Genomic DNA, 72,089 nt, shown 5'->3' with positions numbered 1-72,089 from the left:
AAAACACGGACTGGTCGGCTCGGAGTCAGTATACTGTGTCCTTAGTGGGGTATTCTGTGGCATGGTATCTCAGTGGGCAAGCACTATAAATCGGCAACAATCCGGACTTGTACAAGAAGACAGACACACACACACACACACACACACACACACACACACACACACACACACACACACACACACACACACACACACACACACGTGCATGCATGTCGCTATATAAGTGCAATAATCTTGGACGCGACGTTTAACCACATTTATTTCAACTCACCTGGTTTTACTGGAGCATACATGTTATGTGAATAGAAGACATTATTATTTGGCATTTTGGGCATAGGATATGTATCTAACCAGCGTCTGACATAATGTTTGAAAAACTAATCATGGCAAAAGTAAGCACTCCGAGATAGTGACTTGTAACATGTCACCCTTGATTTCAACTCCAATGGCTATGATGATTATGACAAGAATGGTGTTCCATCGTAAGGATGGGTCCGTTCCTATTTGACGACAGGCACGTCTAGCACGCCACTTGTGCATTCTCTAACATGCAGTCCAGATGTCCAGACATCAAACTTGGGTATTTAATCTGCTGTCTTGCAATGTTTTAATCATTCCCTGTGAACATAGGAAGAAGAAGAATGTCAGAGGTGCGAAGATGGCAAACAATCGGAATGTATTCCTCAGGGTTGTCCTTGAAACTTAAGCTGAGCTATCAGCTGATTGGTAAGAATACATGGTCAAACCAATTCTGTGGACCTTCCACGGTCAGGACGACCTCCTATGGCGCCACAGCGCAAAGAAATAACACATCGTCGAATAGTACGATAACAGCCATGTGCAAAGAGCCCGGATGCGTTACCCAATCGACGCCAGGAACTACTTGTGATCAGCAGGAATGGTGTCCGGAGTACCGTTTTACAAACCAACCTTAGCACTACGACTGTCTGTGTTAAGGTATTGGAGTTACGATCACCTTAGCGCTAAGATCGCTTTGTACAACGGCACCCTGGAGAGTGATCAAACGCACCTTACTTGCGGATCACAATCTGAATTTCCGATTGACATGTTGCTCAGCACGACCGGCTTAATTGGAATCCATTGGTCGGACGAAAGCAGGTTCTTGTTTCATGTCACGGATGGACGAGTGAGGGTTTTGAGGCACTGGAACATCAGACCAATTTCCCCTTATGATGGAGGCTCCGAAATGCTTTGCAGTGTGTCTCACAGCTGTGCCTAGTCACCATACACGGCCGCCTCACACGTCATCAGTACATCCGAGATGTCTTGGAACCAGATCATGTCCCCCATTTCGAAAACTACTCCCTTGCCACTGACTCACTTGTCCTGACGTCATGGATGATAACGCCAGACCTACTGTTCCTTCACTCCCAGGCAGTGACGGTTCCTTCTCCGCCTTGATGCGCCATGAGTCGATCTCTTAATCTGAATGTGGAACTTGTTTGTCTTTGGAGCCCCCTGTACAGAATCTGCGGGAATTGGAAGCAGCTTTGCGTCAGAAGTATTGACGTCATTGGCTTCAGCCGATCCGATATCTGATGGAGGGATGAGGCGAAGGTGGAGGCCGTCATCCGGTTCGTTCGTTCGTTTGTTGTTGTTTAACGCCGCACTCAGCAATATATCGGCTATATGACGGCGGTCTGTAAGTAATCGAGTCTGGACCAGACAATCCAGTGATTGACATCATGAGCATCGATCCACGCAATTGGGATACGCAATTGACATGCATCAACCAAGTCAGCGAGGCTACAAACCGATCCCGTTAGTCGCCTCTTAAGACAAGCATGGGTTGCTGGAGACCTATTCTAATCCGGATCCTCACGGGGGAGCTAAGGCTGATCCCGGTCCATGTGACATGGTACTAAGTAACGAGGTGGGTGTTTTAGGCACTGGTATTGTAGTCTAGTGGCCACAGCGTTAGTACGTCACGCCGGAGACAAGCGTTTGCGTCCCGACATGAAGAAAGTGTGACTTCCATCTATGATGCCTTCATGGGATACCTCTAAAGTGAGTGAGTGAGTTGGGACGTTTAACGCCGCTTTTAACATTATTTCAGTTATATCAAGGCGTGTCAGCTTAATGTGGGAGGAAAGCCCGAAGTGATGCAGGTCTAAGACGTTTACCACTTCGTTGAAACTCACGAGCACGGGTATGGTGCTGACAAACCTAGAAACATAATCGGGGCGAACCGGGATTCGAACCCACAATCATAGGTTTCTGGCGTGCCCAAGTGACGCAACTCTGCACAGCGAATCGCGGCGCCTTAGACGACTGGGCCACCCTTGCCCCCTGAGACCTCTAAAGACTAATCCTCCCCCATTTACATAACAACGTTTGGGATAGGTCAGTTTATTCTGGAAGGAAACACCAAAGTATTGAAAAAAGGTTTCCAGTTACTCAAGTTTCTTTTCGGAGCAAATCTGGTATTTGAATTCACTACTCGCGGATACTGGCACGATAACGGGACGTAACTCTGTGAATAGTAGTACTCGTTATGTTTCTTGTCGAGTTATAAGAGTTTTCATGCACTTATGTCATAGTGTCTTAAAAGTTGCACTTGTGTTATGGGATGCGTTGTGGTATGACTTATGATCATAAGTACATTGCCATATTGAGTGATAGTAAGTGTAATAGTTGATGTATAAGTACGTAGTTGGTTGGTTGGTTTGTTGTTTAACGCCGCACTCAACATTATTCTAACTATATAACGGCATTCTGTAAATAATCGAGTCTTCACCAGGCAAGCCAGCGATTGACATCATGAGCATCGATCTACACAAGTGGGATACGATGACATGCATTAACCAAGTCAGAGAGCCTGACTACCTGATTCACTTAGTCGCCTCTTGCAGCAAGCATGTAGTAGCTGTAATGATAGAAATAAGCAGTAGCAGCAGTTAGAGCAATAGCACTAATAGTAAAAAGAGTAGTGGTGGTAGTAATAGTAGTAGTAGTAGATTTCTAGTTGTAGTAGTATCAGTATCGGTAGCTGTAGCGGTAGTAGTAGTAGCAAGAGTAGTAGTAGTAACAGTAGTAGTAGCAGCAGTAGTAGTGGTAGTAGTAGTAGCTGTAAAAGCAGCAGCACTCATAGTAATAATAGTAGCAGCAGCAACAGTGTTGGGTAGTAGTAGTAGTAGTAGTAGTAGTAGTAGTAGCACCACCAGCAGTAATAGTAGTTGTAGATACATGGGGTCAAGTACTATGAAACTATGATTAAAACTATACAATTCTAAGTCAAAGAATATCATTGTAATGATACGAAAACAACACAGAAAATATACGGGGAACAGCTGAATGTGTTCAATGCAAGCTGTCAGCATCACTCACGCCCGCTCTTATACATAGTAAATTGTTCAACCACAGAACAGCGAACAAACAGACCGCCACGCTACCAGCAAACGCTTTCGGTGGTTCAGGATGCAATAGTTAGTGATGTACGCTCGTACCACAGTAACAGTAGATATATGCGGCGTGTCAAAAGAAGACAGTGTTACATTATATACAACTGAGAAATCAAAACAGAAATTATGCTAATTTTCACTCACAAGAGTTGGATATGGCTGAATATGTGAGGCCAAATCAATGTACATACCTATTGTTTATAAAATTTAACCAATAGAGAATTGTTTGTGAAGAGCCAATCTCTTGACAGCTGAATTGTATTGTACTTGACCTGGTTCTTAAAAAAATGCTAGATTGAATATTACCTATTGCCGTGCCAGTATATATGTTTGGGATTAAAAAGCTGTTTCTAAATATAAAGCAACCCCATTCAAGACTCTCAGATAATAGCGAGAAAAGGAACATACCATTCCTATGTTGTCATATTAATCCGATTTCTAGATTTGTACGTTTTTTTGGTATACTTTTGCACCTAGCACGAGAATAAACTTTTTCCTGTTTCTGAAGCCTCTGTAATCTGGACGGTCCCGTTCCCAAATGTTACATAGGCGTTACCACTGTAACCTTTGGACGGCGGGTGTCCGGATAAACAAGGTTACACTTTAACTGGAAAGTGTTTTATTTCTGAAGGGACACGGGAGGTGTTAGCTGCACGGCCGACGGATGTGGGTTAAACACCGTGATATAACTGGGCTATTGTTCAAAACGGTGCTAAACACAACTTACTCAATCACTCACTCCAAGATATGGGTTTGAATCCCAGGATACCCTGATACTGATGCTAGCTCTGTCAGGATCATAATCCTGGGTTTCAACAGAGTGATAAACTATTACCATCTGCGCCACCTCGATGTGCCCTCATACTTAAGCTTTGATACATATCAGCTGTTCAAACCAGCGTTAACTTGAACTCGGCCAATCGCTTTGTTACTTAATACACCCAGAGGTGCATCTCTACATCTTACTATTTGTCCCTCATGAAGAATTCAGAGCTAGTCCCACATACCTCGGTGCACATAACTCACATTCAGATTACATCAAATAATAAACAGGAATCTCCGATTAAATATCCAAAATTCCATATTCCAAACCCGTCTCTAAAACGAATTCCAAAAACTATCACGTTTAGAGGTCAAGGGAAGGAACGTCAGGGAAACTATATAATATCCCGTATTCACTCCGAATGTTTGTTTTTATCGGAGAGATGAAAAAGGCTTCTGTTAAAGAAGGACTCCCGCAGACCACAGTAACGTAACGCCTAGCATGGTTACGATAGGCTCACGTCTGCGGTGGTCTTGTCATCAACGCTTCGGGGAGGTTATGCAAACATCTTCTGATGTTCGTTACCCACTTACGTAAGTTGCCCAGCATGCGAAAAAAGGGAGAAGAGATGTGGCTTTGTTTAGAGAAATTGCTCTATAAAGATTGAAAGTGCGATTTCAACAGAAATTGCCTGTTTTACTGCTCATATACATTTGATCTGTGACACGCCTGCCAATATCTGCTTGATTCGCTGAGTTATTACATTTTGAATAAACGGTATTAAGGAATGTGAACGGTATCAGGTGACATTAAATGATAATCTGTGGTAATGTCTGTCTATTAACAGTCTCGCGATTTTACGGATCAAGAATGGATTTGTTGGAATGTGGTGTTGGAGTGTGTGACTGACATAATAGTAGAAGACGTGATTCTGACGAATGTGTTATGATTGGCATCGGCGTCAGAAGGAGGTATGACACATTGTGTGTTGTCATCAATAGAGAACACATCCTACGCAGCCAAGCACAGAGAACACACCATACAACTGTCTTCAACAGAGAACACACCACACTACAGTCATGTACCGAGAACACATCATACCACTGTCTGATACAGAGAACACACCATACCACTGTCAGATACAGAGAACACACTTTGACACTGTCAGACACAGAGAACACACTATGCCACTGTCTGATACAGAGAACACACCATACCACTGACAGATACAGAGAACACACTATGCCACTGTCTGATACAGAGAACACACCATACCACTGTCAGATACAGAGAACACACTATGCCACTGTCAGATACAGAGAACACACCATACCACTGTCAGATACAGAGAACACACAATGCCACTGTCTGATACAGAGAACACACTATGCCACTGTCTGATACAGAGAACACACCATACCACTGACAGATACAGAGAACACACTATGCCACTGTCTGATACAGAGAACACACCATACCACTGTCAGATACAGAGAACACACTTTGACACTGTCAGATACAGAGAACACACCATACCACTGTCAGATACAGAGAACACACCATACCACTGTCAGAGACAGAGAACACACCATACCACTGTCTGGTACATGGACACAGCATACCACTGTCAGATACACAGAACACACCATACCAGTGTCAGATACAGAGAACACACCATACCACTGTCAGATACAGAGAACACACCATACCACTGTCAGATACAGAGAACACACCATACCACTGTCAGATACAGAGAACACACCAAACAACTGTCAGAAACAGAGAACCCATCATACCACTGTCAGATACACAAAAAACACCATACCACTGTCAGATACAGAGAACACACCATACCACTGTCAGATACAGAGAACACACAATGCCACTGTCTGATACACATAACACACCATACCACTGTCAGATACAGAGAACACACCATACCACTGTCAGATACAGAGAACACACCATACCACTGTCAGATACATAGAACCCACCATACCACTGTCAGATACAGAGAACACACCAAACAACTGTCAGAAACAGAGAACCCATCATACCACTGTCAGAAACAGAGAACACACCATACCACTGTCAGATACACAAAAAACACCATACCACTGTCAGATACAGAGAACACACCATACCACTGTCAGATACAGAGTACACACCATACCACTGTCAGATACAGAGAACACACCATACCACTGTCAGATACAGAGAACACACAATGCCACTGTCTGATACACATAACACACCATACCAATGTCATATACAGAGAACACACCATACCACTGTCAGATACAGAGAACACACAATGCCAATGTCAGATACAGAGAACACACCATACCACTGTCAGATACAGAGAACACACCAAACAACTGTCAGAAACAGAGAACCCATCATACCACTGTCAGAAACAGAGAACACACCATACCACTGTCAGATACACAAAAAACACCATACCACTGTCAGATACAGAGAACACACCATACCACTGTCAGATACAGAGTACACACCATACCACTGTCAGATACAGAGAACACACAATGCCACTGTCTGATACACATAACACACCATACCACTGTCATATACAGAGAACACACCATACCACTGTCAGATACAGAGAACACACAATGCCACTGTCAGATACAGAGTACACACCATACCACTGTCAGATACAGAGAACACACCATGCCACTGTCGGATACAGAGAACACACCATACCACTGTCAGATACAGAGAACACACCATACCACTGTCAGATACAGAGAACACACCATGCCACTGTCAGATACAGAGAACACACCATGCTACTGTCAGATACAGAAAACACACCATACCACTGTCAGATACAGAGAACACACCATACCACTGTCAGATACAGAGAACACATCATACCACTGTCAGGTACAGAGAACACACCATACCACTGTCAGATACAGAGAACACATCATACCACTGTCAGGTACACATAACACACCATACCACTGTCATATACAGAGAACACACCATACCACTGTCAGATACAGAGAACACACCATACCACTGTCAGATACAGAGAACACACCATACCACTGTCAGATACAGAGAACACACAATGCCACTGTCAGACACAGAGAACACATCATACCACTGTCAGATGCAGAGAACACATCATACCACTGTCAGATACAGAGAACACACCATACCACTGTCATATACAGAGAACACATTATACCACTGTCAGATACAGAGAACACACCATACCACTGTCAGATACAGAGAACACGCCATACCACTGTCAGATACAGAGAACACACCATGCCACTGTCAGATACAGAGAACACACAATGCCACTGTCAGACACAGAGAACACACCATACCACTGTCAGATACAGAGAACACACCATACCACTGTCAGATACAGAGAACACACCATACCACTGTCAGATACATAGAACACACCATACCACTGTCAGATACAGAGAACACACCATACCACTGTCTCATACAGAGAACACATTATACCACTGTCAGATACAGAGAACACACCATACCACTGTCTCATACACAGAACATACACCATACCACTGTCATATACAGTGAACACACAATGCCACTGTCGGATACAGAGAACACACCATACAACTGTCAGATACAGAGAACACACCATACCACTGTCAGATACAGAGAACACACCATACCACTGTCAGATACAGATAACACACCATACCACTGTCAGATACAGAGAACACACCATACCACTGTCAGATACAGAGAACACACCATACCACTGTCAGATACAGGGAACACACCATACCACTGTCAGATACAGAGAACACATCATACCACTGTCATTAACAGAGAACACACCATACCACTGTCAGATACAGATAACACACCATACCACTGTCAGATACAGGGAACACACCATACCACTGTCAGATACAGAGAACACACCATACCACTGTCAGATACAGAGAACACACCATACCACTGTCAGATACAGAGAACACACAATGCCACTGTCAGATACAGAGAACACATCATACCACTGTCAGATACTGATAGCCCTACATACCACTGTCATAAATAGCGAGACCAACCTAGACGTGATACATCTTTTAGATCTCTCTTCACACCACAAATCATCTGATTCGTTTGTAGTAACTCAGTGAAAAGTCAGGTTTCATATATTTCTATTTTGAGAATGACAAATAATAAATGTTTTGTTGTTTGTTTTGATTGCGTGTTTTTGTTTGAAGCCAATGCAAGCGATGTGAGAGGTTGAATCTGATTGATCAATGGAAGGGATCTAGTAAAGACATAACTCGTAATGGCCACTGGTGGTGCTACAGTCGAACCACGAAATTGCAGCCTGGTTCGGCAAGGATGGAGATTCGACTTTTGTAGCCAGTTAACACCCTTGCCTCGGGACGACGCACGTTATCGTGTGCCCACACTATTACATCATCCCGACGAGTTGCGTAGACTTCATCACTCAACCGTGACAGTGAAATCCTGTTCCCAATTCAAAACTAAGACATGGACTCGTAGTTCTAGGAACTTGACATCGATTGTAATAAAACATGCTGAAATGAATCTTATCTGCATCTGCACCCAACAGGGAGGGGATGAACCCGGACTGGTGCACATTACCTAACACCGCATCCTCCCTGGCCGGCTCAGACAAAAATAGTTAAATAGGACTAAGCTGCCGGAAAATAGGAAGTTTTTGTTTGTTTGTTGTTTAACGCCGCACTCAGCAATATTCCAGCTATATGACGGCTTTCTGTAAATAATCGAGTCTGGACCAGACCATCCAGTGATTGACATCATGAACATCGATCCTTGCAAATGGGATCGATGACATGAATCAACCAAGTCAGTGAAAATAGAAAGTACAGATCCACGTTTGATGGTGGCTAAAAATGGTTATACGATGGTGATGAATTTGATATGGGTTATTAGTTGTCTTTTGGACCTTAAGTTGTGCAGGGATTCGGCGACTGTTTGCAATTGTTTGGACAAATATAATTGTGTACTTTCTTTTGCAAAGCAGTTTATTTCTTTTTGTTGAAAAATTGAGTTAATTTTACACAAAAATTCTCAATAACAAGAAACGTTTATTCAGTTTAATAAACAAAATTTGCAACCCTCTTTTTATCTGTGTCCCGTCGATCAGAAGCTACTAAGTTAATAATCGGTGTTGTTGTTTGTTTGTTTGTGTGTTTGTTGTTCACCGCCAGATTCAGCAATATCCCAGCTATATGACGGCGGTTTGTAAATAATCGAGTCTGGACCAGACAACGCAGTGATTGAAATCATGAGCATCGATCTACTCAATTGGGATACGATGACATGCATCAACCAAATCAACGACCCTGACCACCCGATCTCGTTAGTCGCCTCCAACAAGCATTGGTTGCTGAAGTCCAATTGTTTGCATGATGTAAACCATGGCACTGGTGTTGCCTCGAGATGTTGAAGCGTTATAAAAGTCCCCCTCTCAGCCATTGGCCGGACAACGACTTCCCATATCCTGATTAATGTCGGGTATGTTTAAAAGTGAACAGTGGGAACCAAAGCATTGATGTCTTTTTAATCATAATATTCCAATATCATGCAGTTTTCGTTATCAATAATATTGCTGGGTGTGGCGTTGGGGGGAAAAGAACACATACTTTTGTATGCAAATTGTGTGAATAACGGTTGCTAAGGCTGTTTTTATCTCTGGCGTTGACGTTTTTAAGTTAAGGAGGGTATACGTTAAGGGAGGTGGGAGAGTCACTGGAAATAAAATGTTTACCAAAGCACTGAGGTTGATTTAAATCTCTTTACTCCCCACCCCCCTACGAATAGCCAATAATGATATTACCTTCAACATGGGTGCAATACTGCAACAGGGGATGATTTAATGGAGCGGTGGGAGTGTTATTGGCTTTCTCGTGATCATTTCATTTATCCGTTATAGTTCGAGGTTTGAACTATAATCTCAATTTCACATGAAAGTGTTTACCTGTGTCTCAGCACACAGTAGAGTAGAGTTTACGTCAGAGCTAACGGTGTGATGAAATCCACTTGCACTCAAAAGAGGTTAGATTTGTCAAACAGTGACTCACTGTCACTGTAGACTCTTTAAGGTTCAACATGCAATTATATGGTTGGTTATTTGTTTGTTGTTTATCGCCGCACTCAACAGTATTTCAGTTATATGACGTTGGCCTGTGAACAGTAACGAATGGTCCAGACAATCTAGTGATTGATATTGCCAGCAATGATCCATTCGTTCGTGGTACGATGGCACTTAATCAGCCAAGTCACCGAGCCTGACCTCCCGTAATAATAAATATAATAATAATTTCTTAGTTTCTAAATGATAACGCTGGTTATTATCTCTGAGAAAGGATATATTATGTCGTATCTAATACATCACCATCGAATTCCCATTTCTTGTCTGTTTCATTATTAGCGACCATTAAACATATGAGTGTATGCTTTCTTTTGCCCTTCAGTATATGTCTGGAACAGTTTCACTGTACCCGTTTCAGATCAACACAGGCCAAGTTCTCCAAGCGGCAGAACAAAGAAAGTGCGTATACACCTGGGACATTATTATATACCGTTAACTATATATTTCCACACACGATAGCCTTTTTATAAATTCGTATCCTGTGTTTTATTTGCTGAAATATTTTATTTTGTTTACAAAGTAACATACCCATATTAAAATACAGACACCGATATCGACAACATGCTCCTTGTGTTTCTGCTGCTTGGCGATAGCTGTTTGACAGCTCTTTCAAATACTTCCTCTGCTCCCTCATCCAACATTTGAGATGACCGACCAGTCCTTGCCACATTGGGAAAACATGCAGTGTACCAAATGTTCACCAGGCATCGTGGAATCGGACGTGTATCAACATGAGATCAATGTCATATTTATATGATTCAAAAAGATAAAAGGAATATATGCAGAAAGAAAGGCGTGTTGCTTGACTTTTTTTCAGATGTATATGTGGCTACACCCGGGTCTAGATATATTTCCATTCAAACGAAATGTTCATATTTCTCAATTTCAAAAATAAAGTTATCGCACTAATTTCTCACAAACATCAAAACATGAACAATCCTAGAATTTACACCAAGCCCCAAGTCCGCCAAACTATAGCTGACGTATATACGCTAGCATTGTATAGCCCTCAAACACACGGAACACCCCCCTGGCCATGGGGTCGCATCTAAAATACACCGATAGCCTTATTTACTTCACGTTCTGTGATGTCATGAATTTCTGCGATAAAACCCAGGGCCAAGGAAGATGTAAAATGTGATGAAAAAGCATGATAAAAACTGCCGGTAGTTAGCGCCCTGTTGAGAACGCTTGACAGATGTCACGTCAATCCAGGCTGCCTGCTGGAATAATACTGAGGCTTTTGTAACCATGGTGGCGTTGCGTCCCTTTTGAGTTCGTGAGATTTTTAAATTTGGTATTTTTGTGTGTATGCTGTGCGGCTGCTGTATGAATACCCACGGAAATTGTGAGAGATAAGTTATAATTTCTTTTGATTTGGGTAATTACTATAATGTAAGTTTTATCATCAGTATTCATCGGGATTAAATTTTGTGTTTGTCTCTGAAGTGTCGTGTTGTGTCCTCAGAGAGGTCAGACCTGTTGGCAGACAACTGTCGCTCACTGACGGGGCTATCAATATGACGCTGATTGCAATCCTCACCCCCCGCGTTGTCACTAGACGTACCGTGAGTACCAGACATTTTCAATTAGTTTTACGTGTTCACATGGAGTGGCAAGTAGTACACGTTTCAGTGGGGATTGTTCTTTATTTTAAATTAGAAAAGTCCGTCCCTTTCTAATTAGTTCAGTGTTACAAAGAAATCGGTTAAAATGAACGGCTATTATAGTTTGCTAAGTAGATGAATGAAATTAAACAAAAACACATGCAGACACAAAAGCATGCACACACACAAAATACATACACACAAACACACATACATTAATGATCAAACAAACGCATACAAATACATACACAACACATATAACCACACGCGCAAACACTCACATCAATGCACACAGAAACACACACAAATATACACAAAAACATACAATCACATACACACTTGTACACAGGCTAACATCACAAACACACGTGTACACATGCTAACATCACAAACACACATTCACACACATAAACACGCGTGTATACAGGTTAACATCACAAACACACATTCACACACACATACACACGGGCATGTACAAAGGCTAACATCAGAAACACACATACACACACACACACGTGTACACAAAATAACATCACAAACATACAAACACACATTCACACGTGAAGACAGGCTAACATCACACACACATATACAAACACACGCGTGTACACAGGCTAACACCACAAACACACATACACACACGTACACACACACACACACACACATGAACACAAGCTAACACACATCACTAACACACCACACAGACACACACACAAACACACACACCACACAAAGACACTCAGGTACACACATACAGACACCACACACACATTCCTCACACAGCACACAGCACACACATACACGCTCACACACATACACACACATCACTAACACTCAACACACACAAACATTCAGACACACATGCAGACACCACACACACACACAAACATAAAACACCACACACAACACACAGACACACACACATACATGCTCACACACATACACACACATCACTAACATACAACACACACAAACACTCAGACACACACATGCAGACGCCACACACACACATACATAAAACACCACACACAACACACAGACACACAGACACACATGCTCACACACATACACACACATCACTAACATACAACACACACAAACACTCAGACACACACATGCAGACGCCACACACACACATACATAAAACCACCACACACTACACACAGACACACACACATACACGCACACACACAGACGGACGCACTCACACACACGAGCAAGTGGAACAGTATATAACACTTGACACATAAAGTCCTCTCTCGGTTCACTCTATACCATAAATAAAATTAATTATTTCCAGTTTGGCCCCTGTGGTAAACCTTCTTCTAAATCAAAACATAATTATAACCACCCGTCGCACAGTCATCAATTTTAAGTACTCTGATACAAGTTCTCGGTCCATTAATTATGCACTCCTTTTATTAATGACCAGTTGACGTGGGAAATACGAGTGCAATTAACATAATTGGGACTGAAATCTACAAATCTGTGTTACACACATTTCCGACCTGAAACCCGTCTTCCTGACAAATATTTCATTCATAAGTTTGGTGATGTCGGCTCTTGACACAATGCCACGCTTCCCCCTAGTTCCCGCCTTTATCGATGAAATCGACAAGAAATCTGCACGAAGTTTGGCGCTCCACATTAAACAAACAGGTCACCCCACGTGGTTAGACTTGATTGACGGGTTGTCTATTTAACAGCTGACTCACACACTACAGGGTTTCCTAACAGATACGTTTTTTACGTCAAAATTCAAACCCATTCATACGTTTCGTGAGGGTTTCCTGTACGCACCGCTGAAATAGACATTGTGGTGTTGGTGTTACGTGCCGGGTGAAAGGAGAGTTGGTTGCAATCTCAGACAGAGATGTGACCTTGATGTGTTGAAACGACATGAATTGATATTAACACGTTTAACGTGCGCCAAGCAGCATAACCTGCCCATGTTCTTAAATTTCTTTTGTTACGTATATGTGCCAGTTCTCACCTGTCCTCCCTTCTTCTCTATTTACCTTCGTATCACCTTCTTGCATTCCTTTAAACAAATATCTGGGGAGCTCAGGTAGCCTAGGGGTTAAAGCGTTCGTTCGTCACGCCGAAGCCCTTGGTTCGAATCCCGACATGAGTGCAATGTGTGAAGTCCATTTCTGGTGTCCCCGACGTGATATTGTGGGAATATTATTAAAAGCGGCGTAAAAACCATAATCACTCACTCACTTACACAAATATCTGCCAATAACCACGCATTCATTAGTCCTTCAACTACCGAAATAACAACAATGTCAATGCAAAATTATATCTATTGACATCTAGTCACTAGCGTGAAGACTCGGGTTGGAATTGGTCTTCAGCAAGACATGCTTGTCGTAAAGGGCGACTAACAGGATCGGGTGGTCAGTTGAATTTTATTATTCGTCATCGTATCCCAATTGCGTGGATCGATGCTCATAATATCAATCACTGGATTGTCTGGTCCAGACTCGATTATTTACAGACCGACATCATATAGCTGGAATATTGCTGAGTGCGGCTTTAAGCAACAAACAAACATACTTACATTCACAACTACCTATGTGATGCTATACATCCACTTATCTACTCCTGCCCTCCTAACTGACAAGATACCTGTACCGAAACATGTCAGCGTTCATCTATTAAGAGGTGAGGTGAAATTGGGTTTAACGTCGCGTCCAAGATTATTGCACTTATATAGCGACGTGCATGCACGTGTATGTGTGTGTGTGGCTGCTTGTACTAGTCCGGACTGATGCCGATTTATAGTGCTAGCACACTGAGATACCATGCCGCAGTTTAACATGAATACCCCACTCAGACACAGTATACTGACTCCGAGCCGACCAGTCCTTGTCTTAGCCCCTTAATGCCGAGCGCCAGACAGGGTAACAACAAGTACCATCTTTTAACGTCTTTTTGTATGACGCGGCCCGGGATCGAACCCTGGACCTTCCGCTCTCCGGGCGGACGCTCTACCACAAGACCACGGAGGCGGTCTCATCTATTAAGAGCTGCCATGGAAACTATTTAAATGCACGTAATTCTGTTTATGGTAATCACAATAATGTATGTTTGAACATATGAATGTACATATAAAATACATGCCTGTACCATTGCGAAAAATTGAAAATGAAAACGAAAATATATATTAACTCGCATCCTACCTCAAAACACAATCCGTACCTTATATATACCTACCTTGTACCTCACACTAGTATTTTATCAATTTATTTACTTACTGGACCGCCTCCGTGGTCTCGTGGTAGAGCGTCCGCCCGGAGAGCGGAAGTGCAGGGGTTCGATCCCCGGCCGCGTCATACCAGAATACGTTAAAAGGTGGTACTTGTTGTTACCCTGTCTGGCGCTCGGCATTATTGGGCTAAAACAAGGACTTGTCGGCTCGGAGTGAGTATAATGTGCCTGAGTGGGGTATTCATGTTAAAATGCGGCATGGTATTTCAGTGGGCAAGCACTATAAATCGGCATCAGTCCAGACTAGTACAAGCAGACACACACACACACACACACACACACACACAGACACGCTATATAAGTGCAATAATCTTGGACGCGACGTAAAACCCCATTTGACCTCACCGCTTACTTACTGCCTCGCATGCAACTACCTGTATCATCATACATATACCTGCACTTGCTACCTCACAACCTACCTGCCAATCTATTTTAGAAATACCTATCCTTTCTCCATCGCAACTTACCTGTCCATTTACCTATGTGAACCTACACATACCTACCCTTGGTCCTTTCCAGCCTTAATATGCTAGTTCATCCGTAGCGACTATTATCTACCCTTTCACCTACAAGTATACATATACGTACCCTTCAAATACACCTGTATAAATGTTTTCCAATGTCTTTATCTTGCTACCTATCCTACCATGACACAAACATCTACCTGTATAATTACATACATCTGTCGCTATCCGTACATCTATCTACCTTGCCAACCGACTAATATACTTATCTTCCAATATATCAATTTTCATGGTACGTTTTGTATTCAGTGGGGTAGCCTTGTTGTTAGGGCGTTCGCTCGTTGTGTCGATGGCCGGGTTCGATTCCATGGGTACAAGCCCGGTGTTTCCCGTCGTGATATTGTTGGAATATTGCTGAAAACGGCGTTAACAATACTGTATTTAAACACCCAATATGACTATTCTAAATACTTATAAAATGCGGTTTCTTAACTTAAATTTTAATTTAATGTAATAAAAATAATCACGACAAAAGCCTTACCTGTTATTGGTTAAATTTAAAATGTCAAGGAATATACCGCACAAACAAAATCTATAGTTTTTAAACGATATGCACTGCAACAGTTATGAAAATATCTATGAAACATATACCGGTTTCCCATAGCTTGAGTTCTTCGTGCCAACTCTCTTTCGTCACATCGTCAAACCCTTCACCCTCAGCTAGAGCGTTACATGTCTAACGCATATTCAATATGGTCCTTGGATATTTTGAACCTTTAAAATGTTAAGTCATATCCCCGAAAAAGTGGAAAACACATGCTGAAGCAATTTCATGCTGTTATCGACAAATGAGTGACAGCTACGAACATAAACTATCATGATATTGACAATCATAACTATACTTTTTCTTCAAAAGCAAAGCATGTATTTATGAAAACATATTCAGGTCATACATAAACGTATTATTCATAATTTCAGATGCTTGTGAAATGTAAGTCACATGGGAATAGAAACGGATGAATTAAAGGGGACTCCAGCTGTATAAAGCACATTGTTGTGTTTATGGCTGCGATGACAATAGCGTTGTCGTCATGTTGAGGTGTTTGCTGTTTTTGTGGTAAGATAAAGACATGCGATAACAATGAAGGTGTTACTGGTATACTTAAAACTGATATTCAGTAGCTTTTAAGAGACCACCCATCCGCCGGGCAAACTAGCTGTGTCGAGGGGTGCATGTGGCTTTAACATCAACAGAACATATGTACATCCTTGAGACCAATCGTAATGCACATCCTGAGGGGTGAATGGATCGTGAACGAATAAAGGTTAGTGAGTGAGTGAGTAAGTGAGTGAGTGAGTAAGTGAGTGAGTGAGTGAGTGAGTGAGTGAGTGAGTGAGTGAGTGAGTGAGTGAGTGAGCCAGCGAATGCTTTATTCATATATGCTAAACTTCGACTCGAAACAAAATCCATCAAATCCAGACAACCAAGTGATTGATATTATGAGCATCGATCCACGCACTTGGGATACGATAACATGCATCAACTAAGTCAGCGAGCCTGACCACCCGATCCCGTTAGTCGCCTCTTACCATGAATGAGTGAATGAGTGTTTGGATGAGAATGTTAATGAGTCAAAGAGTGAGTATGGTTGTATGCCCCACGAGAATGAGTACGTGAATGTAAAAATGTGTGAGTGTCCGCAAATGTGTGAGTTGTAAGACGGATGTGTTTTGAGGTGGATGAGAGTGTTCGCAAGGCGATGAGCGAGCGAGTGAGAGCAGCTCATTTGGCTTACAGACATAACAGAAGTGTGGCAATTGTTGCAACGATCCAATGTCGTCAGCTGAATGAGACCGTCGAACGTAAGTTGTCCCATGTAGTACATAACCAACACGTTATCCACCATGTTGACCATCCGACCCCCAGTCTCTGGTTTGTTTGGACAAGAATTGAATTAGAGGGAACCTTGTGTTTCATATTGAAACAGGAAATGTTACTGGATTCCATAAGGACCAATGTCCCCATGCACAATGTCCTAATGTCCTCATGCACCAATGTCCTAATGTCCTCATGTACAATGCCCTTATGTCATCATGCGCCGATGTCCTAATGTCCTCATGCACCAATGTCCTAATGTCCTCATGCACCAATGTCCTCATGCACGACTGTCCTTACATCCTCATAAACCAATGTCTTAATGTCCTCATGCACCAATGTCCTCATGCACCAATGTTCTAATGTCCTCATGCACATGTCCTAATGTCCTCATGCATAATATCCTAATGTCCTCATGCACCAATGTCATCATGCACAATGTCCTAATGTCCTCATGCAGCAATGTCCTAATGTCCTCATGCACCACTGTCCTAACATCCTCATGAATCAATGTCCTAATGTCCTTATGCACATTGTCCTAATGTCCTCATGCACCATTGTCCTAATGTCCTCATGAACCAATGTCCTAATGTCCTCATGCACCACTGTCCTAACATCCTTATGCACCAATGTCCTAACATCCTTATGCACCAATGTCCTAACATCCTTATGCACCAATGTCCTAAAATCCTCATGCACAATGTCCTAACATCCTCATGTACATTGTCCTAATGTCATCATGCACATTGTCCTAATGCCATCATGCACATTGGCCTAATGTCCTCATGCACCACTGTCCTAACATCCTTATGCACATTGTCCTAATGCCATCATGCACCACTGTCCTAACATCCCTATGCACATTGTCCTAATGTCATCATGCACCACTGTCCTAACATCCCTATGCACATTGGCCTAATGTCATCATGCACCACTGTCCTAACATCCCTATGCACATTGTCCTAATGTCATCATGCACATTGTCCTAACATCCTCATGCACATTGGCCTAATGTCCTCATGCACAATGTCCTAACATCCTCATGCACATTGTCCTAACGTCATCATGCACATTGGCCTACTGTCCTCATGCACAATGTCCTAACATCCTCATGCACATTGTCCTAACGTCATCATGCACATTGTCCTAATATCCTCATGCACAATGTCCTAACATCCTCATGCACATTGTCCTAACGTCATCATGCACATTGTCCTAATATCCTCATGCACAATGTCCTAACGTCATCATGCACATTGTCCTAATATCCTCATGCACATTGTCCTAACGTCATCATGCACATTGTCCTAACGTCATCATGCACAATGTCCTAATATCCTCAAGCACCAATGTTACGTTGCAATGACCATGTCAACCAATTAAATACTTTAGTATAGGTCCTGGTTTTATGCGGATGAAACAATTTTCATATCTCACCCCTATTAATACCCCTATTAACACTCTTATTAGAAAAACATAAAAAATTGAAGCTGTGTTTTGTGAAACAGGACCTATTTTCATCCGTTCGGTTTGCACGTGACTGATCATGCAAAGCGCGATGACTAAGCCCGAATCACGTTATGGAATATCGTTGAGGGGGTAACGACAAGGGTGTACTTCCGTTCGTGTGAGGTGAATGAATTATGCAATAACCACCCTGTGATCGATACGTCCGGTTCCCTTATCTTAAAAAACAGGTCAGACCTATTTCTGTCAGTGCCAAACATATGTGTTTAATACATTCGTAAATGTATTATCCATTCATCTTTTAGTGATAGTGATAATGATATTTATTTTATGTTTGAACATTTCTCCTTACAAGCGTTTTTTTAAAGAATTTTTTAGAATTATTATGACACATGTGTACAAGGAAAGACGTTATTCTCCTATATCGTATACGTGCTGGATATTTATAGAGAAAAGAAAATCTAAATTTTGCGGAAATAAGTCATACGAGGGTCGATTAAGTTCTAAGCCTCGCATTGAAGGAAGTAATAGTGCAATCCTTTGTTGTGGGTATTCTATGATGTCATAGATGAATAGCCAAACACGCTGGAGTCAGCTGAGCACTTTGTTTCACTGTGACAAGTCAGTTGAATAAACAGGGATTTGTGACCTTGGAAAATGGACAAACGTGAAGAACATTAGCACTGCACATTCCTCAAGTTTGTCCATTTTCCACAGGTCACAGTAAACGTCCCGCACTGCTATAAATGTACTGTTGCCAGGTTAGGGTTCCTGCCACACACTGATCACGTGACAGCAATGTACACGTGTTCATTTCACAGCATTCTCCGGATCACGGATCAGTTATATAAACCAGGAAGCGTCGATTACATAAACAATGACATACACAATCTCATTACCCACGTCAGAGAGGATGCAAGGCGCCAGTTAATAATTCGTGTGAAACGTCCTGTTAACTTGTAAGATCAAAGTAGATTGTATCGATCCGGATTTGTTGCCAACTGCAGACGCGTTATTAATGTCCCAGCTGACGCGTGACAGATCGGGTACGTCTATTCTTAAAACGTTGCACTGGAACAGGTGTATGACCCCCACTCCCCTGTCTCACAGGGGAAAACAGAAGCGGCGGGGTAGCCTAGCGGTTAAAGCGTTCGCTGGTCATGCCGAAGTTCCGGGTTCGATTCCTCGCGTATGTACAATGTCATCTTGAGTACATTATGTGAAGCCCATTTCTTGTGCCCCCCGCCTTTATATTTTTAACAGCGGCTTAAAACTACACTCACTCACTCACTCACTCACTCACTCACTCACTCACCTACTTGTCAGGAACCTTCCACCGAATTTCTCGCTGATGGGTTTATTTAGGTTATTTTATTCACGTATTTCGAATCGGATTTAAAACGAAGCTAGCGTGGCGAACGGAACCAGAATAATATCTCAACAGAATGGACCAATAATACACTGGATATTCATGGCCGGACCATGTCAGAAAATGCTATTACCCCTACGTTGAAGATTATTTGACTTAATCATGTCAAGCTTTCTTTAAACATATAGGTTCGGTGGTTCAGAAAGTGAAACGGCAAACTGTAGCGTATCGAGGCCATGAACTACAGAACTGGGAAAAGGGAAGAGTTCCTTTGTAAGCTATCCACCTGCTTAAATAGATGTTTACTTCATAAACACTGACCCGTGAAGATCCTGGGTAGAATAGGTCTTCAGCAACCCATGCTTGCTGTAAAAGACGACTATGCTTGTCGTAAAAGGCGACTAACGGGATCAGGTGACTTGGTTCATGCATGTCATCGATTCCAAGTCTGTGGATCGATGCTCATGTTATTAACCACTGGATTGTCTGGTCCAGACTCGAATATTTACAGACCACCGTCATATAGCTGGAATATTGCTGAGTGCGGCGTTAAACAACAAACCAACCAACCAATCATAAACACTACCCGTCTGACTATCCGTTTACCAATAAACACCAAACGGGCAACAAAGCAATCTTTCATAATTAAAGAAGCTTGTTTAAATTATGTGTTTCATGAGTTTTTATTGACGTTGCTTCTCCCGACACTCTTTGAAACGAAATATATGTATTAATATGCATAGACAAGTGGATATATAATTGATAACAAACCAGGAGAAGTCCATAACTCGAAAAATGGATTGTATATCTGAATGCACGATAATACATTGCATGTAATGTCCCTCCTCTACTCACAGCTGGTGACGTGAATGAAATGTATTCGAACCTGCCTGAAATGTACATCACCGCGTCATGCTTTGCGTGAAACCTCTTTGATGATACACAATACAGATTCCCTTTTTTGCATTTGACGACACGTTAATGGACATTTGAACGAAGATAACTAAGTATCATTAACATCTAAGTGAAAGTAATCCCATCATAGAGCAAATATGTATTCAGGATATGCGATAGTTGTGTCTGTCAAGAAAGGCAAGTACACGACACTTGTGAAATTTACATCTTCGCATACAGATGCATGCCCAAGTGAGTCATCTAGTGCAGTCACCTGTCAGATGTATGACTGAAATGAACACATGCCTCATTCATAAATTCATATCCATCACGCCGTAGATTTCACAAGACGCTATCTTTTTATAATGCCCGTTGCGCCATGAGTGACTATTTCATTTGTACCCAATAACCCATTTCAGTAAAATTAATGAGTAGTTTTAGAGATGGCCCCCGTGGTGTAATTGATAGAGCGTCTGACCCGAAGAGCGGATGGTCGGTGGTTCGATCCCCGGTCGCGTCCTACGCCGTTTCAATGAACATTTGAAGGACTATATGATAACAGATGGTGGTTAGTGTGTTCTTATATAACGCTGAAACCCAGAGTTGACTCTTCATAGGGATAAGGGGGCACGGGTCGCCCAGTCGTCTAAGGCGCCGCGATTTGTTGCGTCCCTTGGGCACGCCAGAAACCTATGATTGTTGGTTCGAATCCCGGTTCATCCCGTTTATTTTTCTAGGTTTGTCAGCACCATACCCGTGCTCATGGGTTTCACCGAAGTGGTAAACGTCTGAGACCTGCATTATTTCGGGCTTTCCTCCCACATAAAGCTGACACGCCGCGATATAACTGGAATACTGTTAAAAGCGGCGTTAAACCCAACTCGCTCACTCACTCAAAGGGATAAAATGTGAAGTATTTTTGTGTCCTCGTACGTGACACATATTTTGTGAACTGACATCCCACACTCATTCGCCTTCTCGGGCATATTGGGGTAGAGTTGGGCCAGTGATCTATTGTTTGTTTGTTTGTTTGTTTGTTTGTTGTTTAACGCTACACTCGGCAATATCCCAGCTATATGACAGCGGTCTGTAAATAATCGATTCTGGACAAGACAATTCAGCGATTAACATCATGAGCATCGATCGCAGTTTAGATACGATGACTTGCATCAACCAAGTCAACGAGCCTGACTAACAGATCCCATTAGTCGCCTCTAAGGACAAGCATATTGCCTCTTATGACAAGCATGCGTTGCTGAAGACCAACTCTAATCCGGGTCATCACAGGTCCCCAGTGATCAGAGGCGTAACGATTCGCAGTGAATGGCGCCTGTGAAGATCCAGATATCTAGGTTGCATATTGCATAGGTTTTCAGATCAATCAAATAAATATTGGAACAAATTAATTCATCGTCCGCGATAACCATGTCACCGGGTTCGATTCCCTGATTGACCCACGTTATGATCCGTGAACTGCCAGAACTACACCCATGCTTGTGTATGGAATACTGCAAAGGACATTATAGCGATCTCGCATTCTCGCGATCTCGACCTGTGGAAACGATCTGCCCAAAACACGAGAACGCAAGATCGCGAGAATGCTCCTTACAGTATTCCATACTTGTAGGTTCCGACACAGATATAAACGTTAAATGTCCTGCGTCTCTTTGGGATTTGATAGCACATTAATCTGACGCTACGCGCCAGGCACCCGTACTAACAACTACAGCCAGTTTGTCTCCAAACTGAGAACGATGAATTGCAAAATAACTAAAATCGGAATAGTCTATTAAATGTCAATGCGATACACGGCAATGAATACCCTGTTCCCAACAATATCTGCCGTTTGTTTTCATTCACATCATTGGAAAAAAGGTGTTAAGAAACTATCGTGTTGTTATGTCTTAAAGTTGACATCTTGAACAGAGGGGGGCACATCGGTAGGGGGAACAGCGCAAACACGCATGTGCTACACAGCGGTAGTGGGAATCACAGCATAAGAGGGGCCGTGTACCGTATTGACATTTAATAGATTATTCCCGATTTTGAGTTATTTTGCAATTCGTCTTTCTCATTTGGAGGCAAACGGAATGTAGTACACGATGCAGGTGCTACATGCAGGAGGGTTGTCAGTGCATGACATCTCTTCCATCAGAGACACACGGGAATAAATCTTTTATATTACTCTCGAGTTGCTATTTCAGGATGCAATAACTCAAGGTATTAAGCCTAGTACTCATAATGTCTACTACATTTCCTGGAAATATACATTGGATTTGAATCTTATTAAATCTACACGAATTCATACTTGACAGAATATAAAAAATGCACAATGAATTAAACATTGCCACAGGCAACGCCTCTTATGACAAGCTTATCGCCCCTTATGACAAGCATATTGCCCCTTATGACAAGCTTATCGCCCCTTATGACAAGCATATTGCCCCTTATGACAAGCTTATCGCCCCTTATGACAAGCTTATCGCCCCTTGTGACAAGCATATTGCCCCTTATGACAAGCATATTGCCCCTTATGACAAGCTTATCGCCCCTTATGACAAGCATATTGCCTCTTATGACAAGCATATTGCCTCTTATGACAAGCATATTGCCCCTTATGACAAGCATATGGCCTCTTATGACAAGCATATGGCCTCTTATGACAAGCATATCGCCTCTTATGACAAGCATATCGCCTCTTATGACAAGCATATTGCCTCTTATGACAAATATGAGTACGAATTAATTCATCATCAGCGATAACCTCCAGATGTACTTGTGTAACGGTTGCAAAGACACGTGACGAATTGATGACGTTCAAGATTTATAACTATTTGTTTAACCATAAAATGTTTATGAAATATTATGCGAATTACGTCATTCCATGATGTACGTGATAACGATATGTCAAATTATTGTATATAACATTTGAGAAATCTGAAAAGTTAATAAAAAGTTCACACAGAAGAAACTTCTATCTGTGATTACGGCTCTAATTATTTATATTAATCGTACGGTTGGAAGTACAACAACACAGGGGATGTAGTTTCTCTTCTTTATTCCACGTACCAAGCCGAATATTTTATTCGGCATGTTCTGAATATTTGCCTGGGATGTACATAATGCTCGTCTTGGTCCCCAGACAATTGTAAGCAGCCATACATTGAAAAGAGCAAGTCACAACGGAAAACTCCGGACATGCACCAGCATCAGATAATATAATCCATGCGCAACACATAATGGTAATTCGTTTTTAATATTTTTTAAATATGATTCACACATAAATAGTTTGTAGGGATGTCCTTTGCGTTTGAGAATGTCCAATAAATCTCCATTTCTGTCAAATATCGGGCTCTACAATTTCCTCAACACATATAATCGTACACCAAAAGTGTAGATCGATGTTCATAATCTCGATCACTGGTTTTCCTGCTTCAGCATGGAACATATATTGACAGTGGGTGTGAAATCACACAAAGCCTCAATGCATCCTTTAAGCAACTAGGGTTGTGTTATGGGGGGGGGGGGGGGGGGGGGTAACAAATCCTGTATTAGGAATAATCATTGTATTTAGCGATCCCTGGCGAGCGTAATACATAGCGTTAATTTTCAAAAAAATATATTTACTATACCAAAACTCTCGGGCGTGATACACTCTTTACCATAAAGCGAGTTTGTGCGACACGGGAGGACCTGTACATTGTAGTTCCGTAGTAATGTTGCTGTTAGAGTGATCTAAACGGTTTAGCATTGTCGTGTTAAAAGACATGGTTTACAATAGGAGAAACATGCTGCTGGAGTTCATCACACTAGCGTCGGCCGTTGTGAGTTGCACCAGGGTCGGCCTATCAGTGCAGGAGAATACCACCCGCATCATTACGCTGTCACCGCCGAATCTGTCAACCCCGACTGTGTAATTAGCTGATTAGGCCATACTATGCATGTCAACTCTAAATAGCAGTTGTCGATGCTGATGCATGACAACAACACCGCGGACAGGCCTTCTGATTCCGCATAATTATGTAACATAATTATGAATGTATGGGAATTGTATCGATTTACAGGAACGAACAAACGAAGAGACACATGTCTATTTCAATCCATGTCAATCAAAATCATAACGTATGTAATTGCACCAGGTGTGCATGATAGTCATATTGCACCGTATGTTTCTCCGATGACTAACACAGTCTTAAAGTCACTTTGCGGTGTATGATTCATACAGGTATGACCTCTAGATGCATCGATATCCGTGTGTTGTATTTCAAATAATCAATTCAAACAGAGTGTGCGGGCCAAACGTTGTCATGAGTCACACAACACAATAGCGTGAAGTCGGGCTCTGTCTCTAATAGGGTCAACGAACGAAAATAAACTTTCAGTAAACTTTGATTTCACAAGCCAAATGTCTCACATCAGAACGCCGAACACGAGAGTGACTCACCGGCGGGGAAATGTGACGACAATGCGTCGATTGCTACCCCATATAACTCTTGACTGTAAAATTCCACTTGTCAAATTAACAGATTTGATTTGTAGTTCTTATCACGAATACACGTGTCAAGAGTTCGTTCTTCACGAACGTCATCAGGTTTAATATAGCAAAACCAGTGAGCGTCGGTTCCTGACTGATAAAATACTTTATGCATAAACATTTTACGCTTCATTATTTTCATTTTTGTTTTTATTTGGCTTGTTAAATTGTTTTTTGGGGGTTATTTTAAGCTTAGAATGGGCTAATTTTTTTGTCTCTTTTAGAAAAGACATTAGAGATGTAAAATCGATAGATTTTCAATTTAGATTTCTGCATAGAATGATATATACAAAAAAAGAACTTTATAAAATGAAACTTGATGTATGCATTTTATGACTGTGAATATGTGTTCGAATTCTGGCAAAACTTGGAGTCTTTTTTTAATTCTGTTGGAAATAATCATATACTTTTTACAAGATTTAATGTATGTTTTGGTGAAATAAGTGCAAAACCTGCAAATATATATATAATCATATTATTATGTTAGCTAAGAGACACATTTTTATTTCTAGTTTAAAGAAAAGGAAACCCTCAATGGATGTTTTTAAACAAGTATTAAAAAATGCTATTTATTTGGAATATCTGTCAGCAAAAAACTAATAATAAGCTTTGCACTTATAACAGAAAGTGGATATTGTATTGTGGTTTACATGATGCCTTGAATCTTACATAGATTGCTGACTGTGTGTTATTATTGATTGTTTCCAATCACTTTGACTCTATTGCCAAAGAAAACCTGCAATGTTTCTCCAAGATAATGATTACAATACTATAATTCGGTACTGTTTATTCTTTTATTATTAGCTTATCTTTCTACGATTGCTTATAAATAATTATGGTGTTAACTACTTTCATGCCAGAACATCTTGCTCGATCCTACATGATCAAGGCCTATCCTCCAAATATGCGGTGTCAAAATGTTAATAATGCTATATATGTATATATCACTGTGTATGTAACCACTGAAACTGGAATAAAAAATAATAATAAAAAAAATAATTGTTTTTTTACCTCTGACGTGCTCCTTGAAAGCCAACACATCGTCTTTTCATTTCTACATATGCGTCGTGGGGATTACATGCGAAAGAGAGTAGACACTTGAAAATTGGAATCGACCAACAATTTGCAAACATTATCAGAACGTAACTAGGCTGAAAACAGTTGCCGAAACTCTTAGGGTCAAAACAATGATGCCCGAGACAAATGCATCATCATCAAATAACCATTTCTTTTGTGCTTTATGTTTAGCCGCTATCAAACATGGGTGGAGTGAGTGAGTGAGTTTGGTTTTACGCCGCTTTTAGCAATATTCCAGCAATATCACGGCCGTGGACACCAGAAATGGGCTTCACACATTGTTCCCATGTCGGGAATCGAACCCGGGTCTTCTGCGTGACGAGCGAACGCTTTAACCACTAGGCTACCCGACCGCCCCTCAACATGGGTGGATACTTTATCTTGCCCGTCAGTGTATGTCCAAGGTTTCCTGCGCGTGTAGCAGCTGACTAAAAAGAGGTCCGGCTGGTCACACTGGGGCGTAAAACAAGATTCATTCGGTCACTCTACTGCTCAGAAATCCACACGGGGTTGTAATCAAATTGAGAAAATAAAACGTAAACCAGTGATTGAAAACATCATCGACGAGCAAAAGCACCCAGTGCTGACTGAAATGTGATCTGACTAATGTCACCTGTCATCACTCCCGACGGAGACCGCCTCCGTGGTCTAGTGGCAGAGCGTCCGCCCGGAGAGCGGAAGGTTCGGGGTTCGATCCTCGGCCGCGTCATACGAAAAGACGTTAAAAGATGGTACTTGTTGTTACCCTGTTTGGCGCTCGGCAGTTCTAGTACAAGCAGCCACACAAACACACACGTGCATGCACGTCGCTATATAAGTGCAATAATCTTGGACGCTACGTTAAACCCAATTTCACCTCACCTCAACTCACTCCCGACGGCATCGTTGCTATAGTAACCAGGGGTTTATCTGGTCCAAACTTCGTCAATCTTTACTGACGTCGACTCTCACTCATTTAATATAGAATTTTGCAATGCGAAGTTTACGCCGATATACGGCAATTCAATTGGAAGAGAGGTCGGTCACATGACCACGGAATGGACGTTCATAAATGTTTGAACGCCACAATTTGACGCTCATACGTTTTCACGAGACTGTTTTTTAAATGACGGACTATTTCTATATTCCCGGGGGAACCTCTGGGAATTCCCTAGCACGAATGCATACAGAAGCGTTGTTTCTGATCAGATAGACCCTTTAATCTTGAACTCAGCCTTTCAGCATGCATTGAAAAAAGTCAGAGAGTTTTACTGCATGCTCGTTCACGAATATCAAGCTACTACTCGATCCGTGTCTCTGCTGGCATTGACACTCCACAACACTCTATGAATTTATTTTAGCATCTTTATGATCACCTTTCAATGATCGGCCAATTGATGACGTCAATGGTGATTAACACGATCATGTTACCGCCATGGTCAACCTTGGAAATCTCTCCCGTCACGTTTATCGTGTCGGTCATTTTGACTTCCTGGACTTAATGTAAATGTTTTACGACACGCTGTCATTGTGGCTGACTCGCTGGAGTAGTTCCTAACCGACCTTTCTCGTCTAATTATTTGTCTATATTCGTTGATATCACTGTAGAACAACGTGAACATACGAACGCTTATGTCACCTCTCCTTTTTAGGAGGGGGCACGGGTGGCCCAGTCGTCTAAGGCGCCGCGATTCACTGTGCAGAGTTGCTTCCCTTGGGCACGCCAGAAAGCTATAATTGTGGGTTCGAATCCCGGTTCACCCCGATTATGTTTCTCTATCATTAGATAATTACTAATGTAGCAGGGCAGTGAATGAGTGATAGGCAAACACACGCTACGGGTGAGAGACGTTTATTCCGCCAATGAGTGAGTGAGTGAGTATGGTTTTACGCCGCTTTTAGCAATATTCCAGCAATATCACGGCGGGGGACACCAGAAATGGGCTTCACACATTGTACCCATGTCGGGAATCGAACCCGGGTCTTCGGCGTGACGAGCGAACGCTTTAACCACTAGGCTACCCGACCGCCCCTATTCCGCCAATGGATTTGTCATATATTTATCTATCTAGTATCTACACCCTGAAACATATTAAAGGAATGATAAGTAATATTAACAATATACATAATGCAGTCATCGACATCACAGTATTACAAACCGTTTTACATTACAAACACATCTTATTCATATATTAGTTGTTATACTGTCCAATAATCTGCTAGTTGTTGTATGGCTTCCTGTGTAAACATGAAGTCACACGTACTAAATTGTGTAGAGATCTACAGGCTTCGAGATAAGAATTAGTGATAAGAAATTACTTTCACTTTGTGTGAATTCAGTGGCATACGTTTAACCTTCATGAACTCACACAAGATGATAGTCAATTCTTTAATGAATCCATGAATATATACCACTTTATGTCGTGAAAGTATTGTCTGCCTCAATTTTCCCATGTGGCCTGTGAGCTTTGAACAAACAAAAATCTTCTTTTTCTTAACACTCGCAGTTTATATGAACGAACGTGCTTCTTGTTGGAAATATTTCATTTTCATTTCTTTTTGTCTACACCGAGGTGAACCCGCCTTGGTAACAAATTGTGCATGACTGGGAAGTAACAGCGATTCTCCCTATAGAATGTATTGCAGAAAAAATAAACAAGTCAATAAAACTGTCTGACGAGACACAGTAGTCGTTGACAAGCCTTGTTGGCATGTGGAGATATATATTACCTGACGAGGATTGCTCTACACGGAGAGTTTTCTGTATTGGACTTATATTATCTCCATGAGATGAAAATATTTTGAGATATTTTTTGTTTAATCGGGTTTTTATATATGATAAAATTGAGGGGAGATAATATCTTTATTTTCAGAAATTCTAAATCCTAGACTTGCGGAGCTTGTAGACTTGTTTATTTTCGGGTAGTTTTGTTTCATGGTCTGTGTGGGATAGTTCCTATAAGGTGCAGATTCATTCTCACATCAATGCTGACAGTAGACACGTTTTACAGTAAACCCTCTGTAATCCAGATCTCACTTATCCGGACACTCTCCTTCCAGACGATGACATTATTCCATGAATTGTTCCGATGATTTGTTATTTCGGTTTTTTTCTAAAGCATCATGACCATCGATCTACGCAATTGGCAAGTCAGCAAGTCTTACCATCCGATCCCGTTAGTTGCCTCTTACGACAAGTATGGGTAGCTGAAGACTATTCTAACCTGTATCATCATGGGGTCACAGCTGTTAACTATCAGAGACCCGCAGCAATCGTAGCGTGACGATAGTAGGGATGTAACTTTCTTAAACGGTTTAAACGGGATTCGGTTACCTTGTGTATAAATACAAGGATTGTTGAACCCTTCACATGTTTGAAGATCTTCGGAACGTTTTATCAACAAGTGCGTAGCCACCCACCATTTTTACAAAACTTGATTTTCGTATCAAGAGACAATCGACAATCGACAATTGTGTATTACTTGTTTATATAATAAGCAACCATTGGCCAAGTTTAAGCCAAGTATCGACATGGAACAATGCTACCAGGGATCGTGTCAGCCATATATTCAGGAATATAACAGAGAATCAGCCTAATTGAAAGGCAACGCATATTTGTTACAGTTACCACATTGATGAAACTCACCAGCACGGGTATGGTGTTGATAATAATGATAATAAAAGGCTACTGATATTGCGTATATTTCCACACCACTCAGGGGCATACTCAAAGCGCTATTATTACCCCGGTCACTGGATCAGTGTGCACTCCAGAATCAATCTCAGCTCCCTGGGGAGTATACAACCCAAGCTGCCTGTTAGGCGCTAGAAGGTTAACAACCGCATTGTCATCTCATACTACCGGGTACCTATTCACTGCTGGGTGATCGGAGGCACATTTCGAACAAAGTCACTTGCCCATGGAGACGGCACATGTGCTACATGTGCTTCAGTGTGGGGCAGGACCGAAGCCCTAGAAACTCTCGGGAGCCAAGCTGCCGAACAGGGTCATCCATCCAAGGACTCTCAGTGACAGACGTTGCTTAATGTCAGCCACAATATATGAAATTTCTAAGATTCGAAGTCACGACTGGCGCATCCTTACACGTCAAAGGGAAGTAACTCTGCTAGTCACATAAGACTACTGAGCCAACTATTGAAGCGATAGCTGGAAGCTCCGGAGTTTCCCAAGACGGTCGGGTCTATAAAAAAAACACGGCTGCTCCCGTGCGCCAAAGACCGCCTCCGTGGTCTAGTGGTAGAGCGTCCGCCCGGAGAGCGGAAGGTGCGGTATTCGAGCCCCGGCCGCGTCATACCAAAAGACGTTAAAAGATGGTACTTGATGTTACCCTGTCTGGCGCTCGGCATTAAGGCGTTACAACAAGGACTGGTCGGCTCGGAATCAGTATACTGTATCTGAGTGGGGTATTTATGTTAAACAGCGGCATGGCATCTCAGTTGGCTAGCACTATAAATGTTCCTGTATTACACTATAAACTTTATTATCACAAACAAGTGTATGGATGCCAATTTGCATATTTACACAAGGGGACGTTTCGGTAAATAAGCCGCCTTGAACAGTGGGTTGAATAAGGACATGTAAGCTGTGGGATGAAAGTCCTTGGGGTGTGTGAGTAAGTGAGTTTGGTTTAACGCCGGTTTGACCCCAAATAACATGCATCACGGCGTGTCAATTTAATATAGAAGGAAAGACAACTGACGCAAGTCTTTGATGTAATTCAACACGTCAACGCCAAAGAAAAATGAGTCGCGAATATCTGTCGAAACAATTTCCATTTGGCATAAATCTTATGAATGGTTCACCGAAAATCAGTGATGACACCAGGTGTTCGCAAAAAATGTCAGCATGTCCTGCCCTACCGGTAGCACCTGTCACACACACGATTATTATAAAAGTATGTCCAACTGAGTAAGGTGTGAATATTCCATGTAAAGGTCCTTGTATGGAAACCCTGGCGTACCATGGTGACAAGCGACGGTCCTGAGTGGCAAAGGCTTTACAATGTCTGACATGACAACCTCAATTGTGAAACCTTGATAGAAAAGCCAGAGGTAAGCAAACCCACAATCGCTGACAGGCCAAGGGTCATAATCAGGTCGAAACGTAGCCAAGTGCAGTAAGTTATTGCAGAAATTGTCACCATAAGATTTTGTGTAATGACCTACATCAGATTCAATTATCTATGAGGCGCTTATTAAACAGCATATATGATAATAACTAACGTTGTAATTATTATACTCTCAAGTCGTGCTCCGATGTCGCGGACCTTTGCTCATGCTAGTGATCACTGGTTGCATTCAGGGTCATAAAATTACATTTACTCACAATTTTGGACGAATAACTCTGTAAGATGGCGTTTGTGTTTTAACGATTATTTCAAGCGTATGCTGGGAAATAAGCTTATGAATGACGTCGTGGAAAAAGACAGTTATATATTGACACCGTTAGTAAAATGTATGTCGGACTGGATGTGTGATTGGCAATTCAAAGCACGCATTCAATGATTATGCATGAACTGTAATTGTATCAAGTACAGGTATGTATGAGTTGCGATAGATACGTATACCTACCTATGAAAGACACATACTCGCATACCTCTCTCCCAGACACCGAAAGATGTCTCGAGACAAAGCCACACGTGTAAAGGTATGGAGGAACGTGCTTATGTGCGAATTACGAGTGTTTGTGTGTGCGAATATGATATTACGCACGATTTAGCAAATTTGCAGTCATAGGCCTAAACAAACTGTCGCCACGTGAGGGATCCATTGCGTCTTTACAGTGACAAGCGAACCTGAGAGACAGAGTGAGAGCGAACGAGAGATAGATAGAGAGATAGGGAGAGACAAATGGAGAAAGACAGAGAGAGAAACACGGAGAGCCAGAGATTGACAGATACATAGACACAGAGGGAGAGATTAAGAGAAACACAGAGAGATAGAGAGACAGATGGAGAGACAGAAACACAGAGAGATAGAGAGACAGAGACATAGAGACACAGAGGGAGAGATAGAGAGAAACAGAGAGAGTGAGACAGATGGAGAGAGAGAAACAGCGAGCTAGAGAGAGATAGAGAGACAGAGACATAGAGATAGAGGGAGAGATACATGTAGTGAGAAACAGCGAGAGAGACAGAGAGAAAGAGCGAGAGAGAGCAAGAGAGAGAGAATAATTTTGGCTCATATTATATTTTATTCCCATTGTTAGATAAGTGTGCGCATCATAGACTAGAGTCTCCCAGTATATGTTTCAAAACCAAAGTTTCAAGGATAAACACATTTTATTTATATCATATCCTGATTAGAGAGATCCTAAGAGGAGAATAAAGCATTATAAACCAGGGTTTGTCAATGAATGCATCATGAATGCATATAACTTTACTCTGTGCCACATTCGTCTGTCATAAATACCATTTTTTAAGAATATTCCCAATATATGATAGTGAAGACATGTACACTTCTCAGATGACCCATGGCGGTTTGATAGTCGTGGACATGTCGTGCAGAGGACATCGTACATCGTCGACATGTCGTGCAGAGGACATGTACATCGCCGGCATGTTTATTAACCTGAAACGATGTACTTGTGATTATATAATGTGGCTTTAGATTTATTCGCACAATATTTGTAGTCAAATATGTCAGCTGTCTTGAATGATCCCAGAAATCCTTCCAAGGAAATACATTCCTGTCCATATTCATACACTCGTGTTGAAATTCCATGGTGCGCGCTTCGGCTCTGGACGCGCTTAGAATAAATATTTACCTCGTCCAAAAATGTTTTAAATTAAACAATTTAAATGGAATTGTTCCACATTTTTATAAGTTTTTTAAGGTCAACATGACCAGTGCAGTAATTAGTTTCACATGCTTGAAACATGCGCCATGCTGTAGTGTATATAAACATACGATGGAATTCTATATACTTCGTGCGTGCAATTAAAGCAGTTCTTATCTTTTCCCCCTTTTGACTGAATAAATTTAGGATTAATTTGCTAGAAAGATTTCCGGTCATATTTTTTTTTATATATATATGTTACAGGAAACAAGTATAATCAGTGATTAAGTCTAATGACTGAAAATTTCAGTGATTATGTCTAATAACTGATTCACTCGGTGGTTATGTCTAATTACTGAAATCTTCAGTAATTAGACATAATCACTGAAATGAACCAAGGGATTTTATACTTGTTTACTGAAAGCATGCCTCTGCCTTGTTTTTATAATGTGTGCTAGTTTTGAAATTAGATTAGCTATCAAAGTAAATACAACCTCCTGTAACCAGATACCTTACACAAAAATCACAGAAATAAGCTTAAACAGTTCAATCTTTTATTTCATAAAATGGTATGACGTAAATGGTATGACGTGAATGGTATGACATGAATGGTATGACATGAATGGTATGACAAATAGCAGTCAGATGGACACTCAGGAATGTTTGTTTGCACATGAAAGACTTGAATGACATCTAGAATTACATTGCATCTTGGCCTTAAAACATTTGCAGCGATTGGTCTGACACCGTTTAGTTCCAACACAATTACACCTTACAAAGCCTTGACCACCACAGACTGGGTCAAGTTGAACCGCTTGACGCAAAGAGCGTTCGATCGGTATTGAAATCGGTATTGAAACTGGACGAACTTAAGTCCTACAGTCCAATCACTGGTGTCATTGTCTCCAAGCCAAGCAACTAGAATGTCTTTAATGTCACAGTTCGCCCTCTCTACAGAACCTTGGCTTTGGGGATGTCGAGGCTTTCCGTTTGTTTACAGGAGATTGGCTTAGGAAAGGACAGCCTTCTCACAAGTTATTATAAAAAGGCAGGGATATGCTTTCAGTAAACAAGTATAAAATCCCTTGGTTCATTTCAGTGATTATGTCTAATTACTGAAGATTTCAGTAATTAGACATAACCACCGAGTGAATCAGTTATTAGACATAATCACTGAAATTTCCAGTTATTAGACTTAATCACTGATTATACTTGTTTCCTGTAACATATATACACGATAATAACCAAGTAGTATTTTAAGGTTGGAAGACACGTGTCTATTACAATATTTCCCAAATGCATCAATTATAAATGTTTAGTTCAAACCTATGAAATAAAGTAATAATATTTTTTATTATCTTCCCGATAATTCTCGACATAATTCAAAACGTACCGTCGTGTGAGACCAAAAGACCTCAATGGTTGACTATGTGAACTATCCCGGAAGGGTTGCCGTCTGACAGCATGCATGATAAAGATGTTTCCTTATAAACGAAGGAGTGTTGATTACGTGGTGTCCGATATAATGAGGTCTGTCTACGAGGTTGAGAAAAAAACATTCCGACGAAAGCGGTTCAGGCTGTGGACGCAAGGCCTAATGAGGTTCAGATTGATTAGGTTCAGTTAAAGGTTATTGGAACTAACGAGGTTCAGATTGTAAGGCTGAGGACGCAGGGCCTTACGAGGTTCAGATTGATGAGGTTCAGGTAAAGGTGGTTAGAGCTAACGAGGTTCAGATTGATGAGGTTCAGATAAAGAGGGTTGGAGATCACGAGGTTCAGATTGATGAGGTTCAGATAAAGGTAGTTGGAGCTAACGAGGTTCAGATTGATGAGGTTCAGATACAGATGGTTGAAGCTAACGAGGTTCAGATTGATGAGGTTCAGATACAGGTGGTTTGAGCTAACGAGGCTCGGATTGATGAGGTTCAGATAAAGGTGGTTGGCGCTAAGGAGGTTCAGATTGATGAGGTTCAGATAAAGGTGGTTGGAGCTAACGAGGTTCAGATTGATGAGGTTCAGATAAAGGTGGTTCGAGCTAATGAGGTTCAGAGTAATTAGGCTTAGATAACGGTGGTTGGAGCTCACGAGGTTCGGATTGATGAGGTTCAGATAAAGGTGGTTAGAGCTAACGAGGTTCAGATTGATGAGGTTCAGATAAAGGTAGTTGGAGCTAACGAGGTTCAGATTGATGAGGTTCAGATAAAAGTGGTTGGAGCTAACGAGGTTCAGATTGATGAGGTTCAGATAAAGGTTGTTAGAGCTAATGAGGTTCATATTGATGAGGCTCAGATCTAGGCGGTTAGATCTAACGAGGTTCAGATTGATGAGGTTCAGACTAAAGATGTTCTTATAAGCCAGGTTCTGACACAGACAGTTGGGGATAAGAATGTTTTGACTAATGGTTCGAGGTTTCTATAAGTCTTAACTGAGCTAACGAAGATTTTGACATTGCAAGTTTCTGAATACCAAGGTTCAGTCTTAGTCTGATCAGACTAACTAGGTTCAAAGGAAAGATGTACGAACTCATAAAAACGTAAGGTAGTAATAGAAGGTGTTAATTTCAGTACAAACACATGTCCTTTCGTGACATAGGCACCAACATGTTTCATCTGTTTGTTATTAACAGCTGATTCCAATAGATTCGACGACTTTGATTTGCAAAGTCAAAGTTCAATGTATATATCATCCCGGGTCATATCAATTGCATCACACCTGGGAATCGCATAAGTCTGGTATATCTCATATATATCATCAATCTTAGATTGAAGTATCTTATACAAACCATTTAATCAACAACACATGACCCTGATTAATTCAACAAAGTCTTTGATAACGTCCAGCATACCGTTTTGCGTAATGAGAAAGCGTTTGTACAGAGATAATAATTAGATACAGTATAACCTTTTGAGCTTGAGGGGAAAGTTGGGTTACGGAGTGTGATGTATGGCAACAACATGTTCAGAATAGCGTGCACGTTGCTGCCATGTGTTCTTGTAACTACGTTGATATGTTGCTGTAAAATTACGGAAGTAATTTAAGCTCATTTGGCCATAACCTGGTTTTGTACCATTGCAACTGTTACGTGACGATTCCCAAATTGAAACAATATGTTAACCCAGAAATCTTTACGTAAAACGATTTAGTGTGAAACCAACAAAAAACCAACAAATGGTATACATTCGACAATTGTGTTACAAAATTAACTAGGTTTACAAATAAATGCAAATTACTGCACAGCAATTACAATGACAGTACACAATAGAGTGATAGTACAATACACGATGGCTGTATACAACGTTAGAGCAGTGGAAATGACAATGACAAGAATAATCGCCGCAACAGTGGTCAAGCTTCCATGACAATGACAAATGACAATGACAAATTGTTTATTTTTGTCTCATCGGAGATACAGGTTATAGGCACATACATTATTATAAAGGTACACTATAAAGTATCTCTGCCACCCACGATGTGGGTTTTAGAGACCATACATAATACATAGTAAAACAAATTGAGTAAAAACATATGAAAAGCAATATAAATATATATGGTGTTATTGGTAGTGAGATTTTCTTCGGACAGCCATTTTGTAGCACATACTACCTAGTGTTGAAATAATATTATAATCATTCAAAATATATACAAGCTCAATATAGTTATTTAAGTTGCCATTTGTGGGGTTAAATACTTGTGGAAGGTGGGTAACACGGATATGTTTCAAGCATGTGACACTAATTACTGCCCTGGTCATGTTGCCCTTAAAAACCTATAAAAATGTGGAACAATTCCATTTAAATTGTTTAATTTAAAACATTTTCGGACGAAGTAAATATTTATTCTAGTCCTAGGCTGAACATCAGGGTGAAAAGTGATCTTCACACGAAAGTTGATCTTGATGTAATGTGAGATGAGACAGGCGCGCGCTCGCTGCACTTATATACTCAAACCAGCTTCCAGCACTTTCCACAAAGTGCTGGACCAGTCCAGTGACACTAGAACATCACAGCATATAACACGTTTCAATGACGCTTGAAATCCACCCATGCTATTCCGGAAATTTACAGATAATTCGAGCTTCTAAATATAGTATCAACTGCTTATTTAGTACTACATTCCTGACAACAAATCATTGTCCAAATCCAATGCAGTGAACTTCTACTGAATCTCAACAAAAACAACGTAATTCAGTTGCAATAATTGTTTAACAATAAATTACATTTCCATATAACACAACTTAATACACAGTAGATATTGATTATAATAATTTCAGCACGACTGGTGAAGAGATGCAGAACGAGTATCACTTTGGTGAAACCCACCAAAGTGATACTCGTTCTGCATCTCTTCAGGTTTCCCTTCTAACAAGCTGACACACTGTATCGACTGGAATACTGGACTGTTCATTTTCGGTAGAGATTTGGAAATTGTGATTTGCAGGTTAAATATCTTTTGGTCATGCATTTTTGGCAGAAAATAACATAGAAATTGCCGAAGAGAGTGTTCTCCAAATTTTTGGAATTTTATAGCAAGCTTGAAGTTTGACCCATCTCTAACTCCGACTGTGCAGTCATATACGTTGCGTCACAATGTACGTATGACGTAATACTAGCTCAATATTATGTGCGGTTTAGATCAAAACACTGCCAGGCTTGCTCCATTTTCTTCATGGGTGACACCTTCATGTTTGCTACAACTTTAAATGCCTTTCATATATACAAGTATGAAGTATATTGATGTAAAAAACACCGTATTTCGAAGCTACTCTTGTCACGGTCTTCTGACCGCTCCCCGGATTTGTCCGACACCGCTCGGTAAAGTCCGGTGATCGTCGTTGTACAGTGTCATACCATTCTGTGTTTGAGATTTAGTGGCCCGATTATTTCATTCTCTTGTGATTTGATGGCACCCTCTTTTCATGTATTGTCTTGATGTTTGTTATCTCCTACTTGTTCGCTACCTTATTTATGTGTCGAACATGTTTTTGTAATTATGATTTTCAAACGTAAGGTTATTTATATGTAGACTCATGTACTTATGTTTGCCTAATTGTACATAGTTTGTTGTAAATCTTTAATGATATCGTTGGTTAGCTAATGTTCAGTGCTTTCTTGTGACACTTACACCTTCAGTATGGGTATAGCAGTTAATTTGCTATTCGTGTTTTCCACATGTTTAGAAACACAGTTTCGCTAAGCGCCTCAGACTATTGTTTTCCCCGGCTGTCGTCTCTGAGGTCCGCGCGCAGTATATATGTTCTTCTGTCAGATCGTATGTATTTACCCCCCAGGACACAGTGAAATCACACTTCGGCCACAGCAAGGCCGAAGTCAAATCAATTATTCTAAGCAAACTCAGGGCTAAATGTGCATCTAAATTCCAAAACTCAACGATAGCAAAACACCTTAAACAAATAGTGAAAAAGCCTCAACACAAAGTCTCAACGTACCACCAAAACAAACTTACGGACATGGCTATAACTAGACTCCACACTGGTCACACAAACCTAAACAGCCATAAACTCAAAATTAAAAAGCATCGTACAGGCCACTGCCCTCAATGTCCCACAGTGGATGACATTAACCATGTAATTTTCCAATGTAAACAATACAACATACAATGCAATAAACTCTTTAGTGAAATAGGCACACACATCACCACAATCCAACAACTCCTCACTAATTCCTACAACTATTACCACCTAGGCAATTATCTAATCAAAACCAAATTAAACGGCAGGATCTAATGTCCTACTCATAAAAACAAACAAGCAAATGTAAATAGAAAAGTACACTTAACATCAATCCAACCAGCTACTTTTAAGGCCCCTATTCCAAAATAATCCCATTATTATTGAGTAATCGCTTATATCCCTTTCTAAACCTTGATTCCTGCCAAGGAATTTTGTGTGTGCATTTTTAAAATTTGCAAATTAACTTTTTTTAATCATTCCTTTATATGTTTCTAGGTATGCCCCGAGTGCGAAAACGTCAACACCGGAAGCGCTCGTTAAATCAACAACATCATCATCATCATCATCACCCCCAGGATTCGTTAGGCCGTTTGTATAGGTCGGTGTGCTACGGGGTGGTGACGTTCGAAACTCAATTTTGGCTAGTGTGTGGTTTCCGGACACATTCGAACTCCTGGTTGTATTGAGCTAAACCTCGTTACAAGGGTCTCCGATACTCGGTTTTTGCTAGTAATCCGTGGATAACCAACCTTCCCGTGATTGTCTAGCTATTTTGGAATTTCAGTATTTCCTTGTTCAGACAAAGTCTTTTAGACTAATTTGATATGCAGACGTTCTCGTCTATTTTATAGTCCAAGTGACTTATATTAGGGATAGACCCTCTGTGTTTATTTCCCGTTATTTAACCCATCCTAGGTTATTCACTCATTAGCGTGTTGAGTTAATTGACTCGGGTATTAAATCGTCGCAGCCGACTTAATTGGCTGTCTACGCATCTGGTCGGTATATTGTCAAAGTGTTATTTTTTCTAGTCTCCTGTTATTACAGTTGGTTAGCTAAGCCGCTGTGTATTTGCTCTTAATAAATTAATCAGTGAGTTTTGTCATCAAAGTTTGGGTTTATCTGATCCTTTTATTGTCATCTATTGATACAATTAGCTGTTATTAATACACTTGTGAACCTGTCACCACGTTAACAGTACTACGTTATTCTTGTTTAATGACACATCTGATCATTGGTAAATAGCTCCGTGACATTCATCATCTCTGTGTATTTTGCCATGGCAGAATGGAGAAAACTTGACGTTCCTTAATCTATTACTTCCTTGCGTGAGCCTGAACGTTAAAATCATTTCAAAAGCTACCGGAGAGGATTAGCTAGCCATACTGAACGTGTCTTTTAAAGTGTGTTTACAGCGCGTTGTTTATAGCTCCGTTTAAGGTGAAACCATGTACTGATCGAATGAAATGAAAGAACGCATGTCCCAATAACGAGTTTCATACTTAGAGTAAACAATGTGGTACACCAAAGACAGAAATGTAGACAAACAGGATATATCGGAAACCAGAGATAGAATGCATTAGCAAGATAGGATTAATCGCCAGGAAGCAGGATGCGTTACCAAGAGATAGAACACATCGTCAGTATAAATTACAAGAAGACAGGATGCATTAGCATGATACTAGTAAGAATATAATGCATTACAAGAAGACAGAATACATTACTGGGTGATAGAATACAGTAGCAAAAGATAGTATGCATTGACAGAAGAAAAATGCATTACCAATTGCATGGTAAATTTCCAGAAGACACGATGCATTACCGGTGCATTGTCAGAAGATGGGATGCATTGCCAGGATACAGGATGCATTACCTGGATATATAAGGTATTACAAGAAGAGATGATGCATAAACTGGAGACATAACGCATTACCAGGAGACTCGACGTATTAAGACAGGATACATTGCAATAAGATGTGATGCATTACAAGAGGAGATAATGCATAACCAGCAGAGGTGAGGTGAGGTGAGGTGAAATGGGGTTCAACGTCGCGTCCAAGATTATTGCAGTTATATAGCGACGTGCATGCACGTGTGTGTGTGTGTGCGTGCGCGTGCGCGTGTGCGTGTGCGTGTGCGTGCGTGCGTGCGTGCGTGCGTGCGTGTGTGTGTGTGTGTTCGGCAGCTTGATGGTTGAACCAGACAATCCAGTGATTGACACCATGAGCATCGATCCACGCATTTGGTACACGATGACATGTATCAACCAAGTCAGCGAGCCTGACCACCCGATCCCGTTAGTCGCCTCTTACGGCAAGCATGGGTTGCCAAAGATCTATTCTACCCCGGATCTTCACGGGTCTGTGGCTGCTGGTACTAATCCGGACTGATGCCGATTTGTAGTGCTAACCCACTCAGATTCCATAATAGCGTTTAACATGAATACACCACTCAGACACAGTACACTGACTCCGAACCGACCTGAACAGAGGAAACACATTTCAAGAAGACATGATGCATTGCCAGAATATATATGCATCTAATTTATGACAGGGTGCATTAACAGGAGATATTACGTGATGCATTACCAGAAGGAACGGCACATTACCAGAGAAGTAATGCATCGTCATGAGACGAGACACATTTCCATAATAGCAAATGCAAAACGAGAAGATTAATGCCTTACTAGATGTTTTATAGAATGGTATCTCTAAGTCTTTGAAAAGCATTTAGAAGTGATAAAGATACGGTGGAGAATTTATGGATGTCACCGTCTTATAATGAGGACCACAACGTTTCGGAGTATATACCCTTCTTAAGTTTCCACTTTCTTATCTTATTACTTTTGTTGTTCTTATTGTTTCCTCTTTGATAGGCATTTAGGAGTTGGAGTACTAAGTAAGGATAAGAATTTATGGATAAACAACTTCTTTATTACAATTAAGAGCGACGTTTCGGTGTAGGTTATAACACCGTTATCAAGCAAGTAATATATATATATATATAAATGCGTTACCAAGAGATAGAACACATCGTCAGTATAAATTACAAGAAGACAGGATGCATTAGCATGATACTAGTAAGAATATAATGCATTACAAGAAGACAGAATACATTACTGGGTGATAGAATACAGTAGCAAAAGATAGTATGCATTGACAGAAGAAAAATGCATTACCAATTGCATGGTAAATTTCCAGAAGACACGATGCATTACCGGTGCATTATCAGAAGATGGGATGCATTGCCAGGATACAGGATGCATTACCTGGATATATAAGGTATTACAAGAAGAGATGATGCATAAACTGGAGACATAACGCATTACCAGGAGACTCGACGTATTAAGACAGGATACATTGCAATAAGATGTGATGCATTACCAGAGGAGAGAATGCATAATATATATATATATATATATCTGTGTGTGTGTGTGTGTGTGTGTGTGTGTGTGTGTGTGTGTGTGTGTGTGTGTGTGTGTGTGTGTGTGTGTGTGTGTGTGTGTGTGTGTGTGTGTGTGTGTGTGTGTGTGTGTGTGTGTGTGTGTTCTTTGCTTCGTAGCATTTATTCACCAGATGAAGGAGTAGGTATATACTCCAACATGTCGTGTTCCAGAAGTTGACATCCATAATCTTTTCTAATGATATCTTTGTTCGCAGTTAATGTTTTATTCGCCTGCTATCTCACACAGCACTGGAACAAAGTCTTGGATAAACTTCACTTGCAATGTGTGGTATATAAAAGAGAATGATTCCTTTGTTCGTTTTATTTTAACGACCCGTGTGCTCCATAAACCTTTAACGTGAAGGTCATTCAAAACAAGGACAATGGTATTTCAAGGAAAGTTCGGAAAACTGATCCGAGATACGATCACAACATGTTTGTTTGAAGTATGAGCTGGTCTTGTCGACAGCATAGGAATCTACCCTGTTATTTAACACTTTCTACATGCTGATATCGTGTACGTGTTTCCTTGTGTTTCCTTGTTTCCTTGTGTATATCTGACATCAACAGCCGCGGTATGCCAGTTCTATATATAAAACCCATGCATATCGACTTGAGAAACAAGTACAAAAGAAGAGGAATTGTGCGCAGGTTTATGACTGGTGATGTCATTTGGTGGCGGAATTCACCTAGGTATGGCAATAGACTTTAAAACCAATTATGTTTTAAACACTGAAGAATAGCTTGTCCCATAAACGCATGTACGCACAGGGAAGTGCTACATTTCGCTTAACGAAGATGGTGTAATTTTTAGAGAATGCATGGCTTTGTTGGTTTTTTAAACTAAAGTATTGAAACTGTTTTATGCTGTTTAGGAGACTGACATGTTCTGAAGCCTGTTGTCTGTATGCCGGAAGGGGTTACGTTTCTAACAGATATATGCCCGAGGAAGAGAATTGGTGGATGTTAACTTTTCTATTATGAGGAGCACAGCGTTCTCCTTCATCAGGTGAATAAATGCTACTAGATAGAACACATATATATGTACCTGTAAGAACAACCACAGTAATCACATAACAACGGTGGAAACTTAACATATATTCTCTTCCTTATGTATATCACTTCTAAATGCCTTTCAAAGACTTGAGATATATGCCAGTTGCATCCGTTATTCACGTGACTCGGAGATACAGCCGCTCTGAACGCCTTAGTGTTGGTATCTTCGGTTTCCGAATGAGGCCCGTCTTAGTGTAGGTTTTATAAAGATTTTATCTTAGTAATAGTTACTTAAATTTCAAATTTGTATTTTTACCAGCAACTTTCTGTTCTATGGCGGAATTCAAGATGTATAAAAGGTAAATAAACTCTGAGGTGTGATGTTAAATAAAATAACAATTCAGTACGATATTGTATGTTATATGTATGTCGGCTTAATACGAGCAGCGAAAGTTATATCGTGTCACTACTTCAAAACATTCAGTATGTTCTCTTTGAAGGGATGTGCCGAAAGATGTATATTCTACTCCAAAGAGTGTCTACCACTCAACAACTAGACCACGGAGGCAGTCGAGGAGGTGAAAGAAGTTATACAGACATGACTGCGGGTGAAAAAAATCGGGTGTTCCTTAGCTTCTTTTGAATTTCCGGCGTCCCCCACTTACAAATTGCATTTTTAGCGTTGATGCCCTTTACTGGGCCGGATTGCCCACATGGATGATGTGTTTTTGTTTGTTTGTTTGTTTGTTGTTTAACGCCGCACTCAGCAATATTCCAGCTATATGACGGCGGTCTGTAAATAATCGAGTCTGAACCAGACAATCCAGTGATTGACATCATGAGCATCGACCCTCGTAATTGGGAAAAGATTACATGCATCAACCAAGTCAGCGAGCCTGACCACCTGATCCCCTTAGTCGCCTCTTACGAAAACATGGGTTGTTGGAGACCAATTCTACCCCGGATCTTCACAAGTGGAGAGACGAGTGAATATGTCTTAAATGTTTATTGGAAACATTGTTTGTGGGTGAATCATTTTGTTAATTTAAACAATTCAAAATTTAGTTCCATGCAACAATAAACCAATACAAATAATTGCAATTTCACCAATTCATGTCAAATGGCTCAAAGCTAATTAAACAATCCCAGCAGACCCGAAAGTTCACTCGAAACCCTTCCCCTTCCACGTAACTGCGACCGCGCGCGGACACGCACACACGCAGACACGCAAACACGCACACACGCACACACGCACGTATACACAAATCCCACCTACGAAATACCCGTACCAACACCTTCCTCTTAACAACGTCGCGCTTTCCATCTCCCATGTTAAATTGATAAATTTCAAAGTTCTTAAGATTCTTTTTTCTGTAACTAACAAATTGACAGCCATTGACTATACGGGTCATTGTTGTGTCATCGTTCAGGTGCAATGAATCACCTGGTGTTAAGTTCAATTGACATGCTTGAAATAGACATTTGAGTCGGGGATTTAGTTGGATTATCCCGGCTATACAAGGGGACTAGGCTATTTACAAGACGCCAACGTTCCAAGGATAGCTTAACATCTCTTCAATGTGTGCTCGGCACCTTTTTCAAAAGAGCACCCCCTCCCCCCCCCCCCCCACTACCTCCACGCCCATTAAATCTACTTAAATCATATACAACAGTTGGGTATTAAATTTGACACATTTCTCTCTTTTTTTCAATACTCAATGTCTGCGAGTATTGAATATGTTGAAACTTACGTATTAAAAACAAATACAACACGTCGATCAAATGCATTCGAATCAAGTACTCCAGACTAACACTTTGTCTCTGAAAATAAAATATTGTGAAATTGGTTTTGGTTAAATAGTTTATTTTACATAAATAATAGAAAGGAGCCTGGATAATAGCTTCCTTCTCAGGAGTAATCTAGACTTGCCACAGTATAAATAATAGAAAGGAGCCTGGAGAATAGCTTTCTTCTCAGGAGAAATCTAGACTTGCCACAGTATACATAATAGAAAGGAGCCTGGAGAATAGCTTCATTCTCAGGAGAAATCTAGACTTGCCACAGTATAAATAATAGAAAAGGAGCCTGGAGAATTGCTTCCTTCTCAGGAGAAATCTAGACTTGCCACAGTATAAATAACAGAAAGGAGCCTGGAGAATATCGTCCTTCCCAGAAGTTTAGATTTGCCACAGTATTATAGACTTGCTTTGGGGATTTGGATTTTTTCTGTTTAAAGATCAGTATGCAGAACAACGTAATGTATACCCCTGTGGACAGATGACTGATGTTTTGGCACCAAGAGTCTGACGCTGTAGACATCGACATGACTTCAGTCTTTTATCATCCAGTCCTAAACACCAGTTTTAATTTTATATGAATTTTCCGAAAAACGGGAGGCCAAAAGAAAAGTGGTCATCCAAAGAATATTCTCTTTTGAAATCGCCGATGTCTTCAAACGCATGACGGGAAATGATAGACTTTAAAGAGGAACAGAATCCGTTCGATGTTTACTTTCAGAATGTCATCTAGTTAATGTCATCCTCCTTTGAACAAGACATCCTTGTTGAGAGATGGAAATTAATTTTTCATAGAAATGAAAAAGTGGGTTCAGGATAAAAGGATCGGATTGTGTAGCGACCTACACGATATCTACACATCAATGAAACCTGCACCCAAGTTTGTGCTACGCAAACACTCAATCCCTTCCAGCAGTGTCACATGTACATTCACGTGTGTATATGTCCTGGCCCTGTGAACAGCTAAACCTTGTCAGTATCCTGAAAGGATGTTCATTTCCTATCCACGACCAACAGTATCAGGTGGCAATGGTGAACCCGTACACAAAGTCCAGGATGAGGCTGTATTGAGTCATCTTAAACTCAATGTGATTGGTCGGCGAAAAGAAAAGTTTTATAAGGAAGTCTCCTTTCCGAATCTTTTTATGATTCAGAGAATGATGAATCGACATCGGCAACTCCTCTCAGCGAGGCTACTATTTCTCGGCCAAGGTCACAGTGTGAGGTGTGTGTGTTTGTTTGTATCTGTGACATAGGATTGGTACAGTACTGGAAAATGTTATAAGGCTGATAATTAATACTGGCAAAGATCTGGTTACGATTGTCTTAAGTTTACTGAGAATTAAAGGTTTATCATTTGAGAATATACTTCAGCGTTACACATTGTGGCATGCACGCAATCATGCGTCGAATTATTTATATTCTAGCTAGGGGCTATTATAAACAACATACTCCTATAGACCAGGCGGTCTGCACTGAAATACTCACAGCTGTTTTCACATTGTCCCTGTCTATTCAAATTTTCGGTGTTTCAGAAGTCCTTTTTTAATCTATTGTAGAATGTGTGTTGTGGTGAAGATACTATTGTTTGTCATCGTGTTCACTACCATCACACTGTATTACGGAACCACTGCGTTCACATATACAGTAAACTACGGTTATAACGAACTCCAAGGGAATACTGATATTAGTTCGTTATAACCGTAGATCGTTATAAGCATATATACAGCAAATGGCCGGGACTAAAAAAAACAGTTCGTTATATCCGTCTGTTCGTTATAAGCGTGTTCGTTACAAACGTAGTTACTATATGTAGTAATTAATATATTACCTGGTTGTTTCCAACTCTCAATGTATCGATTCACTCAAGAAGACGATGCCACACTATGGTCGTGGTAATATCACGATCAGGCCCTTATACCCTCAGTGTATGCGATATTCCCAAATACTTCGAGTTAACGACAAAAAGTTACAGTGACGCAACATGTCCCCTCTTTTCGGATAAAAACTTAAATTTAAGGTACCTAATAATATGGACTATATTCCTTTTCCCTCACTTTTCTTAATACTCGTGTAAACAATTAATTTATAACTATCTGCTTCCGCTCTTTGGGTTTGAGATTAATAGACACGGACATGGCGAATATTAATGGGAAATACACCTGGTCTCATTCACGTTAAGGGTTTGGATGTCCCCCGCGTATTTATGCAGCTAGGCATAGTATCTCTTGGAGTGTTGAGGTCCAACACATATTTCACTGGACACGAGGTTCGTGCATTAGCTGCATTAAGAAGAAGAGTTTGAAAGCAATTTGTATCTCCCCTTTGACATCCAGATGACACAAGGTTAAAAGGTGATACTTTGGGAGTTATGTATGAGTGATATAAAGTTATGTGTATTTGTATATTGGGAATACAATGATGATTTGTCAAGGAAGCGTGACTCACTGTCTGTCTCGGATAACACTAGTATGTACACATACAGCTTACACTTTCATTCTAAAGACAATATTTATAGATAATGGAAATAACTCAAGGGAATATTTACTTTTGACTTTGTGTAATCTTGGAATCTAAGGATCTTTTAAGGCATTATATCCGCATTAACTTATCACGGTTTCTAACGGTAGTTGAAAAACGTCTCTCATAAACATGAATCAAATAACCTTTTACAGGTTCATTATTTGTTAATCACCATAACTTCTCAATTAGAAATGAACATCTGTATCATGATTGGTCAGAAGACACCAAAGGCAAAACTCAGAGTTATTTCAAGTATTATGAAAACAAAACGAGCTAAAAGAATAGCATTATCACATGGTGGTAGTTTTATAAATAAATAGATAAATATTTTCGTTTTTTAAGCCATATGTTTTACACATGAATGTGGAACACTTCAGAAAGAAAGAAAGCAATGCCAAATTTTTTTAAAAACACCTGCAGTGTGCTAGTACCTTTCCAGGAATGTTTTTTGTGTTCTAGCAACGGTTTTTAATGTCACAAACCACTGAAATTTCAATTTGATCCGTCTCTGCACTGTATGTAGGGCCCGTGTGAGTATATTACCGCACTATCAACAGCAGGTGTACAACAAGGATATCCTTTCTCTCCTTACTTTTTAAGGTTTTTTGCATTCTTATATCAACGTACACGTCTTAACACTACATGTTGTTCCTCGGTTCAGTCCGATTATGTAGGGCCCAGATGGTTTTGATTTGTTTTTAATTCCAACCTGCTTTTTCCAGCTGGATGTCTGATTTTGAAGTGTTAGCCACACGTGTGTTTTATAGGCCTTTCTCAACATATGACCTACATTCAGGTGCATCTCAGTTCAACCATTAATGCATGGTGATTTCACTTAGATTCATCACACATGCAGTTCAGTATGCACGGAGGCATCACAGTTGCATATTAGTATGCAAATAATTTATGTCTAGGTTACAGTGAACGTTTAACGCTTGTGGGTTATTGAACATTTGGAGTTAAATTATTTAAAATTATTTTACGTCAGTTAACCTAACTGTTTTATGAATACCCGCCGGCGGACGCATCGCTTCCTTAAGGTGCAAGTTATACATTGTTTTCTTCGCTTTTGAAAATCTTAGTGCAGAAAGTGTGAATCATAACATACCAGTCTTTCCTGAGTATACATAAATTGTGAAGGCAATACCCCTTAGAGTGTTCCATATGATCACAAGTGAGTGAGTGAGTTTGGTTTTACGCCACTTTGACCAGTTAGATGTACATATTTCACTGACATCACGGCGTTTCAGTTTAATATGGAAGCCACATACGTGATGATACCCGCCTTCAAGGTTATCATGCTCACAAACCAAAAATCATAATCCAGGGGGAAATCGGGGATTCGTCCATAGATCATCGGATCCAGACACAACAAAGGGACCAAACTCTGCACAGCGAATTCCGACGCGGTAGGAGATTAGGTCTTTTAGGCCTGGTCAGATTTTGAATAAGCTCATTAAGATAACACATTATTTTGAAGTATCAAATATTGTTTACCAAATGTCGATAATAACCAATTTGATTAAGTAAGTTAAGAAGTGTTAGCGACGTAGTGTGTGATAATATTTCTGCCGTATATTAACTACAATGAAAAACTCAGCAACAAGTGAAAGTGCATTTAGTGGGAGGCATTTGTATGTTGACTAGAATTTTTTTTAAAACAGATAGTGTTCACACTTTTAGCCTAATAAAATAATTAAAAAAACGCCTTGCAATGGTTGTATATATAGTGGCAGACAATTTCGCTTTTCTTTCAACAGTTTGAAGCATAACAATTTTTTACAAGAACTTTCAGGGACAGTTTATCTTTATCGAGAGAAGAATATTAAATGTTTTGCCCTTAAAAGAGGAAAAACTAGAGTGACGCATGTCACGGACCGATATAACCAAGTTTTACAAGTCCGTGCGCAGGTTTACTACTTTGGTGAAATCCACGATCACGAACAAAGTTCTATAAATGAGCGGGTCATTGTCGAAGCGGCCAAGCATATTATGACACAGCAAAGGGACACAACTCTGCGCAGACTCTTTCGGCGCCTGGATCACCCGGGTACCCGTTTCCCTTTAAGTAGATATAACAAGAAACGTCAACGCCAGGGAAAACCAGTGTCTAATATACCATATTCACAGCGTTTCGTATATCCGTCTATACGTGTGTATATCAAAGGATCGACGTTGTGGTTGACACGACAAGTAAATTGATAAATAGAAGTGTCAGTTAAAACCTCGATGATGAGAACTGATGAAAGGAGTGGCGGCTGTGAGAATGGGACGTATGAAGTTAGAGTCATTTGTTAAACAAGCAATCTGAAATTTGTGCTGAGGAAACGCACGTACACGCTTAGCCGTTGTGGGTGACATTTACACGTGCACATTGCTTCAACGTTAACACATATTGTGTTTCATTGCGCTCCCTTGTAGGATAGGCATGTCAGTGATTCCATGTCTATTGCATGTCAATGTCACCGAGTACGTTATGAAAGACATATCGCTGTTTTTGTATATCAAGATTGTCTGAGTTTGAAATGTGGGAGATCTTTTTTGTTTCCTTTGAGTCGGTGCCTTGATCGATACTAATGTTTATTCGTTTCGTTTTAGTTGACAAAAACTGCACCAAAAGCCGTTTATCGTTCACCGGAAATATTGTGGGTTCATGTTTTGTTTTCGTATGTACATGTAGGATATTTCGACATTGTGGGGAAGATCAACGTTGAATCAGAAGCAGGGTGTGTGTGTGTGTGTGTGTGTGTGTGTGTGTGTGTGTGTGTGTGTGTGTGTGTGTGTGTGTGTGTGTGTGTGTGTGTGTGTGTGTGTGTGTTGGGGGGGGGGGGGGGGGGGGGTGTTTTTTACATGACGCAGATTAGGGCTGTGTGTGGATACACTCGGGGTTTGGACAGGTGGGGTGGGGTTTGGGATGGGGAATAGGGTGGGGAAACCTGGTGAAGTCTGTGGGGTGTGAAGGATGGGGATGGGAAGGTGGTGTTTGGGTGGTGTGAGATAGGCAGAAAATAATGAATGATAATAAACTACGTGTATGTCACTAACTGCTATATTAATCATATTAAGACTAAATTGCCCAAATATGGGATGATAGGGTCAATGGATACCAGACAGCAGACACACATGGGCATTCATGCGGCTGGTGGGAAAATGGAATAATTTCTTTTCAAAAATGCCGCTATGCATATTGTTTTTGAGGGGAATTCAGGATAGCGGTGGAGAGGCTTGGGGAGGTTCCTATGTACTTTGATTTTAAGCGTGTTAGACACACCAAACCCCCGGAGTAAGCTGTGTCAGATCAAGCAGATTTAACGCCTGATTGAAGAGGAAAGGCAAGTTTTATGTGTAAGACTTCGCATTGAGTTTGGCAGCACCGACAAAATAATGAAAATTGGTCCGAATGTTGGCAAGGCGAGTGATGTTGGGATTGTTTCAAACCTACTGTTCGTTGAGTGTACAATGTAGGGTGATTGACACAGATTCATTTTTTTCGCAAGTTAGGGAGGGGTTGGCTGGATGAACGAGTGTACAGTGTGACGTCAGTGCTAGATCTGTCTGGTTCAAAGAGTGTACAAGGTCACGTCAGTGCTGGGTTTGTCTGCTTCAACGGGAGTACAGTGTCACCTCAGTGCTGGGTATGTCTAGTTCAACGGGAGTACAGTGCCACCTCAGTGCTGGGTATGTTTGGGTAAACGGGAGTACAGTGTCACCTCAGTGCTGGGTATGTTTGGGTAAACGGGAGTACAGTGTCACATCAGTGCTGGGTATGTCTGGTTCTACGGGAGAACAGTGTGACCTCAGTGCTGGGTATGTCTGGTTTAACGAGTGTACAGTGTCACCTCAGTGCTGGGTTTGTCTGGATTAACGAGTGTACAGTGTCACGTCAGTGCTGGGTATGTTTGGGTAAACGGGAGTACAGTGTCACGTCAGTGTTGGGTATGTCTGGTTAAACGGGAGTACAGTGTCACGTCAGTGCTGGGTATGTTGGGTTAAACGGGAGTACAGTGTCACGTCAGTGCTGGGTATGTTTGGTTAAACGAGTGTACAGTGTCACGGCAGTGCTGGGTTTCTCTGGTTCAACGGAAGAACAGTGTCACGTCAGTGCTGGGTATGTCTGGTTCAACGGGAGTATAGTGTCACGTCAGTGCTGGGTATGTCTGGTTTAACCAGTGTACAGTGTCACGGCAGTGCTGGGTTTGTCTGGTTCAACGGGTGTACAGTGTCACGTCAGTGCTGGGTATGTCTGGTTCAACGGGAGTGCAGTGTCACCTCAGTGCTGGGTTTGTCTGGTTTAACCAGTGTACAGTGTCACGGCAGTGCTGGGTTTGTCTGGTTCAACGAGTGTACAGCGTCACCTCAGTGCTGGGTTTGTCTGTTAACCAGTGTACAGTGTAGGACGACAGTCGCAGGTTTAACTGACCTTAGTGTCAGGAGAGGGATTGTCTGGATTAACGAGTGCGCAATGACACATCAGTGATAGGGTTGTCTGGATCAGCGAGTGTACAGTGTAGTAAGGCACTCACAGACTCATCTGAAGCTAGTGAGTGAGTGAGTTGGGTTGTATGCCACTTTTAGCACAATGTCATCAATAACACGGCGGGGCGGGGAGCACCGCGTTTCATCATGTGTGGAATCGAATCCGAGCTTTCGGTGCGATGAGAGAACGCTTTAACCACTAGGCTATAAATGAAAGCATATGGGATAAAAGTACAGAGAGCTTAGAATGTGAGAACAAGAAAAGTTCAACAGACTGAGTGAACAAGATACGTTTCGGGTGAGAAGTTTCAGATAGTGAGTGAAAGATATGACAAGATCGAGTCGGTGAACAGTTAGTGAGAGATGAAAGGGGGAGAAAAGCAGGAAAAATCCCCTTGAGTGAGTAAAATAAAAAGGAAGGTTGGAGTAGAGAATGAAAGAATATGTTGTTCCTGTTGGTATAAGAATAAAAAGTGCTTGGTTTGTCTGGATTTACGAGTGAACAGTGTCACGTCAGTGCTGGGTTTGTCTGGATTTACGAGTGTACAGCGTCACGGCAGTGCTGGGTTTGTCTGGTTAAACGGGAGTACAGTGTCACGTCAGTGCTGGGTATGTCTGGTTTAACCAGTGTACAGTGTCACGGCAGTGCTGGGTTTGTCTGGTTTAACCAGTGTACAATGTCACGTCAGTGCTGGGTATGTCTGGTTCAACAAGTGTACAGTGTCACGTCAGTGCTGGGTTTGTCTGGTTTAACCAGTGTACAGTGTCACGTCAGTGCTGGGTTTGTCTGGTTTAACCAGTGTACAGTGTCACGTCAGTGCTGGGTATGTCAGTTTCAACGAGTGTACAGTGTCACGGCAGTGCTGGGTTTGTCTGGTTTAACCAGTGTACAGTGTCACGTCAGTGCTTGGTTTGTCTGGTTTAACCAGTGTACAGTGTCACGTCAGTGCTGGGTTTGTCTGGTTTAACCAGTGTACAGTGTCACGTCAGTGCTTGGTATGTCTGGTTTAACGAGTGTACAGTGTCACGGCAGTGCTGGGTTTGTCTGGTTTAACCAGTGTACAGTGTCACGGCAGTGCTGGGTTTGTCTGGTTCAACGAGTGTACAGCGTCACCTCAGTGCTGGGTTTGTCTGTTAACCAGTGTACAGTGTCACGTCAGTGCTGGGTTTGTCTGGTTTAACCAGTGTACAGTGTCACGTCAGTGCTGGGTTTGTCTGGTTCAACGAGTGTACAGCGTCACCTCAGTGCTGGGTTTGTCTGTTAACCAGTGTACAGTGTGGGACGACAGTCGCAGGTTTAACTGATCTTAGTGTCAGGAGAGGGATTGTCTGGATTAACGAGTGCGCAATGACACATCAGTGATAGGGTTGTCTGGATCAGCGAGTGTACAGTGTAGTAAGGCACTCACAGACTCATCTGAAGCTAGTGAGTGAGTGAGTTGGGTTGTATGCCACTTTTAGCACAATGTCATCAATAACACGGCGGGGCGGGGAGCACCGCGTTTCATCATGTGTGGAATCGAATCCGAGCTTTCGGTGCGAAAAGAGAGCGCTTTAACCACAAGGCTATAAATGAAAGCATATGGGATAAAAGTACAGAGAGCTTAGAATGTGAGAACAAGAAAAGTTCAACAGACTGAGTGAACAAGATACGTTTCGGGTGAGAAGTTTCAGATAGTGAGTGAAAGATATGACAAGATCGAGTCGGTGATGACAACAGTTAGCGAGAGATGAAAGGGGGAGAAAAGCAGGAAAAATCCCCTTGAGTGAGTAAAGTAAAAAGGAAGGTTGGAGTAGTGAATGAAAGAATATGTTGTTCCTGCTGGTATAAGAATACAATGTGTTTGTGTGATGGAAAGATGTCACGTAAAAGAGGGCTCCATGTAAGTGAGAAGAAAATCCCCCGTGATTGAGAAAGTGAAAGAAAACGAATGCCTCGTCAATGAAAGAACGCGAGAAAATTCACGCGAGTGAGTGAGTGAAAGTTAAAAAAGGTAAATCAATAAATGAACGAGGAGTTGGAAAGGGAAATAGGCCCACAGTGACTAAAAAGTGACAAAAACATTCACATAATCACCAACAAATCTGTATTAAAAGCAGAGTCCATTGTACGATTCCGACTATTAGATAAACATTTGTTTATGAATCAGTATCAAATAGAAATGATACAAGCAGTTCGCGAAAAGGTGAGGGTTTCCTGCCCCACCTGTGACACCCAATACAAACACATGCAAAGGCAAGTCAATTGTTCACCTGAAACAAAACACGGAAACCAGTGATACAAGTCAAAATACAGAATTTCATCTGACATCATTTGGGTCACTGAACTTTGGAAATGTCATCTACATGTCTACCATATATCTTTTTGAAAGCTTTGCTGAGTCCGTACATATCAGTACTTGGTGTATGGATAATTCAACCTTTACAATCGAATATTGGGGTATAAAATGAATCAATATGTTCAAGGGATACTGTTATGGTCAGTAAAATTCAGTTTTATAATGAAAAATAATCGCAAAATATTTTTCATCGACTGAACTACTAAGGTGAAACAATGCATCAATTGTATTGGATACTAAAGAAAAACAATACAGAGATTATAAAATTGGTGTCAATTTCAAGTAACTAATTAAATCACGAGAACCTGTGAGACCAGCCATTTGTTTTAATTCCGCCTCAATTAAATCTATGTCTTTAAAAAAAATCCTGCATATTTCTGTGTACAAAATAGTGCAACTTTAAAATGTGTAGCCCCACAGGCACTCACAACCGAAACGTCTGGCTTAAAGATCGTGCAGTGCAGTGCAGCAATGACGTAGATTATTTGCGGGGGGTAGGGGCGGGGAACGTGCCCCCCATCAACAAGGATAAGAGAGCTGCACAGTGTACGTACTATTACATCGATCCCTAATTAATAACAAACAAGAAGGCATTCAACTTCAACGGCATTGTGTAAATTTGGGAATGGAGTTTGGATTGGAATACTGGAATGGAATTGGAATGAGACAAACAGGACACCATGTGAAGAACAAAATATATTCTGGTTTATTTTGATATTTATTATGTTTATTATTATCCAAAAATATATCTATAATGTCTAATATCATTAACACAAATGTTACAAGACTTGCATAAGTCTCTACAGCAATGGAGAAAGCTGTTTACAAACTGGGAATTCAATATACGTTGTATCAAGGGTATTAGTCTGTCTTACAGACCCTGATAATTTATATCAACTACAGCCCATGCAAGTCTATAATGTTTGGCAAGTCTAGATTACTGCAGTATCAGGGTATGTACAACACAGGGTTTGTTTTCAGTGCGAGATGAGTATATTCCATGTTTTCACATTGAAAAATTCCATTCCAGCATTCCAATCTCAACTCCATTCCATATTTTACACTATGCCAACTGTCGTACTCTCCGAACCACTCTGTCGTCTTTTGACTCTCAAGCAGAACATAGCCTTGATCCATGAAGTAGAACTGTCCTTTGTGTAGTCACTCCGTATACACGTGTGTACTGTCACGTACTGGATAGAGCGGCCAATGAGAACAACTGTGACTTTGTATCTTTCCCAAAGTTCGTTTTCCAAGAACCTGGGGACAGAGTTTACACAGCCTGTCTGGAATTCTCACCGGTGTATCAGCGCTTACAGTCACCCCTAAACAGGATGTGGGATTAAACAAGGATAATCCTTGACAGCAATGTCGCAATGAACTTCCCAGCACGTTATGTAGTACAACGCTCTCTGTAATGTGACCTTTAGCACAAGGTGCATTGCAATTGCAATTCATCTGTCTTCTGATCCATTAAAATCTACCAGTGTTATGTATCGATCCCGGGCGCCCAGTTTTAATGATTGTGTTCGTTTGTTTGTTGTTGTCAGCAATATTCCAGCTATGTGACCATAAATAATCTGTAAATAATCAAGTCTTGGCCAGACAATCCAGTGATTGACATCATGAGCATCGATCCACGCAATTGGGACACGATGACATGCATCAACCGAGTCAGTGAGCCTGACCACCTGATCCCGTTAGTCGCCTCTTACGAGAAGCATACTCGCCGTTTACGGCAAGCATGGGTTGCTGAAGACCTATTTTACCCCATTAACAAATAAATAGACAGACGCACGGACGGACGGACAGACAGATAGACTCGCGTCCGACATTCCTTCTATAAGGTGTCACATAAAACGAGATAAATTGTAAGAGCATGTGTTAATTTCACTTTGACGCAAGTGATAAATTAAATAGACATACTCAGATGACAGTCTGCCAATGCAAAGCGTGTTGCAAATGCGCCGCGACTTACACACTGACACACTCGCACATACTTTATGATAACAAACATGAATTTATTTTATCTAAAGTGGCATTTCATTCAATAAAGATATCGTATTGACAAGGGGATTAGGGTTTTATTACTCGCGCGTAACCTATAACATTGAATAATTCCCCTGTCACTTGCACAAAGTCGGCATGCAGCTGTAGTGTACCTGGGTTAGTTCCACTGCCTCCACTCTATCACCCATGTGATAGTATGAGATTGGTTGTTTGGTTGGTTTGATGTTTAACGCTGCACTCAGCAATATTCCAGCTATATGACGGCGGTCTGTAAATAATCGAGTCTGGACCAGACAATCCAGTGATTAATATCATGAGCATCGATCCACGCAATTGCGATCGATGACATGCTTCAACCAAGTCAGCGAGCCTGACCAGCCGATCCCGTTAGTCGCCTTTTACGACAAGCATAGTCGCCTTTTACGGCAAGCATGGGTTGCTGAAGACCTATTCCTCCCCGGAATCTTCACGGGTCTGATAGTATGAGAAACTATTACGGTAGCAGAAGGTTTTATATAACTTTTTTATATGCACGTAGGTTTGACAAAGTGAGTGAATGTTGTTTTACGTCGTTCATTGCAATTATTTATATACGACGTCTTTCACGACGTGGTGTTAATATTGTTATGGTGATTTGACAACCCAGGCCTGCGATAACACGAAATGAACTTGGTCAGACATTGTAAACAGCAATCGAATTGGTAGTCGGCTCTTGGGAGAAGCATACACAATGATGGATGCCTAGAAATAACAATACCTATATGTGAGCGACGACAATGAGAACAACCCCGGCCACTGTATAACTCTGGACGGTTTGTACATGGTTTTAAGAAACGGTTCAAACTCAACCTTCAAAAACTTCATGTTATGTTAGTCATTTCAGGACATGTAATATTAGTTATATCAGGGTATGTAGTGTCAGTCATATCAGGGTAGGTAGTGTTAGTCATATCAGGGTATGCTGTGTTAGTCATATCAGGGTATGTAGTGTTAGTCATATCAGGGCATGTAGTGTTAGTCATATCAGGGCATGTAGTGTTAGTCATATCAGGGCAGGTAGTGTTAGTCATATCAGGGTATTTAGTGTTAGTCATATCAGGGTATGTAGTGTCAGTCATATCAGGGTAGGCAGTGTTAGTCATATCAGGGCAGGTAGTGTTAGTCATATCAGGGTGTGTAGTGTTAGTCATATCAGGGCATGTAGTGTCAGTCATATCAGGGCAGGCAGTGTGAGTCATATCAGGGCAGGTAGTGTTAGTCATATCAGGGTAGGTAGTGTTAGTCATATCAGGGCAGGTAGTGTTAGTCATATCAGGGCAGGTAGTGTTAGTCATATCAGGGTAGGTAGTGTTAGTCATATCAGGGTATGTAGTGTTAGTCATATCAGGGTAGGCAGTGTTAGTCATATCAGGGCAGGTAGTGTTAGTCATATCAGGGCATGTAGTGTTAGTCATATCAGGGTATGTAGTGTTAGTCATATCAGGGTATGTAGTGTTAGTCATATCAGGGTATGTAGTGTTAGCCATATCAGGGCATGTAGTGTTAGTCATATGAGGGCATGTAGTGTTAGTCATATCAGGGCAGGTAGTGTTAGTCATATCAGGGTATGCTGTGTTAGTCATATCAGGGTATGTAGTGTTAATCATATCAGGGCAGGTAGTGTTAGTCATATCAGGATGTGTAGTGTTAGTCATATCAGGGCAGGTAGTGTTAGTCATATCAGGGTATGTAGTGTTAGTCATATCAGGATGTGTAGTGTTAGTCATATCAGGGTATGTAGTGTTAGTCATATCAGGGCATGTTGATCAAGTCATATCAGGGCATGTTTTGTTAGTTATATCAGGGCATACTGTGTAAGTCATATCAGGGCATGTTTTGTTAGTTATATCAGGGCATACTGTGTAAGTCATATCAGGGCATGTTTTGTTAGTTATATCAGGGCATACTGTGTAAGTCATATCAGGGCATGTTTTGTTAGTTATATCAGGGCATACTGTGTATGTCATATCAGGGCATGTTTTGTTAGTTATATCAGGGCATACTGTGTAAGTTGTATCAGGGCATGTTTTGTTAGTTATATCAGGGCATACTGTGTAAGTCATATCAGGGCATGTTGATAAAGTCGTATCAGGGCATGTTGATCAAATCATGCCAGGGCATGTTGTGTTCGATATATCAGGGCATATGAGAGCTAAGTAAGCTGTCCATAGTAAAACTACACTGCCAAACGAAATCTTTCCTAACCCCATCTATCTCCTACGTGTTATTGGACATATTGGAGACATATAGGTTGTGATTCCTTGCCAAGACCGCACACGTTAAAGTTGCCCTCTTCGACGTGCTGATCGACACCTACTACTACAGCTGCACCGCCGCCCCGACTCTCAAGTACCGCTCAGTCAGAGCACCAGGGACGTTCATTCACAAAGCCATGTCTTCATTCATTGCGCGACCCGTAGTCTGTCTTACAGACCCTGATACATTTATATCAACTACAGCCCATGCAAGTCTATAATGTTTGGCAAGTCTAGATTACTGCAGTATCTGAAAATGAAGAGAATCACTGGGCTCCCTTTTTATTAGATTTTTATTAAGATAACTGAACAACTGTTTTTTCTGTATGATATGTTCATTTCAGAGACTATATGTTAGTCTACGCGACACGATCTTATTCCGTTTGTGATATTGCAATTTCCCCCTTCCCAGTAATACAGAAATTTTGGAAAAAGAGGGGTGTATTTTGAGAGCTGGGTTATTATCACGCTAAGTGATCTTTATGTGTCACTAACAGCGTCGTGATGCGTGCACGTTTAATAAACCCACACATCTTTGAAATGTCCGCATGTGTTTATTATAAATGTTCAGTATGATTCAAAAAGAGGACGGAGAGAGGGAGGGGCGTTGGAGGAGGGACGGGGGTGCGCCCCCAGTGATCTCAAGGATAAGCGAGCGTTCTAGGTTTTCTTTTGTAATCTTTACGTCTCGGTCACTCTCATACTCATAACTCATGCATACGTGTAGTGTATTACGTTGTGTAATGAGAAGTGCAGTTTTCTGTCCCGTTTCAAAAACATTGTCTCGGTTGTGTGTTTTAGTTACTCAGTAATTAATTTGGTTTTTTTCACGTAGACCACCGGTTGCAAAATGGTAATATGTTAAATACACACCCGCAACCACAAACGTAGCCACAACATGAACTACAACCGTTGGCGCAGCCGCAACTGTATGAATGACCACGACCACGACCACGACCACGACCACGACCACGACCACGTCCACGACCACGTATACATGAACACGTCCACGTGCAATACTACGTACACACGACCACGACCACGACCACGACCACGACCACGACCACGACCACGACTACGACCTCGATCACGTCCACGACCACGACCACGACCACGACCACGACTACGACCTCGATCACGTCCACGACCACGTACACATGAACACGTCCACGTGCAATACTACGTACACACGATCACGATCACGACCACATCCACGCCTGCGCTTACAACCACGTCCATGAAAACGTCCACACGACCAAGTCTACCCCCATGTTCACGCCCACACCCACACCCACGCCCACGCCCACGCCCACGTCTACGACCACGTCCACGACCACGTCTACAACCACGGCTACGTCCACGTCAACGTCAACGTCCATAAAGAACACTCTCCAATTATACCCATGTCATTAATACCAACCAGTTATTCTGTGGTTATCATGAAGCTTCCAGTAAGATGGAAATCCTTTACCTGTATTGTCTTCACAAAACGAAAGCCCAAAGTAAACTTTCGCTTCCGATAAGAAGCCAGGAGTCACAGTTACAACCATCAGTTTATTTTTATTTCAGGTGAGTCAGTCAAAGAATATGTTTTCATGTGTTTGAAAACACAAACCCTTTTTTCTAACTGGACACAATACAGGCGTGTGTGAAGGAGATAAGGCATGTACGTCTTACCGTGGAGTGACTCGTGAAGGTCAGGGAGTGAATAAATATTGTGTAAGTCACACGATATGTGATCCCTACAACTGAATTCTTAGTCCTGGAGACTTGGCGGTAGTCGTTTCTTTGTATTTGATTGAGCCTTAGTGTTAAGGAGTAGCTCCTTGAACACGTGGCTTTGTTCGAATCCCGCTGTGGCATAAATTGTGAAGCCCTTGTTATTATTACACTCATAACCTCTACCTTATCACCATACAGACACACCCACAACTTGCATATAACCCCACCCCGAGCCTATCCTAGACACCACCCTGATTCCAACCCCATCTCGACACATACACTATCCTACACACCACTCTCACCCCAACCCCATCCCGACACGTACACTATCATACACACCACTCTCACCCAAACCCATCCCGACACGTGCACTATCCTACACACCACTCTCACCCCAACCCCAACCACGACACGTACACTATCCTACACACCACTCTCACACCAACCCCCACCACGACACTTACACTATCCTACACACCACTCTCACCCCAACCCCATCCCGACACGTACACTATCCTACACACCACTCTCACCCCAACCCCATCCCGACACGTACACTATCCTACACACCACTCTCACCCCAACCCCACCCCGACACGTACACTATCCTACACACCACTCTCACCCCAACCCCACCCGACACATACACTATCCTACACACCACTCTCACCCCAACCTCACCCCGACACGTACACTATCCTACACACCACTCTCACCCCAACCCCATCCCGACACATACACAATCCTACACACCACTCTCACCCCAACCCCATCCCGACACGTACACTATCCTACACACCACTCTCACCCCAACCCCATCCCAACACGTACACTATCCTACACACCACTCTCACCCTAACGCCATCCCACAACACGTACACTATCCTACACACCACTCTCACCCCAACCCATCCCGACACATACCCTATCCTACACACCACTCTCACCCCATTTCCATCCCGACACGTGCACTATCCTACACACCACTCTCACCCCAACCACGACACGTACACTATCCTACACACCACTCTCACCCCAACCCCACCCCGACACAAACACTATCCTACACACCACTCTAACCCCAACCACACCCCGACACGTACACTATCATACACACCACTCTCACCCCAACCCCACCCCGACACGTACACTATCCTACACACCACTCTCACCCCAACCCCATCCCAACACGTACACTATCCTACACACCACTCTCACCCCAACCCCACCCCGACACATACACTATCATACACACCACTCTCACCCCAACCCCACCCGACACGTACACTATCCTACACACCACTCTCACCCCAACCCCATCCCGACACGTACACTATCCTACACACCACTCTCACCCCAAACCCATCCCGACACGTACACTATCTTACACACCACTCTCACCCCAACCCCATCCCGACACGTACACTATCCTACACACCACTCTCACCCCAACCCCACCCCGACACGTACACTATCCTACACACCACTCTCATCCCAACCCCATCCCGACACATACACTATCCTACACACCACTCTCACCCCAACCCCATCCCGACACGTACACTATCCTACACACCACTGTCACCCCAACCCCATCCCGACACATACACAATCCTACACACCACTCTCACCCCAACCCCATCCCGACACGTACACTATCCTACACACCACTCTCACCCCAACCCCATCCCGACACGTACACTATCCTACACACCACTCTCACCCCAACCCACCCCGACACGTACACTATCCTACACACCACTCTCACACCAACCCCATCCCGACACATACACTATCCTACATACCACTCTCACCCCAACCCCACCCCGACACGTACACTATCCTACACACCACTGTCACCCCAACCCCACCCGACACGTACACTATCCTACACACCACTCTCACCCCAACGCCATCCCGACACGTACACTATCCTACACACCACTCTCACCCCAACCCATCCCGACACATACCCTATCCTACACACCACTCTCACCCCATTTCCATCCCGACACGTGCACTATCCTACACACCACTCTCACCCCAACCACGACACGTACACTATCCTACACACCACTCTCACCCCAACCCCATCCCGACACAAACACTATCCTACACACCACTCTAACCCCAACCACACCCCGACACGTACACTATCATACACACCACACTCACCCCAACCCCACCCCGACACGTACACTATCCTACACACCACTCTCACCCCAACCCCATCCCAACACGTACACTATCCTACACACCACTCTCACCCCAACCCATCCCGACACATACCCTATCCTACACACCACTCTCACCCCATTTCCATCCCGACACGTGCACTATCCTACACACCACTCTCACCCCAACCACGACACGTACACTATCCTACACACCACTCTCAACCCCAACCCCATCCCGACAAAAAAAATATCCTACACACCACTCTAACCCCAACCACACCCCGACACGTACACTATCATACACACCACTCTCACCCCAACCCCACCCCGACACGTACACTATCCTACACACCACTCTCACCCCAACCCCATCCCAACACGTACACTATCCTACACACCACTCTCACCCCAACCCCACCCCGACACATACACAATCCTACACACCACTCTCACCCCAACCCCACCCGACACGTACACTATCCTACACACCACTCTCACCCCAACCCCATCCCGACACGTACACTATCCTACACACCACTCTCACCCCAACCCATCCCGACACATACCCTATCCTACACACCACTCTCACCCCATTTCCATCCCGACACGTGCACTATCCTACACACCACTCTCACCCCAACCACGACACGTACACTATCCTACACACCACTCTCACCCCAACCCCATCCCGACACAAACACTATCCTACACACCACTCTAACCCCAACCACACCCCGACACGTACACTATCATACACACCACTCTCACCCCAACCCCACCCCGACACGTACACTATCCTACACACCACTCTCACCCCAACCCCATCCCAACACGTACACTATCCTACACACCACTCTCACCCCAACCCATCCCGACACATACCCTATCCTACACACCACTCTCACCCCATTTCCATCCCGACACGTGCACTATCCTACACACCACTCTCACCCCAACCACGACACGTACACTATCCTACACACCACTCTCAACCCCAACCCCATCCCGACAAAAAAAATATCCTACACACCACTCTAACCCCAACCACACCCCGACACGTACACTATCATACACACCACTCTCACCCCAACCCCACCCCGACACGTACACTATCCTACACACCACTCTCACCCCAACCCCATCCCAACACGTACACTATCCTACACACCACTCTCACCCCAACCCCACCCCGACACATACACAATCCTACACACCACTCTCACCCCAACCCCACCCGACACGTACACTATCCTACACACCACTCTCACCCCAACCCCATCCCGACACGTACACTATCCTACACACCACTCTCACCCCAAACCCATCCCGACACGTACACTATCTTACACACCACTCTCACCCCAACCCCATCCCGACACGTACACTATCCTACACACCACTCTCACCCCAACCCCATCCCGACACGTACACTATCCTACACACCACTCTCACCCCAACCCCACCCCGACACGTACACTATCCTACACACCACTGTCACCCCAACCCCACCCGACACATACACAATCCTACATACCACTCTCACCCCAACCCCATCCCGACACGTACACTATCCTACACACCACTCTCACCCAAACCCCACCCCGACATGTACACTATCCTACACACCACTCTCACCCCAACGCCATCCCGACACGTACACTATCCTACACACCACTCTCACCCCAACCCATCCCGACACATACCCTATCCTACACACAACTCTCACCCCATTTCCATCCCGACACGTACACTATCCTACACACCACTCTCACCCCAACCCCATCCCGACACGTACACTTTCTTACACACCACTCTCACCCCAACCCCATCCCGACACGTACACTATCCTACACACCACTCTCACCCAACCCCATCCCGACACGTACACTATCCTACACGCCACTCTCACCCCAACCCCATCCCGACACGTACACTATCCTACACACCACTCTCACCCCAACCCCCACCACGACACGTACACTATCCTACACACCACTCTCACCCCAACCCCATCCCGACACATACACTATCCTACACCTATCCACACCACCCCTCCTCATCCAACATAAACACCCCGATCCTTGACCCCACCTCCGCTACCTTCGCCACACCCTACATACCCCACCCCTTCCCCCATCCCCATCGGACCATGGTGCTAACATCGGAACATAAGCCCCCCCATTTACTGTAAACAAACACCTGACCACTCCGAACGACTGACGACGGTGTAACAGCAAGAACATGGTAAACGTGATTATGATCCATTTAAGAAATTGTCTTCTATTAGCGGCTCCCTGGTGCTAATTCCGTGTCAGACACTTAAACATGTTTAGATTAAAAATCTCTTCCCGTGATTTATAGCTTAACGGATGTTAGAATACTTTGTGCCACATTCCACGTGAAGAACAGGTAACACAACCTTCCTCATTTAACAAAACACATAATGCGTTGCACAGTACATAAACACTGTTAAAGATTTACAAGTTTTATTTTTTTCAAAATTTACACGGTTTTCTACGACGTTTCATGGCGATTAACCATGATTATGTGGGTTAAATAGTAGACTTCAATGAAGAATTTGTAGCAGGTGGAACGTATTCAAAAATGATTAATTTTCGGGTTAACGTTCAAATATGTTTTTCATATAATGCAACAATATTTACGCCTTAACATCACAACTGCTAAAGAGGGCTTCGCTCACACGGAATCCATTATCTAACACCTCTGGCCACACGTGGTGCCAATTTACCACTGCAACAATGTACATTTACACACGTGTTTGGAAAGACCAACCATCGCCATTGTTGTTGCGTGTGGTGCCCAATGACGTCATGTAAGTCAAGTAGCAAGAGGTATTCTTGTACATTACAGTCGGTTCTTTATGGAAAACTTCAAAAACATGTGTTCACTTTTTTGTTTCAGTGGTTAACTTTAGTCGAGTTCCAATTCGGATCCTGTTTATTTCTGTCTTAAATAAAAAAAACCCAGATATTTTAGGAACGTTTTCCTATATACGAGGAACAATGCCTTGTGACAGTGGTTCGTTACTCTGGGAATACGTTAATCCCCATGGTTTAGGCAGTGTCTGGTTAAACGGGGCTGTGTTGCATTGCAGTGGTTGAAGTGTCATATACAACAGGAAACAGTTCTTATCTGAGTCTTTCAATTCTGTCCATTTCTGTATCATCTCGTTCAGTCCATTTCAAGTTGAACACCTTCAAATCTTGAAAGTCAACGGTGATATTTGTTTGTTTGTTGTTTAACGCCGCACTCAGCAATATTCTAGCTATAAAACGGCCGTCTACAAATAATCAAGTCTAGACCAGACAATCCAGTTATTTATATCATGAGCATCGATCAACGCAATTGGGATACGATGACATGCATCAACCATGTCAACGAGCCTGACCACCCGATCCCTTAATCGCCTCTTACGACAAGCATAGTCGCCTTTTACGGCAAGCATTTACGGCAACCCAATTGCGTAGATAGATGCTCATGATGTCAATCACTGGATTGTTCGGCGTTAAACAACCAACAAACAAACAAACATTGCTGATCATTCCCATGCGTATCACTTCGCTTTGTCATATATGTAGGGCGATGAGGTACAAAATTTAAACTGATCCAAAACGCTACTTTGATACACGTGTCAAATACATCACCATCGAAAAAACATTCCTTGTTTGTTTCAGCTTAGCCACCATCAAACATGGGTGTATACTTTCTTTCACCTCACAGTTTATTAAAATAACTACAACAACAGGCATGTTAAAGGAAGTCAAACGTTTTCTCATTAATTATTACTGCCACGTACCACATTGTGATGGTATCGACATTACATAACCTGTTATGCAGCTCTTTGCATCTCGTTTGAAATGGTTTCCTATAATACTGTGACATAAATGCTTTCCTTACCCACATTTACACACGTGAGCGGTGCCAAAGACGTTGCGGTGAATTTGAATTACGTAATTACTGCATCTATCGTCAAGTGTTCACTGATATGAACACGCGAACGTCTGAGTGACTGATGTCAATTTCTTGCTGTCATCACTACTTACTTCCGCATTGTACACACAAGCGCGCTTACGATAAACGTTCCCTATCCTGTTTGCGTTAGCAAGGACCGCTACTGTCATGGCGTCAGGCTGGAGAGCTTATGTCAAATATTTATTATAAATAATAAAAATATCAAAACATATAGGTATCTGCACATATTGTTTAACTACACAGCACATATTATGGAATAATATTCGTAGAAAAGTATTATTATGTTTGTCAAAGTGTACATTATTTTAGTATCACGCGGCACGCTGAGGCATTTGTTTTGGGCACAGATAACGGTAGTTTATGTTCAGTATACCGTCGACGTTTATATATTTTCATAAAAGTTAAAGTGACACAAAACGGCAGCCGTTTGGACAATTAATAAATTGTTAATGATTTTTTATTAAAAACTGACGTACTCAGTTCTGTTCGGCATTGCGCTCATTCAAATTCCCAGGCAACAATTCAGTTGAAAAAACTGATCCAATGCGTAATCCAATGCAATATGATACACCCTGATGTACTGTCTTCGAAGGTAACTCTTGGACATGTGTCATAAGTGGTCAACCCACATAAGGATATTTCGAGTTCCTTCTTTGTTTGGAAAGAGTGTTCGTAATTGCATCACGTCATCTTCTTTTGTAATTATTGTAAAGTTAACCTTTTCAATCTCATTCAAACTATACTACTCAAAAGAAGTTAAGGGCCATCCGGTTCTTTCATATTATAATAGTTAATCTGTCATAGTATGATCGATTCTTCTTTAACTTCTTTTGAGGAGTATAAATAAATATATATATATATATATATATATATATATATATATATATATATATATATATAAAACTACCGTATATGTATAATTATGTATTTTTTCAACTTACACACTTTTGTGAGAAACCTCGTCAGTCATTTTATCGTTGATAATGATAGCATAACCCATCCTTTTCGGAGTATACGTACCACCTTCATCATCAATATCATCACCGGCAGCAGCATGTAAAACACCACCGCGATCACCATTCTTTCAACAGCCTAGCCAGATGAGGAAATTAAAGAACCAATTGCTTAAGAAAAGCCATATCTTCATCTCTGGCACAAGTCTGGCTACAAAGAATTAAGAATTTGGGTAATGACATTTATTTTAGAATAATACATAATGTTTTTTATTTAGCTAAACATACACAAGTAAACTGTGACACGTGTTATATAAATGTCTATGAAAGAACCAGGTGGGTTATATCTAGGCTGTGTCAGTTCGAATCAAGTCTTGCTAGAAGAAACTGACATCGTGATTTACCGTTATCCCAGGTGGCTACAGCATCCCAGCTGATTTGCAACCAGTGCCTTCAATACATCGTCAGCCACTTTTTATTCTTTGGTATACCCTCTACAGGGACTTCTATCGCTTCACGCAAAGCCCAGATTAAATGCGTGAAAAATGAAGCAATAACATTCTGGCGAAAACATTATTTTCCCGTAAACACACAAGGTTTTCGTTTGTTTCTAGCTCATATTGCAGCATCTAAGATAAGAGGTGTAGTGATTTACTGCGTTGTCTACTCAACAAGGCTCCGCTGGAGCTGAGGACATTGTGCTAACGGTAAATTATATCCGGGTTACTCCCACCTCGGTCTTTTAGTGGTAATACCAGGAATGATTTCAGGCTAATTATTACCTCGTTAGATATTATGGTGATGCTATTTCATTTGAAGGTCAGTATGGTGTTCGCGTGGACAGTTCCTTCGTGTTACAATTAGCTTGTGGGCTTGTTTTTGGTGGAACTGATAATGGTTATGTTGTGTTTCGTTCTACAGAAAATGCGATTTTTTTAGTTTGCCAATATATGAAGAAATGTTAGGTGTTTAAACAGCTGCTTTCAAGAATCATTCGCGGAATAAACCATCTGAGCGGTTTTTTCTGTTATCAAACATTCGATGCCAGTGTGTCATCACATAAGGATTTTACACCGGTTTTAAGAATTTACCAGCATCATTATGGTAGGGAACACCAAGATTAACAGATTGTATACCTGGAAAGAATAAAAGCCATTTCTTAGAAATGACGAACCGACGCTGTATCTGCTAGACTACCCATAGTCCCTTTGTACGAGTATGAGGTTAACACAAAATGGATTTTGGGTAAATACTATATAATATCATTTCTCATTCATTGTCCAGAGCCATATCCATTATACCAGTGAGTCAATAAACGGCGAAGAGATTTTAGTTGTTTTACTTTTTTACTATTTCTATATTCGAAATGTCAAAATTTGAGATAATCCAGATTTAAATCAGTCAAACTATAAATTAGGTTATATGGTGAGCATCATTCTTAAACCTTTTAACCGCCTCCGTAGTCAAGTGGTAGAGCGTCCGCCCGGAGAGCGGAAGGTCCGGGGTTCGATCCCCGGCTGTCATACCATAAGAACTTAAAAGGAGGTACTTGTTTTTACCCTGTCTGGAGCTCGACATTAAGGGGCTAAAACAAGGAATGGTCGGCTAGGAGTCAGTATACCGTGTCTGAGTGGAGTATGCATGTTAAACAGCGGCATAGTATCTCAGTGAGCTAGCACTATAACTCGGCATCAGTCTAGACTAGTACAAGCAGCCACAAACACGTGCATGCACGTCACTATATTAATTGCAATAATCGTGGACTCGAAGTCAAACCCAATTTCACCTCACCTTAAACCTTTTAACTTTCATTGCCTAAAATGAAATAAATGCCAGGAATCAAAACAGTAACTTGTGTTTCAGACTTTAGTATGCGCTGGTTGCTGGGAAGACTCTGGTTACTTTCCGGAAGGGTATCCGGCAAGTTTCTGTGTGGTTCCGGAAAATGTAAACCAGACTCTTACATTGCGTGGGGTACATCACAGGTACAGCCTGCTCATCACATTGTCAGTCTCAATTGTTGCAGTATGTGGCATTCCTTGATAACACTCATAAACCATAATCATTGAAAGCACGACACCTGATGCCTGCTAGTCGTGGCCTTAACCAGATCTGTATCGCCTAGCCAGGGGAGTTAAAGAACGCTGGTCGGAGAACGTGGCACCTGTGAGTGATCCCTTAATGGGGTATCTCTACCAAGATAAACTTACTACTATATTATAAAACAAAATATTACAGAGGCCACGCAATTCAAGTATTGCAGATAACGGTATCCTAAAACTGTAATAAACCATGATAGTTTAAGATTTACCGAGTTCATGTCCACGATTGGTCGGGGTTTTATCTCCTGGTGATGGATGCATCTACCTCCCTTTCCCTGTTTACGGCCTGGTGCGGGACGACGATATGGATGTTTGTGTTGTTACTGCTGGTGGGGTAGGGGGCACAGGTGGAGCATTTTTTCCAAGACGCCGCAACTCGCTGTGTAGAGTTGCGTCCTTTAGCCGTCCCGGAAACCCATGATCGAGAGTTCGAATCCCACATTCGCACTAGTTTCTAGGTTTCTAGGTTTGTCAGCATCATATATATATACCTGTGATCGTGGATTTCACCAAACGGCGTTAAGCCCACTCACTCCCCCACTCACTCAACAACTTACGGGCATGCTTCTGAAGAGGGAAGTCTGAATGACTGTATGAATATTGTATGACCATATAAATACCATACGGCTATATGAATATGGTATTGTCTATATGCATATTCTTTGGCTATATGAATATTGTATGGCTATATGAATATTGTATGGCTATATGAATACTGCATAGCTATAATAATATTGTATGGCTATATGACTCCCGTATGGCGATATTAATATTGTATGGATATATTAATACTGTATGCCTGTGTGGACTCGGATGAAGAACAGTCAGAGTACGTCAGCAGACTCAATCTACAATTGCAGCCACTGAAACACGGACTGCCATCCCCAAGTCGGCCTGAAGAGCCACAAGCGCTGCTCTGCCTGTGTGTGCCAACTGACTTTCCGTCAAGCGGGGCGCAGATATGGTCTCCCGAGATGCATACTACTATGGCCATATGACTATTTTATGGCTATTAGAATAATGGGTGATTATATTGGTACTGTATGACTATACGAACATCGTCTAGTTTTTTTAATACTGACTGTCTATAGGAATTTCGTATGACAATATACAGTTTATACTATATAGCTATATGAATATTGTATCGTAGGACAAACTAATGTTAAAGGACGATACGAATATTGCATGTCAGTTAAATTGAATAGGTTTCAGGGACCCATCTTTGCAGTAAATGGCGACTATGGTTGTCGTGAGAGGCGACTAACGGGATGGGTGGTCAGGCTCGCTGACTTGGTTGATGCATGTCATTGTAATCCAATTGCATGGATCAATGCTGATGATGTCAATCACTGGATTTTCTGGTCCGGGCTTGATTATTTGCAGACCGCCGTCATATAGATGGGATATTGCTGAGTACGGCGATAAAGAACAAACAAACAAATTGATTAATACAATAAACTACAGATTTAACGAACTCAAAGGTACCACTAACTTTAGTTTATTATAACCGTAGTTCGTTATAAGCATATATACAGCATAATATATAGCAAATAGTCGGGACAAAAATCAGTTCGTCATATCCGTCAGTTCGTTATAAGCGTGTTCGTTATAAACGTACTTTACTGTATAAGATAATGTGACTATGAATAGCGCTTGAGGCTTAAATCAAAATTAGAAACCCACCAGACTGGGTACAGTGGTGATACACTTAGGATCCGAATCGGTGCGAAGGTCGGATTCGAACCCACGACCTTTTGATACAGGCAACTAAGGGACACCACTCCGTAAGACAGTTAGGACACCCTTGCATTCAAAAGTATATAAATGTATACATACTTCCGTATATCGACCGTCTATAAAACAAACAATTAGAACTCGTTTAACGACCACCTCGCATTCACTTCACAACACGCCCCAGTATCAATGCACACATGTTAGTACCGACATGCTAATTGAGTTATTTTACAACTCGTTGTTTCAAAACATACTATCTTGCTTATTCTTTCGCTCGTTACATGTTTTAAAACAACTCGTTGTTAGATAAATCATTGTGGCATCTGACAGCCACTCGTGTTGTAATCTCGCTATGCTGCTA

General features: G+C 41.8%; 1 protein-coding gene across 1 annotated transcript; it reads right to left on the bottom strand.

Moving 5' to 3' along the window:
* Positions 1 to 35,345: 35,345 nt before the first annotated feature.
* LOC124149359 (protein PF3D7_1417600-like) lies at positions 35,346 to 60,426 on the bottom strand. The gene is made up of 2 exons (XM_046520896.2): positions 60,313 to 60,426; positions 35,346 to 36,059 (listed from the first exon to the last, which is right to left on the bottom strand). Exons 1-2 carry the CDS (start codon positions 60,424 to 60,426, stop codon positions 35,346 to 35,348), a joined length of 828 nt encoding a protein of 275 aa, XP_046376852.2.
* Between the last annotated feature and the right edge of the window lie 11,663 nt (positions 60,427 to 72,089).

This window comes from Haliotis rufescens, unplaced genomic scaffold (genome assembly GCF_023055435.1).
Source record: "Haliotis rufescens isolate VD_foot unplaced genomic scaffold, xgHalRufe1.0.p SCAF_11, whole genome shotgun sequence".
Classification (NCBI taxonomy): Eukaryota; Metazoa; Mollusca; class Gastropoda; order Lepetellida; family Haliotidae; genus Haliotis; species Haliotis rufescens.
This window is presented reverse-complemented; position numbering and strand designations above follow the sequence as displayed.

Bases quoted from the DNA above. Each gene is read 5' to 3' on its own strand.
- LOC124149359 (XM_046520896.2), bottom strand. From the start codon at position 60,426: ATGGACGTTGACGTTGACGTGGACGTAGCCGTGGTTGTAGACGTGGTC. The intron at 36,060-60,312 runs GTAGACTTGGTC...TGTCTGTGTCAG, and splicing joins GTGTGGGCGTGAACATGGGG to AACCTGGCTTATAAGAACAT.